Source organism: Pteropus vampyrus, unplaced genomic scaffold (genome assembly GCF_000151845.1).
Source record: "Pteropus vampyrus isolate Shadow unplaced genomic scaffold, Pvam_2.0 Scaffold23, whole genome shotgun sequence".
NCBI lineage: Eukaryota > Metazoa > Chordata > Mammalia > Chiroptera > Pteropodidae > Pteropus > Pteropus vampyrus.
The window spans coordinates 10,220,983-10,291,781 of record NW_011888804.1 but is presented as its reverse complement, the minus strand read 5'-3'; the positions used below and the strand labels follow the sequence as shown (position 1 = coordinate 10,291,781).

The following is a 70,799-nucleotide window of genomic DNA, read 5'->3' as shown; positions in this document are numbered from 1 at the left end:
ATGATGGCTTTCTTTTCTGTCTCTCCCAAGAGACTAAGCTCAGTGAAGCAAGGAACCAGCTGCCTTTCTCAGATTCCCACCACTTCAGTGTTGTCATAAAATGAAAAGTCAGATGGAACTTTCCTCATCTTGCCCTCCACTAGACTGTCAGCTCCATCAGGCCAGACATTTGGGGTTGTTTAGTTCACCCTTGAATCCCATGCACCTGGAACAGAGCCTGGCAGAGAGAGAGGGGGTGCTAGGTAATACCTGTTGGCAGGTATCTTGCAGCACCTCTGTCATTGCGTGTGTGTTTTCAAAGAGCACTCTGCCAGCCATGATTCTCTGATGTCTTCATGTCCTCACAGGGCCCTTGGACATACTCCATCTGTCAAGTGTCACCTCATGTCGGGCAGTATGTGCCCTCACAGAGTCTTCAGCTGTCTTTTTTACTTCCCTTTTTTCTATCAGAAATCCCTGTGCTTGACAGAAAGTCACAAGCCAAAGAGGAATTGAGATACTCCCTCTCTCTGTGTTGTCCCTCAGCATTGTACTACCAGCCAGATTTTTTCTCTGACCATCTTCTTTTCCAGTTTAACTTTAGGAAATTTCTTTTGGGGCTCAAGGGAGAGAGGGAATCACCTGTAATACTAACGCCTGAGCTAAGTCCTTGCATGTGTGCCCTTTACACTGAGGGCACTTTGCAGAACTCCCAGCCGCCCTGGTCTCTTCGGCCAGTTCCCATTCTCACAGGAACCAATGGAGAAGATGTGACATGGCCCCCTTTCTGTGGAACAGGAGCATTTGAGGCCTGCCTTCGTAATGGCTGGGGTACAGGGCCTGCTTAGCCTGCCCTTTCTGTCCTGGCACTCTTGGTGTTTGCTCTGTCAAACCTTTCTTCCTCATTGGTTAGAACTAGGTCACAGGCACATGGAGTCAGTCCTTTCCTCTGCCCCTGGGGGAGGATTTTAACAGAAGTTCCTCCTATGCTGGCCTCCTGACCAGCAGATCACCTCTGGTAAACACAAGCTTCCAGCTCACAGAAACTTCCAGAGAACAGAACGGCACTCATTTTCTGGCCTTCCAGCCTGACAGCAGGATAAGCCACCCCTACATATTTCTCTGCACTTCTCTGTCATAATATCTAAATCAGACATTTGGTTTCCATACCAAGTCAGCACAGTGATGCAAACTCTGAGACTTTGAGAGACTATGTCACTTGCAAACAGAAAAAAATAAAATCTCACTGAAATGAGGAAGATATTGTCAGCTACTTGTTACTGCTGTGACTCTTCAAATTGATGTAGAGAGGCCGTGGTGGGAAGGCAAGTAGTGGTGAGACAAGCCAAGCTGTGATGGGAGAGCTCGCTGTCAGGGAAACCGAGAACCTGCCTCCTGGCGGACAACTGAGCCCTGGCCACCACTTCCATCCTTGGCTGTCCTAAGTGCCTCTCCAGCTTCAAATTCTTCTGTCTTCTGCAGTATGTGAAATAAGCTGGGTGAGACTGGACTGTTAGAAATGTATCAACTCAGAAAACATGTGAATGTGGGAGAAAATCATTTTAATCCTAATTTATAGCTCTCCTTTGTTCTAGAAAAAACTTAGAATGGATGTGAAGATGACAAACTTAAAGTGTTGGAAGAAGTGGAAACTCTAGATAAATTAGCAGATCTATTTTTCCCTGAAAATTAACCCTTACAAAATTTGCTTGACATATTAACAAACACAGTCCAGAAAACATTTTTCTTTTTACTTGAAAAAGTCTGATGGTTTCTTCAGACATGTCTCCTGAGCTGGTGAAAAAATGTTTAAATGTTCAAAGCTGTAAAGCTCAGCAGTTTAAGTTTATTTCCAACAAGAGTTACACAGAATTTAATAGTAAATTCAACCAATGCGTTAGCTTTTTGTCTGTACATTATTTTTAAATTTCATCTGCTAAACATTAAGAATTCAGATTATACATTGAGCCCCTAAATGTCTTGAAAGCTTTCTCTTAACACTTTTGTATCTGAAATGGACTCTCAAACACATTATCTATAGTTTTATATTTTCTTCAAATTTCCAGGGTGTTTGTTTAAATTGTTCATGACTTTGTTTTTAGGTATCAGGAGAGAACATCTCTAAAGATTATTTGCACAGTTAATAAAATTGCTGAGCCACAGGGAGATGCAAGGTTAGAAGATTGAGAGGAAGGCAGCTAAGGACCGGAGCCACCCTTATGAGGTGAAAGAAGAAAAGCTTGAGAGGCTTGGGAGCCTTCTGGTTGGAAAGGCAGATCATATGGAGGAAACATGCTAGAATGGCCTGAAAAAGGGACTGAAGCAAGTTTGGCACAAATGAAAGTGTTAGTGTCGCTTTGGTGGTGAGTTCACATCCACAGCCAGAAGCATCAGCTCTTGAGGAATAAGGTCCGTGCTGTCCCCGTGGTCACAGAGCATCATTCGTGTGCCCATTTGGCAAATTTACAGTGAGCAACTGCTCTGATTGAGGCACTAGAAACACAGCAGTGCATAAAGCAGGTCCCTGCTGTAAAGAAAACTAAAACTAAAGCAGGTCAAGGGTGGAGAGTGGAGGGTTGAGGGTGAAAGATGGAGTTCAGCTTTAGCGAGGATGTTCAGGGAAGTGGCCTCTGAGTGGAGTTCCAAATTAAGTGAGGAGGAGAGTCATGCAAGTACCTGGATGAGAGAAGCATTATTGGCAAAGAAAGTAGCATGTGGAAAGGCCTTCTGAAAGGGTCACCCTTGTTAGAAGTTTTAAAGGTGCAACTATGCAGTAACTGGAATCAGACATTAACAGGGCCCAGAAAGGACCCTAGAATCTAGTGTACAAAATAGAGTTTGAAGACATGACCTGAGCCAGGTGGCTCAATGGGAATGCCCATATCTGAAAAGAGGAAGTACAAAACCATAGTCCATGGGGCAGTGCTAGGTGAAAGCCTGTAAGGGTGACCAGGTCTGCTGCCAGTGGAAGCCCTGCAGTCTGATCCCCACAAGCACACTTTATCCATCTAATGTGGTCCTGTGAGCTGACCTCATAGTGGCAGGAGGGGAAAGGGACTCAAAAGCAAATAGAGGTAAGGCAGAGTGGGGAAGACAAAAATATGTGTTGTCAGAAAGGATAGTGTGCCTCACACAAATGCCAGCATCTGTCCTTGTATGTGCTCACTGGGGGTTTATGAAGAGCCTGCTGTGTGTGGTCCTCTACAGGTAGAAGAAAAATCACAAAAACATGAAATACCATTGCCTCTCATTTTCCGCAGGAGCTCGTCCGTCAGCGAGGAGTCTTAGAACGCACAGAGAAGATGGTGGACAAGATGGATCAAGATTTGAAGACCAGCCAGAAGCACATTAACAGCATTAAGAGTGTGTTTGGGGGGTTCGTCAATTACTTCAAATCCAAACCAGCAGAGACCTCACTTGAACAGAATGGCACCGTAACCTCCCTGCCCAACAACAGGTGAGTGGGTCTTCAGCTATCCTGATGTAAAGTAGCAGGGTTCAGTGCAGATGGCCAAGACTCTCAGGCCACTTCTAGTGCCTTAAAGGGATCCAAGAACCCTGTAAGATTCTCATTAGAAGGCATTGGTCTTCCAACAGTTTGAAACATACCTATCTCTAGCACTCCTGATGATTTTCATGTGTTTGACATCTAGTCTGTAAATTCTGCTTTAGTTGGGTCTTCAGTAAATTACTGTTCCAGTAATTGTTACCCCAGTAATTTGAAAGAGAACATTCATCTCAGAAAGCTTAATCAATACAACTATGACTCAATTTACAAAATGTTTGCTTTGGAAAGTATAGTGAACTTTTGCACATCTAAGCCAATTTTCCAATTGATTTTTTTTTTTTTAATTAGAGATTATTTTCCTCAAAAGTTTTGGCTAAAGTTATAATAAAATCATACATGCGATTCTGGTGGGCATTTAAAATGTCATATGTTCAAAGATAAAAGAATTGAATTTCCACCACAATAGATTACTATTATTCATATCTCAGATCATGTTTTTTATTATAAAAACAATGAAGCCACATTATAGAAAATCTACACCTTACCGACCATAACACAAACACTTAAAATTTAGTTTTTCCTTTTATTCGGTGTTTTCATAGTTGTCGCCAGAGTATTCGTTTGGCTTTATAGCTTGCCGCTTCTATTTAACCCAGAAAAATGTTTAATGTAACGCTATCATACAGGTTTTCTCTTTCTCTCTCTGTCTCTCTCCTTCTCCCCCTCTCTGTTATTAATTCTGATATACAGAGCTATTCTTTATGAGGTATTTATTAAACTATATAACCAACGTAGAATGACATGCACACATCTTAACTGGAGAACCAGTGACTATTTACCTGTGTATACACACCTGTGTGGCAACCACCAAGATAAGAAAGTAGAGTGCAGTGGGGAAGAAATTAGGAAACTATCTCCAACTCACATTTGGGCTGGGGAAAAACGAATGTAGGCAAAGGAGCCATGGTGGCAGCAGAAAGAACAAACAAGTGAAGCCATTGCACTTACAGAGGGGAAACTGCAGGAAAAGGAGCAGGTAGTTAGTAGGGAGCCCAGGAGCTGTTTCCTGTAGACACACTAGTCACGGTTATGAGGGTTTGTTTGTTTTTTGGCTCTGCTATAATTACCATTCACCCCTGATTATCCAGCCTGACCCTAATTTCAAATATCTTGTCACTCTTTTATCCCAACTGGAATAGTTTTTTTTGTGTCAATATGCAAATCAGAAAGATGATTTGTGTCCTCGTCTTTGGCTACATGTAATTACCATAAGAAGTTTGGATGTCCCTTTGCTTTGGACTGAGACATCCACCTTGCGCAAACACAGCACCAGAGTGAGCCCTAGGAGAAGTGGGAAGCTGGTGAGTTTGTGTTTGGCACTAACCTGTGTCCTCCATGCCTCCTCCCAAAGGCTGCTTCTTGGGACTCATGGGACTCCCATAGCCCTGATCATGCTTTAAAAGCCATTTAGATCCTGGAGCTCCATGTGCAACTTTATTTTGGGAGGAACATCTTGAAAACTGAAGCAACTCACTCTCATTCAGCTGTTGCCCAAATGTGCATAGAAGCGGATCTGTACAGCTTTGTAGGAAAGGCCGCTCCAGTGGCATTGCATGGGTTCCTTCCTTCATCTAAGCGCCCACACCCTGCGGGCCCATGCCTGTGGCAAGGAGACAGCTGCAAGAGCAAGGTCGGTCCATCTGTTAGAAGGTATGGGAAAGGCCGACTATCAACAGCGATGCAGTGGAGGCTCAGTCGGGGAGCCTGGCTCTAGGAACTAAGGAGCTAACCTTTTGCATGGAGTCAGGGTTGCATGAGAGCCTACCAGTTGAAAGAAGGGGAAAGGGGGAGACACATGGCAGTCACTGCACTGGAAAAGCCCAGACAGGGCTTTTCCAGTGCAGTGACTGCCATGTGTCGCAGGAGGGCATTGACTGTTTCCAGAACAGGAGCCCAGCAGGCTTTTAATATTGAGGCATGGCCTGTAAGCTCCTAATCCCTAAATTTGCAAAGCTCGCTACAATATATAATTACTTCTACAAAATGTAGTAAATTGTGAGTAAATTTTTGTGATCTGTTAAAACCCTTAATTCATAAATAAAGGAATATTTATCATTTAAAGACTCTTAAAATAACAGATCAGACTTCTGTCGAGTCATGTGTTTCATGTGTATGTCCCTATCGCACAAACCCTTTTGCCTTCTCTTAAAGTTTTCTTTCTCTCTTGGTAAACCAGTTTTGTTCTAGCTGACAATGCTTCATAAGTTTCTCGCTCTCATTTCCATTTAAAGCTCATGGGGCTCCACTTAGGTCACAGATTTAGCCACTAAACCTGAAACTCTCTTATTTAAGACTTGGTTTCTGCCCAAGAGCAATCACTCTTATACTTCCCTTTCTTATCACTTCTGTCACTATCCCTAGAATTGGCTTTCTTTCGGGGAACCATTTTTCACAAAGAAAGCAAGTGCACAGAAAAAAAGTTGGCTTTGAGGTAAGCATGCTGGGTGATGGCCAGGCAGGCTCAGAAGCCTTGCATCTCCCATCTGCACCCAGCCCAACAACACACGAGGCTGACAGACATGCTCAAAGAAACCAGTTGTATGTTCTAAACCTTTGGTCACTGCTTCCAAGTAATGAAATTCTCAGATTTCAGAACACTCTGCTGTATTCTGCACGTCACTGGTACACTGGGGGCCCTCAAAGCCATTAGCCTGACGAAGTCCAGACTTGCTCCGCCGAATGGACGGAGAGCCAGTAAAGACTTTAACTAGAGAAATGCATGTCAGGATTGTTAGAAAGATGCCCAGCATCTTGGGAGTAAAGATTGGAAAGGCGGGGTAGGGTGCTAATCTCTGTGAGGGTAAAGAGAGGCAGGGCGGAAGGAGGGACCACATTCCTGGGGTATGTGAGGGATCAAGAGGACTTTCGTTTCATGGATTGCTGAGAGTGGATCTGTGAAGAGGGAGAGCAAAAATGAAGAGCAACTGAGGATTCCAGCTTAGCTGAGGAAATGGCCAGGCTGCTGGTCAGCAGAGGTAGAAAAAAGCAGACTGTGAGAGGCCCAGCTTCCAGAACACGTGTGATACCTGTGGGGATTCAGTGAGATGTCGAATGTAGTCTGAATATCTCTGAGTTGCTGAATGAAGTCCCTGTCTACAGCTGGAGCAGCCCAGGAAGCAAAATCAAAGATATTTTGTAGAGACTTACATGATGAGAAAAAAACCCGAATGACAGAAGTCAAAATAGGAAAATAATAATTGAGTACACTTTGTAATTCAAGTCTACTAATAAGAATGAAATTCTTAACTGAGGTTTAAAGTTAGTGTTCTCTATCATTTAATTGATCGATTGCCAGTGGACATCTGTAAAGGCTGTTCTCTCCTCGTGGCTGTGTAAAAACAGGTGGTTGGGCTAGATTTGGCCTACAGGTCAAAGTTTGCTGACCCCTATTCTAAAGTACCTACTGGTGGTTTCATATGCTTCTTTTCCACATGGTGCTAGGATCCTCATTTTCCTGAGGGAGAGCTACCTAACCAGATGCTGTGCTTCTGAAGCAGGTGTCTCGGATCACTGCCCATGTGGCCAACAGTGTCGCAGGAGGTGCTGATGGAATTCCTGCTGCAGTCAAAGGAGCCATTTGATTTTCTCATATAGGCATTAACTTGAAAAGACTGTCCGTACTGCCAAAGTGGTTTTCCTTTCTAAAAAATTTTTTTTCTTAACTTTAATCCAAAGATTAAAAGAAGCTATAAGTACAAGTAAAGAACAAGAAGCACAGTACCAAGCCAGCCACCCAAACCTCAGGAAGCTGAATGACTCAGGTTAGCAGGGACCTGCGTTCCCACCCACATTTGGCTTTGGTGTTGGCTCAGGGGCGGGGGAGGGGGGTTAGTGGGAGCTCCAGCTGTTTTCATCTCATATTCTGGGTGAAGGGTGTTAGGGACCCAGCACTGCTCTCAGGGAGCTGAGGTATATGTCACCATGGAGGGTGGCATGATGAAGTAGGAGCCTGTGTCTTATCGAAAGTGAGTCTGCCTCATGTAGCTCTCAGTTCCTTTGGAAGCGAAAAGGCAACTGCAGGAAAACCCATATGATAAGTAGAAAAATGGCCCTCCAAAGATGTCCACGTCCTAATCCCCAGACCTTGTGAATATGTTAGATTATATAGCAAAAAGAGAATTACAGTTGCTAATCAGCTGACCTTGAGATGGTAGATTATCCTGGATTATCCAGTCAGCCCCAGTGTGATCACAGAGGCCCTTTCTAAGTGGAACGGAAAGCAGATAAAAGAGTGTCAGAGTGAAAGATGGAAGATACTATGCTGCTGGCTTTGAAGATAGAGGAAGGGGGGCCACCTATTAAGGTGATCTCTAGAAGTTGGAAAAGGCTAGGAATTTGATTCTCCCCAAGAAACTCCAGAAGGAACAGAACCCTGCTGACACCTTGATCTTAGCCCAGTAAGACCTGTGTTGGGCTTCCAAACTCCGGAATTAAAGGATATTTGTTTATTATAGCAGCAGTAGGAGACTAATACAGCCTCCTGAGTAGGCAGAGACTAATACAGTACCCCTGAGTAGGCAGAGAAGCAGCAACATGGACAAGGTGTGCAAGATAGAATGTTTTGTGTCGTATCAGCCTGTTAATATCAAACGACAGGTCCAGAAACATCCCTTACCTGGAAGGGAATTTAAGCCTCCTGAGAGCTTCCGTAGACCCTCAGGCCATTGGCAGGGCTCTAGAAACTAAATGCTTTATATGCTGCCTTCGAGGAAAGCAGGACTCACCCTGAACGTGCTGGAACCCGCCAGTATCATGGTTGACGCAGCTAAGGAGAGGACTGATGGAGGAAGAAAGACTAAGATTGACACAGTTCAGTTCAAGAAGGGCGAAAACTCCGGGAAGTGTGGGACAACTAAAATACAGAAACCTGGAAAAAAACCTGAGCTCTTCATACCTTGAAGAAGTAGAGTAGGAGCCCTACACCCAAAAGATAATTTTAAGGGTGTAGAATGGCTTCAGTAAGGTATGCTTGAGGAATTCCACTAAGTCTGAAAAGGAAGTTTTCTAAAAAGATGTAAACTGAGATGACAGACAGGCTTTTCTATGCATTTAGAAACTGAAGTTGAAGGAAGATTTATTTCTTGGGGCAAATGTGCATTTTTTAGCATTTCTTGTTAACTCGTTTATGAAGTGAAAAAGAGTATAGAAATAAATTTCAAAAGGAAAAAAAATCACCCATCCCATTTTTGTAACGTAACAATTTTTATTTTTTAAACTTTGTCTTTTAGACTTTGTTCACAAGCCTTTGGTGTTTTGCATTATTGCAGATCTACTGCCAGATTATGGTTTGAATCTCTTTCTCTTTCCTGAACTTGTGTGTCAGGTGACCTATATGTTGAGAGTCTTCGATCTCTAAAGGGCTGTCCCCAAGGAAGAGTCTCTCCCACTCCCACCAGCCTGCCTAGTGCTCCTGCCCCCAAATGTTATCCGTTTCCACACTCATCTCTTTAGATGGCCTCAGAACCAACCACCTCATTCCTTCCACCCATTTTCCATATTAAGATTAATTTGGTGAGGCAACATTGCAAGAGATGTGAGTTAACCATTCTTGTGTTTCTTTCTAAACTCAGACTCTGTCCCTGCAGGGACCAGTTCTACTGTGAGTACTGATGCTTACCCGAAGAACCCACACCTTCGAGCCTATTACCAGAAGGTTGACAACAATCTAGGTAAGACCGGAAGCTGCACCAGCCTCTGCAGGTCCCTTACTCGAGACACTTGTCTTGCAGGCACCTCATGCCTAGCCAACCAGTACACCATTAGGCACCCAGGTTCTCAAGACCAAAACCTGGTGTCTGCTTCTCTCTCGCCACATGTCAGATCCAACACAAGTTATGTCCATCTCACCCCCTCACTCTCTGGAGTCTGTCCACTTCTCTCCATCCCCACCTTTCATCTAAATCATGACATCAACAGAGACTAGGAGTGCCTGAGAGGCCATATTGTGCAGCCTGAACCCTGCTTGTTCTAATCCTTACACCTGACATGGGGAGCCCCCATTGCTTCCCTTGTGAACCAGGCTCAGGAACAAAACCTGCCTCTGAGGACTGGGGGAGGGATACATGAGAGACCCCATCAAGCATGTAAGAAACTTCCTGGTCTGATAAGAGCTGGCACTCATGGCCATGACAGCACATTGGCCACACAACTGGTTCCTTACAGCCCAGGTCTCTCGCCCTGGCCTCTGGCCCCTGCCTTCCTCTCCACCCCTCCTGCCCTCATCACTTTGTGGTTCCCAGTTCTTTCCTGCCTCACTGCCCCCATCTGCCTGAAGAGTCCTTCCTCCCATTCTTTGCAGGCTGGCTTCTTCTCATGCCATGAGCCCTGCTTTAACGTGGCCACCTCTGGTCTCTCAAGCACCCTATTGTTTCCACTGTAGTAACTCATCTGATGTCTCCCTGACCAAACTATAAATTCCCAGGAACACAGGAATATTTCAGTTCATCACCACTTTACACTCAAGGCCTAGCAGGCAAGCACTCAATGATCATTCTTTGAATGAAAGGAGCGAAGTCAGTTATTTGAAGTTCAGATGGAGCGTCACGTATGCGGACAGTAGGAGTTAACCTGTGAGCAGCTTCCATGAATTTATTCTAGGTGATGTCTCAGATAGTGCCTCTTCCTCTGACCTTTGTCCCATAACTACTTAGGTTGCTCGTTAGTCTTTCACCCCCATTAGGAGATGGCAAAGTGGGTGAGACAAAAAGTAAAATGTACCCCTGCTCTAAAGTTGTCTAGTAGAAGACAAACCTTAATCTCATAAAGATACATAATAGATGTCTCCAGGAGGAGACACAGCGTGGGCCCCGCCCCTGGTTCACACAGAGCAGCGCCCATCCAGCAGCCCTGATTGGCCAGCGTAGAGGGCATGTTAGGCAAATCCATACTCATTTTCTTTTTAGTAACATTTACTTTCATTTCTAAGTATATAGATTAATTGTATAAAATTGTAAAGTTAGATAAAGTGCTTGAAGAAACAAATACCCCAAATCCTCCTATCCAGCAGTGGCCACTGATATGGTGCCAGTCTTTCTGTTTTCATGTACATATGTCTAGTGTCAAATGTACTGAGGATCATTCAGTATACACATTTCCTTATCCTGCTTTTTCAGTTAGATCTTGAACACTTTCCTAAACCTTTTTTCTTAAAATTTCTTTGAAAAGCACTTTACCATTTCCATCCCCTGCTGTTCAGCACTTAGGTTACATCCATTGTTTGCTACTGCAAATAATCCTCTGTCCATTCTCGTGAGGGAGCCTTTGGCTACATTTTGTAGCTAGATTACTAGAAATGGAATTACAGAGTCCAGGAATAGAATCTTTCTTTTAAGCATGAAAAGAAATCTTTACAGAAATAAGACATTGATTTTAGAGAATAGACATAAGCCAGAACAAATAAATAAAAGAACTATAATTTTACCACCCACAGCTCACCACTGCTACCCTCAGTGTGAATGTCAGCACTAGACTTTCATCGCTGCGGGGAAGAGGGCCCATCTTAGCAATTTCCATGCCCTGGCAGGTTCTCTACCAGACTCCACCTGCCCTTTGCCCTTAGAGCCCAGGGAAGCCCCAGTCAGCCACTCACCCTTCTGTCCTCTGAACTCTGCCCTGGAGCCAAAAGCCTCAGGCAGAAGGTGCATGTGTGGGATCTGCTCCAGAGGAATGCAAAGGGGACTGAAGGCCTTCAGTCTTCCCCACCTAAAGTTTTCCCAAGGAAGATGAGGGAGATCTGCAGAGGGTCAGAATTCAGTAAATCCAACCCACCCCTAGAGACTGAGGGTGCTTTTCAAAGAAATTTTAGGAAAAAAGGTTTAGGAAAGTATTCAAGATCTAACTTTATCACACTTTTTATCTCAGTGTAGCTATCTGCCTGTTCTTTGCTATCACAGCTGCTGACAAGCTTCCTATGGCCTGCGGTGGCTTCACACATTTTACTTTCCATGGTCATGGGTTTCAATAAACTCAAGAAACATGGAGCTGAAGACTATTTTTATTGATCCTGCTTAGATTTATAGTACCAATACCAGTATTTTCTGGATTCTGGCTTTTTTTCACTTGGTTTTTTTATCTTTAATTTAGCATTAAAGGGGCTTACAAAGCACCATCTCTTTTTCTCTTCCCTCTGGCTCTTTCCTGACCTGCTGTTCTTAGTAAAGAAAGCAGCTCTAGGCATGCTGCCAGCTCCCACTTCCCATTTACATGTGTGCACACATGCATGTGCACACACACATACTCACAAAACCTAGGAAAGAGGCTTTATTGTTCACCCAGACAGAATGAAGTCAAGACTCATCTCTGCAGTTGGCACAGCGCTAGAGGACCCCAGGGTCCCTCCACATGTCTCTTCCCCTTACTCACCCTCAGCTCTCTTTATGTCATCTGTGCCAAGTTAGCTTTCACATACTCTTAAGGTTGGCCACGTCCTTATAGACAATATCCCTTTTAAAACGAATGTGAGATTGATTTTTACAATTTTTTGAAACAGAAGGAAAATATTTATTACCAATAGTGGAAAAGCCTAATGAGGGAAATAGAATGAGCTCAGAAGAAAACTGGCACCAGGGTAGCTCGTTATGGCCAGGCGCTCCTAGGGGCTCAGGTCAGCTGTGGTCAGGGTCTTGGGCAGGCTGGAGCTTGCCTAAGGAGCAGGGTCAGAATTTGTACTCAAATTTAAAAAAAAAAAAATAATTTGCACTCAGGCCCAATGGAATTGGCCTGGATTTCCCCGAATACTGCATTTCCCCTGGTGGAGAATTTGAATTTCAGCAATAATGATGTAACCTAGCACAAGAGCTGAACCTTTGCCTAAGGCAGTGTACTCCACAGTTACCTGGGGCTTAGCCAACTGGCATCTCTAAAGGAACTGAGGATCTTTAGCATTTTATTCCTTTTGACATGGGGACCCTGGGCTGCAGGGATTTGGGCATCCAGCTTGTACAGAGGCCACTGCCTTCTTCCTGACCTTAAAGTAAGCAAAGGAAATGATGCCAGGCCAGTTCTGGGAGATTGTCATAACCTAGAACATTTGCAACATCAGTGTGGTGTTCAAAGATCTGGGAAATGGTAACAGTGAGTGAACAAGTGAGAAAATGTGAATTTTCCTAATGTTGGTAAAGGGGCCTCCCAGCATCTAGGTCCAACAGGAACATCTATGGTTCATGTGTTCTCTGGCAGAGCACCTCAGGTAGCAGGGCAGCGACAGACACACCCCCCCTTCTCCTCCCACTTGCAGAGGAGACTAGGGTGTGCAGCCTTCTCCAAAGAGATGTCTAGGGCTGGAGCAGCCTGGATACAGGAGCTCTCATTAGACAGCGCTTCCCAGGTCTGTCTCTCAGACATATTTCCAAATATAGATTCTCCTATTTGCCATTCTAGAGCTGTGCTTGATCTAACTTTAGGGAGCTGGAGATGGAAGGAAGGAAAGCAGGCACCACTCACTGATGTGGGGTTTTTGCTCCTGAAGAGCAGACTAGTGAGTCTGGCTTTTAGTATCCAGCATACCTCTCCCAGGTACTCATTATAGGGTCTTGAAAGGGAACGTATTTTCCAGGGCCCTCGGTGCCCTTTTCCATAGGTACTGATCCTGCAATTTGCAGCAACCTACTAGAAGGTTCAAAGGCTGCTAAAAAGTCACGTAGTTCTATATGCATTTTTTAAAGCACTGGAAGGACAAACACCGTTATATTAACAGCCGTTATCTTAGGTGAACAGTGGGGAGAGTAGTGACTCCAAGCACGTATTACTTTTTATTGAGAAAACAGATTTTCTCTTCACTTGCATCTATTTTGGAAAATATAACCAAAGCTCTGAAAGGTAGCCTGTTTCATGAGAAGGACTCGGTGACCTAAATGTTGCTGAGCACCTGGGAGGGAACAAGAAGCAGTTCCCAAAGCATGTCTTTTCTTCTCTCACAGATGAGCTGTCCATGGGACTGAGCCGGCTAAAGAACATAGGCCTGGGGATGCAGACAGAAATTGAGGAACAAGATGACATTATTGACCGCCTCACAACCAAAGTGGACAAATTAGATGTCAATATAAAAAGCACAGAAAGAAAAGTTCGACAACTTTAAAGACAGAGAAGTTCTACTTCATTGTGATGAAAAGATTCAAAAGATCTTTTAAACTCCCAAGAAATTTCATTTATTACTTTAGTATGTGATTTAACATGTTTGCAAATATTATAATAGAGTGGGTCTTAAGAGATTCTGTTGTTTCGAAGAAGTGTGCATCCCACTTATTCTGAGAACCAACTCTTCTCTTAGTTCTTTGAACTGAATGCTTAGAGTTTTAGTTGGAGCACAGTAGCCTGGCCCTGAATATCCTGGGCTTTTGACTATTACCATGCTGAAATGACAAGGAAAAGTTGTGTTTCTCACTTTAACGAGCAAATGGAAAGATGTGGGCAGAATTTCAATCCCTGTTTGCCAATATTTCATTCCTAGGTCTTATCATCAGAGTGCTAAGGGAGGGATAAGAGACCCTGTGAGCCAGTTATTTGTGGGGAGGGTCCTTCCTTCCCACATCTTGTGTAGCAGTGATCACCCCCCCACACACACACACAGACACTAAGCACACTAAGCATATTGTGATTCAGCTTCCTTGAAAAGGATCGTTATAAGATTCAGAAATGGAGGATGTCAGCATTATTTCATGTTTTATTGACATGTCACCTCTTCCCCTCTTGACCTCCATCCTTGGTGTGCATTTTAGTAGAAGGGGCTCAGATAAGCCCTACTCATTGCAGTGCCTGGAAATACATAGAGAAATGAGTAAGCCCTTATTTCCCATACGTCTTCATCTCTGACTCTCTGTCCATGAGGAGAAACAGATTCTCCACTGGCTCATGGCTGCTTGGCTTACCAATGGGAGGACCTGTAGAGTTGGGAATGGAGCGTCACACAGACATGGCCAAGCAGTAGTGTTCCTGCACTGAGCCCTCCACCCCTTTGGGGCTCTTCCTGACCTCTCCAGGGATCCCACTCACTCTCCTTGCATGTTTTACAAGGTGAATTGACTCAGCACTTGGTTCTGTGCCACCCAGTTTCAGGACTGGAACTCCACAAATGATGCTGACTTTGTATAGAAGGATTTGGCTAAAAAAGAAAGACCAAACATCATCATTTTAACTGGTCCAGTTTGTTCTTTCGTTTCTTAAAAAGAATCACTTAAAAGCATTACAATTGCAATTGATTTCTATAATGAAATGGATTTCTTTGTGTTGGTACAAAATAATGGAAGCCACAAAATAATGGAAGCCACAAGACTCTTGTCTTTTTAAAAAACAAATTAATGAAAATATTTTGAAGATGGAGAAAGGGACAGATTTTAGTAAGACAGATTATGTCAAAAACTTTAAAATACCAGTGTCTTTTACCTTGAAACATGGCACCGAATATGTGACCTTTACCACTTCCATCGTGGCCTGTAAACAAAGTCCCTTAAAGCAAAGGAAACTTCTTTAGAGTGCTGCAGCAATGAATGCATCAGAATTTATGTAACAAATCGTTTTTACAAGTTCCATCCATGCATGACCTTCCTAAGAATATTGACAACCTCCATCAACAGATGCTTTCTGTCAAGTTGCAGTCGCCTCAAGGATGTGATCCACAATATTATGAATGTCCCAGGATGTAAGGATGTGATCAAATTAGACATTTATTAGATGAGCTCATCATGATTATTCTCTTGGTAACTAGTGAAAGGAAAATTTTTACATGTATACCCAGCCCAAAGTAAATGAGTTTACAGGGCTTTCAGCAAAAAGGCTGCTCAAAAAAACATGAAGCCAGAGAACAGAGCAGCCAGTGTGTATATTTCATTCATTCTAATTGTTTCTGATTTTTTCCTAATACCTTTCATGTATGTCATATTAACTTTTTCCTGCTTATCATCATCACACAGACTCACAGAGACTAGTCATTATACCTCAGACCTAAACTTTTTTTTTTCAAGTAGATGCAGCCACCTGCCACTAAACAATCTCTTCAGCAGCCTTCCATTTGCATAATGGGATTACTGATTTAACTGACTTGAAGTAAAGCAGCACCTTATTTTATGTACCTTCCCTTGTCTTTTGTTGGATTGATGAAGCCAATCACCTCTCTCCTTTTTTTTTTTTTTTTTTTACCCTTAGCCTATGGAAGGAGAGTTGCCCTCACTTTTATAGAAATTTGTCTTCCTCTGACACATTAGAGGGCCTCATATCATTTATTTTGTTCTTTTTCAGAGGCCCTAATTCTAACGTCTCAGCCAAGGTATTATCTCTAAGCTACAAGCTAGCCAACCACTTTCTTCTTCCCACACCCACCAGAGACCCTTAACTGGTTCTACTTTATAAAGCAAAGTTGCTTGCATTTTCAGAGAACAAAGACCTGAGGAGCCTCCAGAAGCTTTGCACATGATGGCGATGATCAAAAAGAAAACATTCTATCCTCTAAACTAGATACCTCTCATGGGGACACTCAGAGGTGCCTGGGCTGGGTTTGACTGTGGAATGGGCTTGGTAAGACATAAAAGATGAATTCGACCTTTGCCAGAAGAGGCCCACAAGACAGATTTTTATTTCCACAGTTGAGCTGGAAACAAACTGTGCCTTCAAAAAAGTGGCTTTTCTAACTTTAGGCTGGTTATATGTTAAATGTTCTGCTAACTAAAAATAAGTGCATTCTCCTCCAGAGGAAACTGGAAACTATTTCTAACATCTAGCGATTTGTAACTTAGCAGTGGGATTGCCTCGTGGTTTTTTTTTTTTTTTTTTTTTTTTTTGGCACACTCTGTAGGAAAGGAAACCTGAATTTAACTCAGGTGGTGAGAAAACAACATAAGTGCATTTTAATTTCTCTAACTCTTTGTGAATATGTAATTTTAAGTGTACACTACACCAATTTAGTAAAAATCTTATACTTTGCCTGGATAGGTCTTTTCTGCAAAATTTTTAAAGTTAATGTTGTTGAGCATCTTCAGCTCTGATGGGTAAAAGATCTTATGTACAGAATGATGATCTAGTCATTAAAAGTGCTCATGAGAGGATGTGCTTTTTGTTCCGAGTCTATATCTGAATAGCTCTTATTCTCTGTGCCTTCAATTCAACAAATGACCATATTCCATAAAGTACAATGTGAAGTTTTTAAATCAGAATCTGTTTCCTACATAATCATTTTCAAAGAGTTGGTAGAGGGGAATCCTCCTCATTTAGTCTTCCTGTGTTTGGCCTTCCCTGCCACATTTAGCTCCCTGTCACGGTTAGCCCTATGAACCAGCTTCCTTCTTGAAACCCTCCTCTCATCTGTCAGAGTACTTTCCTATCCATCTCCTACCTCCCTGCTCACTCTGCAGAACTGTCTAGATGAGGGCTCAGCAAACTGTAAAGGGCCAGAGAGTAAATGTTTAGGCTCACAGGCCAAATGGTTTATCACAGCTACTCAACTCCACCACTGTAGCACAAAAGCACCGTAGCACAAAGATTACATTACATAAAAGTGAGTAGCCATGTTCCAGTAAAACTTTACAAACACTGAAATTTGAATTTCATGTAATTTTCACATGTCACAAAATACTCTCAATTTCTATAAACCAGTTAAAAATACAAAACCGCTTAGTTCAGAGGAGGCACAAAACATGCTGGGCTGCATTTGGCCCATGGTCCGTAGGTGATCACCCTGAATAGGGGGTCTTATTCAAACTGCTGAGAGGTGCTTCTTGGGTAGGAGTGAGCAATGGATGAGCACTCTGCTTCGTAAGTAGCTTCCCCATCAGAGCTCTAAGCCCCTTTCCTGGGCAACACTGCAGCCCACAGAGAGAGCAGGCCAGGACTAGCCTTAGCTCCACTCTCCTGCCTCCATTTTTATGTCTGACCACAGGCCTAGGAACTGCTTCTAAATCTGAAGGCTCTGAGAAAGCACCTGGGCTTAGGACATCTTATCCATCGGACTACCTACTTGTGCATGTCCCAAAGGCCACTCTGGTTTTAGCAGATAACATCTTTGGGCATCATTATAAATAAAGGACTATGAGGGTCTGAACACAGGCAGTGGACTTTTCCGTGAAGACAAGGGAGAGGACATTACATAGACGCATGAGTGAAAAAATCAAAGTAGCTCACATTTGGGAGCTGCAAGCACAGAAAAGCCTGTAGTTTGGGTTATGGGTGGGAGATGACGTGAGGAAGGCAGGCAGGTCCCAATCTGAAAGGCTTTAGGGGCCAGAAGGTCAATGAGGAGTCAATGACAGGGAGCCGTTTATGGATTCTAGGCAAGAGTGACATGATCCGATTTGCATTTGAAAAGACCATAAAGAGGCATATTAACATAAGAGAAAAAAACTAGACCTAACTGATGAAGGAAATGATAAATAATGGTTCACCCACAGCTACAATGGACAGTTGTGGCTATTAAAAGCTTTTAAGGAGCATATGGGATAATGCTTGCAATATTAACATTGTGGGGGAAAGAATGGCTGTAAACTGATTATACAGTATGCTACCGATTTTGTAGTTAACCAAACCAAGATACATATTTCAGGGGGGAAAAATTACCCTTACATTGGTGGACAAACAGAACAGGCGAAAGAGAACAACTTAATAATGATCCAGGCAGGAACTGAAGAGGGGGGACCACACTAGAGCTGTGACAGAACAGGGAGGAGTGACAGGACAGGCTTTAGTGATAGATTTGCCAGTAAGGGTGGCATTGAAGGTAACACTCAAGATTTCTGGTCAAAAGAGCTAGTAGCAGTTTTATTTCACCAAAGGAATACAAAAACACAAGCACATCTGGGGTTAAGGGCAGAGGAAAATGACTAAATATTGAACATGTTGAGTTTAAAGAACTTTGGGATATCCAGGTGGATTTCAGATCTGAGCCAAAGGTGGTGCACAAAACAGACCAAAATCTCTGCCCTTGTGGAACTTAAATTCTCATGGGACAGAAGACAATGCACAAGACAAAGAAGAAAATTAGTAGTATGATAACATTGACCATGCAGGTCTGGGGCTTGGGAAAGATGTGGAAAGGATTTGGGCATTGTCAGAATATAGATGGTAGTTAAAGCCACACAGGTGAAGAATAGTTCCCAGGGAGAATGAGAGGAAAGCCACAACCAAGTCCTGGAAATACAGACATGGAAGGCCACAAGCAATGCCAAGAACCCAGCTCAAGATAGGAAAAGAAGAACAATCAGAAAGCAAAAGCAGAGTTTGGAGGAGGGAGGGAGTGATGTTCTCTAATATTGTAGAGAAGTACATCAGGACAGAGTGGTTTCAATGGAGTGGCGTGGGTAGAATCCAGATTATGAGGGCTGCGAAGTGAGTATGCAGAAAAGAGGGGAGATTACTCTCTTAAACTTGGCTGTGAAGGAGGAAGACAGGGTGATAAACTAGGAAGTGGGTAGAGGACAGAATCCAGGGAGAGACTGGACCTTGTGTAAAGGCTAGAGAGAAAAAGCGGGTGACGAGAGAGGTAGGATAGAGGAGAAATGCCACAGAAGGAGAAAGGTCAGTCACAGACCTGAGAAGAAAGACCGTTTCCACAGAGAAAGGAGTAGAGAAAGAATGTAGATACTTTTAGTTTGCTAAGCCTTCATAATGAAATACCATTCAGTGACTTAAGCAACAGAAATTTATTATCTCACAGTTCTGGAGGCTAGAAGTACAAAATCCAAGAATTGGTGGTGGTGATTCCTTTTGAGGATGGTGAAGGAAAAATTGTCCTAGGCCCCTCTCCTTGGCTTATAGGTGGTAGTCTTCATGTTCACATAGCGTTCTGCCTGTATCTTCACATCATCTTCCCTCTGTCCATCTCCCTGTGTCCAAATTTCCCCTTTTTAGAAGGACATCAGTCATATTGGAATAGGGCTCTCACCTTAATGACCTCATTTTAATTTAATTACCTCTGTAAAGATCCTGTCTCTAAATCAGGTCACATTCTGAAGTACTGGGAGTTAGGACACCAACATATTAATTGGGAGACGAGAGGGAGGCACAATTCAATCCATAAGAGATATAAATAAGTGTGTAGTTGGGAATGAGCTGATATCTGACAGCCTTTATTTTCTTTGTGAGGCTGAAATTGGGGGGAGCTGAAAGAGGGATGGGAGCAGCAGGTATCAAAGAAAGGACTGTCAAAGACCCAGCTGAGCTGGGGACTCAGAAGGATCCCGGTAATGAACACACTTCATGAATTAAAAAAATAGAATAGTGGGGTCTCTAGCCCTATAGTCACCAGTTATTTCATGACTGCTTGACAGCAGATAGGAGAGTCCCCAACAGTGTGGCCAGGGTTTGAGAGCAAGCCTCCTGCCCCGTGGCCAGCTAGCAAAGCTAAGGAAGACAAGTTAGAAGTCAGAACTCTGGCCTGAGGCCCAGAGCAAGGGTCTAGTTCCTTGACCAGAGTCACAAGGCAGGAGTCTGGGTACTAGAACTGGAGCTTAGATTAGAGAAGGACTAGAAGCAAAACTGATCTGACATTGATCTCCATACTTTAGTGCAAAGAAGAATGTCCCAAAGTCTAGGCAGGACTCAACTTGAAAATAGGTGAGGATCAGGGAGTAAAGCAAGCCATTATAGATATGCAAGATCTGCTTATCTCATAGAAGCAGCATTTAAGGGCTACGGAGCCACTGAGGCCACAGACAAACCTCTGAGACCAAGAGCACTTCCAGGCCATGTAGAAATGAAGTCAAAATCAAGTTCTGCTGTGGGTCGATTTGACTTTTTTTTTTTTTTTCAATGTATGTTTTGTTTTAAAGTTTCAGTTCTCTGAGACAGGCTAAGGGGATCATATTATCCCACCACTTAAAGACCTCTGTTGGCTCTTATTGTGGCTATGACAGAAGTGTCATTTAGGGAAGCCAGTTGGCCAACTGAGGCAGCACATGACAACCTCCATGGCCCCAAATGTGGTCCCAGGTCTACAGACCCAAATGTGGTTAGTTTCTTACAGATACTACCCAAAATCAATGAATTTTTAAATGAGATAAAAAGCCACAATTATTTATTTACAATAAGAAATATAATTGTCAAACAATCTAAACTAGAATGTAAGTAAGCTTTCTGAAGATGGGACACTAGAGCATTGTGCCTGGCACAGAGAAGGCACTCAGTAATTTTTTGTTGAATGGATGGTTAAGAAGAAGAAGAGGAGGAGAAGCGGGGAGTAAAGAAGAGGAAGGGGAGAGGGAGGAGGAGGAGGAAAAAGAAGCTAGGGAGAGAAAAAGAGAAAGTGAAATTTTTGGCCAACAGGTGCACAAAAAAGTGCTCAACAACACTTACCATCGGGGAAATGCAAATCAAAACCTCGTGATAATATCACCTTACACCTATTAGAATGGCCGTCATCAAAAAGACAAAGAATAGCAAGTGTTGGTGAAGATGCGAAGAAGAGAAACCCCTTGTGCATTGTTTGTGGAATTGTAAATTGGTACAGCCACTATGAAAAACAGTATGGAGGTTCCTCAAAAAATTGAAAATAGAACTAGCATATGATCCAGCAATTTCTCTTTTGGGTATTTACCCAAAGGAAACGAAATCTCTATCTCGAAAAGATATCTGCACTCTCATGTTCATTGCAGCATTATTTACAATAGTCAAGATATGGAAACAACCTAGGTGTCCATCAACTGATGGATAGGGAGAGAAAATGTGGTATGTATGTATATACAATGGAATAAAAAAGAAGGAGATTCTGCTTTTTACAGCAACATAGATGGACCTTGAGGGCATTCTGCTAAGTGAAATACGTCAGACATAGAAAGACAAATACTGTATGATCTCACTGTAGGATCTTTAAAAAAAAAAAAGCAAAAACTGAATTCATAGATACAGAGAACAGATTGATGGTTGCCAGAGGTGGAGGGTTGGGGGTGAGCAAATGGCTAAATGTGATCAAAAGATAAAAACTTCCAGTTATATCAGATAAACTCTGGGGTTATAGTAGACAGCATGATAACTAAAGTTAACAACACTGTATTGTATAATATTTGAAAGTTGCTAAGAGAGTGAATCTTAAAAGCTCTTATCACAAGAAAAAAATCTATAACTGTGTGAGGTGATGGATATTAACTAAACTTATTGTGGTGACCATTTTGCAATATATACATAAAACAAATTATGATGTTGTACATGTGAAACTAATACCATGTTATGTGTCAATCATATCTCAATAAAGCTAGGGGAAAAAGTGAAAGTCTCATCACAACCGAAAAGCCCATTTTCTCTCTATAGAAAAACTATTTGAGGAGCCAGATTAAAAATCAGAGGATTATAAAAATAAATAAATAAATAAAAATTTTAAAGATGTCATTCCTCCTCTAGACTGAGCACCATACAGTATTCAGCTTTGCATCCCTAATCCCAGTTCTCAGAAGGTGCCCAGTAAAGGAAAATTTTAGTCCACATTTGCTTGACTGTACTTAGAAGTCATTGTTTTCTTCTTCCTGGTGCCAAAGCCACAGTCTTGTTTGGTCTAAGTCAGGCCCAGGTGGTCCCACTCTTGCCAGTGCTTGCTTTAAGAATGGGCATGTGACCTGATGGGGTGGGGATGGGATGGGGAAGTCTCTCAGAATGTTTCTGGAGGAAGTACTCTTTGCTCGTAAAAAGGGACACGCAAAAATTGCAGTCCTTCTTCCACTGGGCATTATCACGATTGCATTGATTGCATGAGACCTGGGGTGACTGCAGCCATCTAGCCACCAGCCAGAGGATAAAGCCCAAATCTAAAGGTGGTAAGAACCAAGAAAATCACAGAAGACTCAGAGTCTGGGTATCCTTTATGCTGAGCAGCCCAACTACAGATTTCGTGTTACAAGAAATGACAAATGCCCTTACTACTGAAACTATTTTGAATCAGAGCTTCTAATTATTGCCTGGTTCAGATGGTTTTACCCTGAATCCATGATGAGTAAACTTCTGTAAGATCACCGAGTCGCTCTAGTATTACAAGTATAGACCTATCTGATTGCCTAATCCCAGGAGTGTTAGCCCCTGACCTAAGTCATGGGTACTTTTTGAATAGCCTTTACACTAGGAATGAGTGAGAGGCTCCTAGGTGAGCTGGGGGGCTTAAATAAAAACAAACTCTTCATTTTCAGAAGGAAAGATGTTCAGAGGAACTGCTATTATGATGGGTAGAAAATAAAAATGTGGAAATGGACCTGACTAGGGGAAAAAAGTGTTCATGATTTTTAACAATTTTTGAGGTTTTAGTTTTGTGTTAGAAAAGGACTTAGGTTTCAAATCTTCTGTCCACTGTCTACATCATTAAAAGATTCTTTTTTCTTTTTTTTTTAATGCCTACAGGACCTGGTCTTCCTAAGTGGTCTCCCATCTAAGTACTAACCAGGCCTGACCCTGCTTAGCTCCCAAGATCAGACATCAGGCTTGTTCAGGGTGGCACGGACCATGACTCCTCTGGGGAATGACCCCAGGACCTTCTGCATGTAAAGCAGATGTGCTAACTGCTACACTGTGGAACCATGTCCCATTAAAAGATATTACTCTTATAAAGATGAGAGTACAATAAAGAGAATTATATGATACTTTCTCCCACAAATAGAAATGGCGATCACAGGGGTTGATGCAAGACCGTCACAACACGTAAGCATGAGTCTTGGTTGTTTTTGGGCAAAGATTTCTAGTTTTGGCTCTATTACAGAATGACCATCCTGCTTCCCATTATGATATGTAAGTTATATGGCTTAGATGCTATGGTTATTGATTGAAAGTTATTTTATAATTTGATCAAACTATTACCATTACTTAAAAGTGTCAGCTGTAGGATAAGTTCTCACAAGATCATTCACCACCATTAATTATATTAATCATGCAAGGGAAAAGATGTTTCTCTCAGATGGAAAATCTAAACTGAGTGGAAAATCTTCAGGAGGTGCAGATCTAGTTGAACATTAGAATTAGCTAGGAGTTTTTGAAAGTATTGATGGTGATCCTTAAACATATGAAAAGATTCTCAACTTCACTCCTAATAAGAGAAATGCAAAACAAAACTACTCTGAATGTTTTTTTCATCTATTAGGTTGGCAAGAATCTGAAAGTTGATTGAATAATTTCACCATTATCTGGTCCTCCTCTACTTCTAAGGATATAAAGGATACAACTCTCTGCTCTCTCTTCATTTAGACTTGGCTTATCTGGTCCACAAAATGCAAGCAGAATTAACAGACTTCCCCTGGGCTGCAACGTTTAATAGCTGGTGCTATTAAAGAGACTCTCCAATTCTGTTCTCAGATTCAACTACGAGGGAGAAGGTCAAGTATTCCACTTGGTGTAGCCTCAGGATAGTAGAGCTTCCACCAGCCTGGACTGCTGAATTGATGCACAGAGGAACATCGCCCTGTCTGTGTCTAAGTCAGAAATTAACCTTTGTTGTGTTAAGCCACTTGCTGCCTAAGCCTAATCTAGTCTGACACACTGTCGATGAGGCTATGGAAATAAACATTCTCATATTACTGCTGAAGTAAAAAATGGTACAATCTTTAGGAAGGACACTTTGAGCATATCTGAAGATGTTCATGTATCCTTCAGTCTGCATTCTTATTTCTGGAAATTTATTCTACAATAATACCTGCTGTTATAGATTGAATGTTTGCGTCCACCCAAAATACATTTGTTGAAATCTAATCCTTAATATGATGGTAATTGGAAGTGGGGCCTTTGGAAGATGACTAAGTCATGAGGGTGGAGCCCTCCTAAATGGAAGTAGTGCCCTAAAGGGCTCCCTCACCCTTTTCACCAAGTGAAGACACAGGAATCAGGAAGTGGGCCCTCATCTGACAGTGAATCTGCTGGCACCTTGAATTTTCCAGCCACCAGAATTGTGAGAGATAAATTTCTGTTTATAAGCCACTCAGTCTATGGTAGCTTGTTATAGCATCCCAAACAGAATAAGACACCTGCATACATATGAAATTATATGCATATATTGTGGCATTGTTTGTAACAATAAGAGTTTAGAAATAATTTGGATATCTGCCTACAACGACTGGTTAAATAAACTATGGTATATCTTCACAATGAAATAATATGCAAATGTAAAAACGAACAAGGAAGGTCTCCATATACTGGTATGGAAAGGTTTCCAGGACATATTATTAGATTTTTAAAAAGCCAGATGCAGAAGAATGGATATAATGTTTCCTTTAGTGTAAGGAAGGAGGAAAAAAATACAAATATATATATAGTTGTCCCTCTATATCTGCAGGGGATTGGTTCCAGGACCCTCCACACCCCCCTACACACACACCAAAATCTGAGGATGCTCAAGTCCCTTGTGTAAAATGGTGTGATATTTTCATATAATCTATGTACATCCTCCCATCTACTTTAAAGCATCTCTAGATTACTTATAACACTTCATACAATGTATATTCTACATAATTGGTTATACTGTATTGTCTAGGGAATAATGACAAGAAAAAAAAGTATGTACATGTCCAGTACAGATGCAACCATCACAACCATTATAGTCCTAAATATATAGTACGTGACAGCAATATAATTTTTTTTAACTGCTGTTGGTTGAATTGTGGGTGCAAAGCCTGTAGATACAAAGAGCCAACTGTATTCTTATTTATTTTTACTTGCATAAAGGAACACTTGTGTATACACCAGGCAAATAAAAGTGATAAACTATAGTGGCGTCCAAGATAGATGGGGTGGGAGCAAGACTTATTAATGAATACCATTTGTATCATTTTTATATGTGAACCATATGAATGCATTACCTATTTTTTAAAAATATAGTACTCAGGTCTCCCCAGGTCAATTCAATGAGTCTCCTGCGATGGGGCCTGGGCATTTTATTTTTTTATGCTGCCCAGGTGATCAAAAGTTCAGCAAGGCTTCAGAGTTACTGCTTTAGGTCTCAGTCTCAGAAGAAACATGGGATCAGAGAAGGAGTTTTTGTGTTGTGGATGTGGGTAGTAGTTGGCCTTTGCTCTGTGTTCCAAAACTCTAGTGGCTCAAGTCACTCTGGTGGCTCATGTCACCCCGTATGGATGGAATACTATACTAGATGAGGGAGCTCCATCTGGGATAAATATTGACAGTGCTGTGGGATATAACAATAGATCACGTACCAAGCTGTCTGAGGCTGAGCACTATGAAATAGGAACTGGCCAGAAATAGAGATGGCGTAAGATGAAAACCAATACTGAATTGACTTATCAGGAGTGTGTGATTGTAATCAGGAACCTTTTTCAGAGATGAGAAGGTCTATCAGAAGTTGTGATAGTGACCCTAACAAATCCTGGATCACACAGAGAGCAAGACAAAAGGCACACATTCAATATAGAAGATTTTTGGTCTAAAGATGGCAAACAATGGTCCATGGGCCAAATCCAGCCCACTGACTGTTTTGTATGTACTGTGAGCAAAGAATGGTTTTACGTATTTAAATGGTTGGGGAAAATCGAAAGAAAGGTATTTCATGACACATGAAAATTATGTGAAATTCAAATTTCGGCATCCATAAATAAAGTTTTATTGGATCTAGCTACACTCACACTCATTGGAATAAAGCCACATATATAGTCTATGGCTGCTTTCCTAATACAATGGCAGTTGAGTACTTGTGACAGAGACCATATGTGGCACTCCCATCCCTTTGCACTACTGCTCAACTTGGCGCACTACAAATTGCTGTGACACAGTTACAACTCAACAGTGTTTCAAATGCTACATATTGTCATTGTACCACAGTGTTTTATTTTCTTATTCCCAGGGCACATTCATTGTCAAAAGAAGATAAGTGGACTTTGAATAGCATACCTTTTAAGGCAACATGGAGTGTAGATTATTTGGTTATTGAATTAGATGGCAAAGCATTGTGTTTATTATTCAGTGACACCGTATCTGTGCTAAAAGAACGCAATATATATCAACTTAGGCTAAGCAGTCATAGCATTCCCAACTCAAAGGAGAGCAAGTCAAAAAAAAAAAAAAAATTCAAGTGGAATAGTTCACCAGAATTTCCTCACAAAAATAAAAAACGAAAATGAAGTTGCAATCAAAGGTTTCCAAGTGTCTCATTTGTTAGCCAAAGAAAGCTGCTTATTGATGCTGAGTTAATTAAACTATTTGATTTTAACAGCCAAAAAAATGCATCTGGAGAAAAGAAACTTGTCTTGAACTCTTAGTCATTCAGTTAGGGCAGTTGCTTAGACTTGAGGACATTAGGAGCACTATCAATTATGTTTTTAATTGGCTGAATTAAATAAAACAATGTATTATTTGAAGTTTTGTGAATTAAAATTACTGTATAAATTAGGTATTATTGAGTTCTTCAGTTAAGTAAAAGATGACTCAGATTTGAGTCTGCAAATTAGAATAACAGCAATATTATTGACAGAAAAGGAGAAGCTGAAAGGCAAAGTTTAATCCAAATGGAAGACTAAACAGAGAGGGAGATATGAGGCTAAACTTTAGGTCCAAACATTTATTTTAAATACATTTAATATGTTAGTAACAGGAAACAATGGCACAATCTCTTTAACCTTACTAAAACGAACTTTCAGTTTTCTCTGGCTTCTTTCCATTTTCATCCACCTACATTCAAAAACCATTTACTAAGTATGTATTATGTTCTGGGTACTGTGCTAGGCAGTGGAGATACAAAAAAATAACACTATAATCTGCCTCCAATATGATCAGATTAGGAAAAGAGAGACACTTTTAAACAATTACAATAGAATGGGATAAAAATTAATTTTGGCTGTGACCGCAGTGTTTGCATAGTAATCATAGGGTGTGGTCACTTTTTGTTCTAATGGAATCGCTAATGAGGAGGTGACCCCTAAAGCTTTCGTGGCGGCCTGCCACAGGAGAAGCTGTAGAAAAGTTAAGGCTGGGCTTCTACATGTAGAGACTGGAGACTAAAGTGCCACAGAAAGAGACTGAGGAGGTATATTTGGAGAGGTGAAAGAAATTGTTAGTGTTCCAGAAGCTGGGAGGGGCGGGAAAGGAGTCTTTCCAAAAAGAGATTTTCAGTATAAACACATAAGGCCAGGTGAAAAGAAAAATGATGGGTTCGATGAACATCACTAATGATCTCCAAAGACCAGTTTCAGGCAAAGTCAGGGTAGAAGCTAAACAAAGAAGGCTGAGCAACAAGTGAGTGATGATGAAGTGGGAAAATTTGGTAGTGACAAGCAAGTAGAAAATCAAACGGAGATTTTTTTCTCCCCACCTTCAACCACCCATTTTAAGATTTGCACACTTTGTTTTTAGGCTATGGAGGTAGAAGTCCAGGAAGAAGCTGAATAATAATGAAAAACTCTTATACGATGTTTAATATGTGCCAGGCACTATTCTAAACACTTTACACGTATTAGCTTGTTTAAAAATCCATGAGGCATGGATGGAATGATTAAGTAAGTGGCCCAAAGTCACTCAACTAGTCAATCAACTGAGCCAGGATTTGCAGCCAAGTAGTAAGCTTCAAATTCTGTGCTATTCAAATTGTACCTGGGACTAATACAACATTTAAGTATTTGGGGGATTGAGGAAAACGTGCTTATTTATGCTAAGTCACAAAAGGCACTAGACATTGACCTTTTAGTTTGCCTTAGAATGGACATCACCTATCAACCTATAGTCTAGGATATGTTCAACCTGAGGGAGGGGAGGGGAGGGAGTGTGCAAACGGTCAAAATGAAATTACACTGACAGACGGATCTAAGTATGGGTTTGTACGGCCTGCGACTCCCTTTTTGGATATGCTTTCTTGTCTGACCAGTTCCGGGGGTGGTGCTACTAATAATGGGGCACCAGTAGCCTGGAGGTTTCTCTCAATAGTCATTCATTCAACAAATATTTGAGCATCGACTCAGAGGTGAACAAGACGAACAACAGTCCTACTCCCTTAATATTTACATTCTATTTGGGGGTGGGGAGCAGAAAGGCTAGGAGGCCACTACTGGAGAGGGGTAAACAAGGGGGAATGAAAGATTAATTCGGAGAAGCAGGCAGGCGAGGCCTTGAGGCCACAAACGAGAGATGTTTGTATTTTACTTGCATCAATTCAGCACCAGTGAGGGCCAGGTTACCCCAGGCTGTACTTCCTAGACCACTTATCCTGGCAATCCAACCTTCGCAAACCCTACTTGTGCCTTTCGGGTCACCTGGCCACTCCGGGTCCCTTAGCCTACCAAGCCACCCGGGCCAGTGTCACCTAGTCCCTATCTGGTGGTCGCCTCAGCCCCCGCGATCAAAATCTTCCTGCGCCATCTCAGCCCATCCGGGGCTGTCTGCCCGTCGTTCTCCCTTAGCGCGGGTCCCCTTGGCTGGCTAGGTAACCTCACTGCCACGCCTCCCAGGCTGGAGATTCGCCTAGCACGTTACGCTTTGTTCCCAGAGCTGGTTTTCGAAATGCCGCTCCCTCTCAGATCCAGCTGTTTTCCTGCCAGCGCCGGGAGACTCAGCTGCAACAGCGCCCCCAGCGTCATACCGCAGCCCAGGAAGAGAGTGTCCGCCACCGCTGATTCCTCCGCCTCCTCCCGGAACGCGGGAGCCAGCCCAAGCGGCGCACGCCCCGACCATCACGACCGCCCTCCTGATTGGCTGAGCCGCGCGACGTCACGGGGAGGATCCTGGCGGCAGCTGGGATCTGAGCTTGCGCTTGCGCAGTTAGAGTGCGCTGAGCGGAGGGGGAGGTGGCCGGCTGCTTCTCCCGCGTCCGCCATCTTGTTGCTGTGGCTCTTGGGAACCGGCTGGGCGAAACCGCCCTGGAGGCGCGACGTTCCTTGAAGTCTTGTGCTTGGTGTAGCAGCGGGGGTCAGTGCAGAGCCGTGGGGGTGCGGAGCCGACGCGTTTCAAGCCAGGAGTGACTGGAGGCACCCCTGGTACGCTGGGAAGTTCGAGAATCCCGGAGCGGCCTCTGCTGCTGCTCGGTTTTGCCCGCCCCGACCTCGGGCTCTGCCCACCATTCCCCGAGCCGGCTCCCTCCGTGAGGCGGCCCCGGAGCAGGCGAGCGGGGGCAGAGGATGCTGCGGGCCCGGAGCCAAGTAGAAGGTGCTGGCTGGGCCCACTAAGAGCGCCTCAAGGTGTGCCGAGAGGCCCTTCTTCGGTTCCAAAGCCGTCTGCCGGGTCAAGGCATCCAGAGCAGGCGAGAGCAGCCGTCGCCCGGACCCGCCCCAGAGCCCCGGCCCAGCACCATGTCTTCCGCCAGGTTCGACTCCTCAGACCGCTCCGCCTGGTACATGGGGCCGGTGTCTCGCCAGGAGGCGCAGACCCGGCTCCAGGGCCAGCGTCATGGCATGTTCCTAGTCCGTGATTCCTCCACCTGCCCAGGGGACTATGTGCTGTCCGTGTCTGAGAACTCCCGGGTCTCCCACTACATTATCAACTCGCTGCCCAACCGCCGTTTTAAGATCGGGGACCAGGAGTTTGACCACTTGCCAGCCCTGCTGGAATTCTACAAGATTCACTACCTGGATACCACCACCCTAATCGAGCCCGCGCCCAGGTAACGCGAGCACCCCTGCCCTCCCCGCCGCAACCCACTCCGACCCCCGAGGAAGGTCGACAATGGCCGGGTTGGTTCGTTTGAGGTCGATCCAAGAGTGTGTGTATGGGGGGTGTGTGGTTGAACTCATTTTCTCCTATTCTGAACCAGATTATTTTCCAGAAGGTATTCGAAGGAAAGGCTAGTGTCAGGATCTGGGTCGCTGGGTGAGCGGGATGCGTCTTAAAACAGGATTAACCGCGGTTGCATATTAAAATGTACGCTTTTTGCTTTTCGTTATGTTCTGTAATTGGTTATCAGACTAAAGCAGGGTTTTGTTGTTTTGGTCTTTTTAACCTTTTTTTGGACCACAGATTTCCTTGAGACTCTAGATAGCCGTGGCATCCTCCCCCCTAAAAAATGCCCTTAGACACACGTTTGCACACCATTCGAGGTTCTTGGACTCTGCAGGTCTCTGAACTCCTGGACTACAGCCTTTGGAACAATTGACAAAAGAAAATGCTTTAGCACTTAGAAACAAAAACCTTTAACTGAAATGTCAGAACTGTCTATATTGATACTTTGGTGCCAGATATGAAATAAGCCAGACTCTTTCTATTTTATCATACATTAATTAAAAGTTTTAAACGATAAGAGCTTTTTTTTTCTTTTTCTTTTTTTTTTCTTTTTTTTCCCCCAAGCTGGGCCAATAGTAGACAAAAAAATCCATTTGGTTAAAGTCCGAAGAAGAATAAGGCTAGAATGTTTACCTACTAAGGGAAATTTTTGAATGACACTTATTTTAATTCTATCTTAGTTCAGTTTTATATGTGCTTTTTGTATTAAGTCTAATGATTTAATATCTATTTTAAAGTTAACCCAAGGTGACACTGAACATCAAACATCCCCTTTTCCAAGTAAAATATTCTTTCATTTGATTATTTGCTTTAATTTGCCTTAATTAGTATCGTGGCAGAGGTTTCTTTTATTTAAATTATGCCAATTGTGAGCTGAAGAAATGGCCTAGAATTTTAAAAGTAAATGGTATTTCACTGCCCAGTTTGTTTCTTAAACATCTATTTTAAAAGGACAGGAAATTTTGGGTGATGAGATATTTCTGATTTTATAGATTCACTGACAGGATATTACTCTGAGCTTTAAACATTAAAAGCTGTTACAATTAAGGAGCATCCACTAGATGCCAAGCTTAAGTGTTGCTTCCATAGAATAGAGAAGAAACAAAGCCATGACAGTATAATGACTATAAGATTAACTACTGAACTAAATGGACTTTAAAAACTAGGGGAAAGTGATTATAAATCAAGTACTGTGTAACAAAGACCTAGACAGCAAGAACCTGATTGGTGAAACCTACAGGTCCCTGAAGATGCTGGTAATTGGACTCAACTTTGAACACAATATAAGGGGTTGGGGAGAATCTTAGAACCCACTGTAATGAGATTTTGTAATATGTTTAAGTAAATAAATTCCCTAACTTGGGAAAGTGAATCATATCATTAATTTCAGGCATTTATTAAGCCATGCTATGTGCAAGGCATTGTGCTTGCTTTGAGTTGATAGGTATTACAGCCATTTCAAAAAGCATAAGTAAATGACTTGATCCCCTTCTAGAGAGAGAAAAAGGAATATGGTTTAGTGGCTTCCCGATACCCACAAAAAAAAGACTCCAAATTTTCCATACTGTCTCCTTAGATACCAAATCTTCAAATCTGTCCTTATCCCCTCTCCTCTTTCTTTTAATGTAGCCATTAGTCTGTTCACTCATTCCCACAAAACCTTTGCTGTCTCTGTTGACTCTTCATTTGACTAACTCTACCCACTCCTCACCTATTGAAATCCTTCCTGTAGTTCCAGGCACCTCACAAATAATAAGGCCTCTCCCTGACCCTCCCCCTCACATTCGACTTTGTTTCTTTTTCCCTATGCCCTCCGCCCCAGGCATGTTGCTGTAATTTAGTTTTTCATTTTCCCTTATATCTCAGAGGGCTTTCACAATGCTGGTTGAATTATATAATGACTGGATGTACTTTGCTGTACTGAGTGTTTGGAGTGCCTCTCCCAAGCCTGAAATTCATGGATTTGGTTTGATATGTTATTAGCCTTTGTAGAAAACTAGAGGCTAGTGAAAGCTAGGCCAGATGCAAAATTCAGTGTAAAGCTTCTCTACACCCCAAACAGGATAAATGTAAGTGGCTTCGTTTTTAGGCATCAAAATAGTTCTTAAAAGCCAAAATTTCATGCCCCTTGGCCAATAGTTTATGTTGTTTATTTTGCTTAGCAGAAGGTCATAACTTTGTCTTTCTCAGAACTTAAGAATTGGTGCTAGTTTTGTTCTAGTGTGATTTTTTTTTTAATTGAAGTGTTCCTTAAATTTTAATTCTATATTTTTATTCAAATATTTACAAGAGAATTTTGTCCCAGTGATAAGTACTGGGAAAGATAGGTGACATACTTTCGTCACTATGGAATTTATATTTTAGTGGAGGAGCAGACTAAAAAGTAGAAAAATAAAACATGAGATTAATAAATGCTATGAAAGAAGTAAATCTAGGCCAAGAGACTATAATAGAAGGGATTTACCTGAGGTACTGCAGTTAGAGAAAGTGTGAAACTACCTAAGGGTAGAGAAGGAAAGCAAGCCTGGGAAATTTCGGCTTGCACTAAAGAAGAGAAGAGCTTTCCGAGCAGAGGGAAGAACTTAGGCAAAGTCCTGCGATGAGAAAGCCAGCCAGTATGTTGAGAGTGTGGTTCTTAAAGGAAGAGGTCATATATGAAGAGTTTGGAGATAGAATGGTCAAGATAAGGAAATTGGATTTTTTTTAAAGTACGATGGTTGCCATGGGAGAGTTTGAAGCAAGGGAATGACCTGGGGCTGTTACTGTAAAGCAGGTGCAAAATGATGATGACTGATGACATGTATGTCATGTATGTCATGTCATATAGACATCATATAGACTGACATAGCTATGGCTTGTAGGTGCCTATTTTGGATATAAGATTGATGCTGATGGGAAGAGGGATGATAGGGAAAGAAGAATAAAGATGACCTGTTATATTTATAACTTTATGTCCTCTAGGTTTATCTTATTACTGTAATTGCTTTTTATATTTGTGGTATTCCTGTGGTAGGTTTTAAATTTAACCCCAAAAAAGTATGTCAGATGGCTTTGGTTGATTTTTGAATGACCCTAAAGGATTCTCTTTCTGCACGTGGGTGTAGTTTTTGTATTACAAATAATTTGATAGATAAACAAATCCTGTGGTGGTTTTCGCCTCCATTTTATTTGAGTATAAACATTTTTAACATTCTGTGTATTAAGTTATAGTTAGTAATCAGGTAAGCGCTAGTGTTTTTTTAATAGAGGTTATTTCCAGTTTAACAACAGAATTTTTCAGAAGTTTCTGAGTGGATTTTTTGGATATGAACTACATTTTCTCATGGTTTCGAAACTTGAAAGTATGTTTTGTGTAACTTTTCCAGTTTTAGCTTATGTATGAAGGGTAGGAGAAGAATCATGAGAAGTAAAAAATTTTTAAACTGAGGCAAGTTGACTCCTAGAGAAAATCTTGTTTTTTTACTCAGCAGACCATTGCACATCACATGTACCTGGTAATATGGAACTAACATTGACTCAGCAATCCCTGTTATGCTCTTGAGGAGCTTACTGGTTACTAAGATTTTTTTAAAAGGCCATTTCTGTGCTATCTAATACAGAGAACCAAGAAAGAATGCTTAGCCTAACCTGAGCACTCAGAGAGGATTTTCACACCTGTGAAACAGAAAGCAAGCCCTGCATGGACCAGAGGATACCACAGGCAGTTGGGTCATCCCATATTCCTTGTTCAAAATATTTAAGGGAACTCAAATCTGGTCTTTTATCATTGGGAATAGGGGAGAAGGAGTACTAGTAATTTTGATTAGCATAGAATTCAGCTCTGTGAATAAACCTTTGAGTTTCTTACCAGTAGTTTAAATTATCTAAATTCGATTCAGATGAGATATAAGAACATTGTCATTATGTCTGGAATGGAAGCTTGCCCAGTCAAGAGTTGTGTTCCCATGGCATGTAAAGCCATTAAGATTTGTGACTTTACTCTTGTTTAAGTCTCAAATCCAGAGAGTTTTTTTTACCTAAGAAAGAATTTTCCTTTTGATCTGAACATTATTTCTAAGGTTCCTTCGGGCTAAAATATTTTAGTTCTTTCTGATAAGTAAAAAGGCAGGCAGTGCTTATTAGTGGGAGTTCAGATTATCCTAGAGTCTGAGCTAAGATCCTAACAAGTAAGGTGGGGCCACCAGGCATGTGGCAGCTAGTCTGGAATGATGGCTAAGAGCGTGAGTGGAGCAGTAGTGAGGTGAAGAGGCTTGGAAGGCAAAGCCAGTAGCACACTAGATTTCTTTGTCTGTATAACAGAATTGAACCAGGTCAAGGGAATTGCAATGTCAAAGCTTTTGTGTTTTCAGAAGGAAAAAAAGGATAGAAACAGTAATGGGAAATGCCCTGTGTCTTTGGCATTTTAATTTTATCAGCAGGAATTTCAATATATCGATGCCTACTGTGTACCAAAGTCTAATAATACTAGACTCAAGGCAGTAAGTAAAGAGTAAACCACGATTCTTGCCTTGAGAAGCTCAGCATACTGAACAAATTAAAATGTAATACCATTGGTGTTTAAAAGCAGTTATGATCATTTAAGGGATTGGGGAAGGCTTGAAAAGAGGAGGTGCTTTCTCGACTGATTCTTGAAGGATGAGAACAAGTTATATGAGATAGAAGAGGTGGTGGCAGTGCCTGCTGGGAAAAGCACAGAGTTGTAATTAGTGTGACTGATTGGCAGCAAGCTAGGAAGGAAGAATAATGCTAAATTGTAAAGGGCCTCCTGTACTTTGTAAATGAGTTTAACATTGGAAGCCATATGAAGTTTTTAGGAAGAGAATTGTCATGGTCAGTTTTACTTTTTAGAAACATCTGTGGTGTGGGACTTGGTAGGGAGAGGAGAGTGTAGGACTAATCAGGGGTGGTTGAGGGATAGTGAGAAGTTGAACTAAGATCAAACATGTTGGAAATATAAAATGGAAAATGACTGTCTTTTTCTGGGCAATTGTATATAGAAGATGAGGAAAAGAGATGACTTCAGGGATGATAGAATGGTGTCTTTAATTGAGAGACTAGAAGAGAACCCATCAGGGTAAGGGGATGATTGTTTTCAACAGGGAAGCCAAGTGATGTTTAACAATCAGATGGGTTTGTTATTGAGAAGAGAGTTGGGGAGCCTAAGCTTAGATGGAGGCCCCAGAATGAGCAGAATGGGAATGAGCAGACGGAGAAGCTGTGGGAGGAGGTGGAGAGGCATAGAATAAGAACCATTAGTGATGGTGTGAATGCCCCAGGTATAGAAGGGAAAGGTCCTCAGTATTTGGTGCCACTGAGTGGTAAAGAAGGGTTAACTTACCTAAAGCAGTTTCTCTAGAGAGAGAGTTAGCTAGTCTTCTTGGAATTGATTCTTTTACCATTTATTGTTTCGTTTTTCAACTTTTTACTGTGAAATATTTAATACATATAAAAAGATATATGTATATATGGATATAATAAGAAAAGTCTTCAATATCCATGTACCCCCTTTTAAAAACCAAAACTTTTACCCAAAACTTTGAAACACTCTCCCACCAGAAGTTGATTGTATTGCTTCTTCAGCGTGAATAAGATTTTAAGCTTAGAAGATATTAACACTTGGGTTTAAAGAAAATGTTTTATCTGTTTATATGTGAAGCTGAGAATGCTTTTAACCAAGAGAGGAGAGAGGTTCATTGTCATTAGATAGAAAAGCCAGTTACCAGTTAGTCATCCAGGGCCTTGCTACTCAAGTGTGACGTGACCCATAGTCACAAGAGAGGGAGAAGCATGGGTCTAGTTTGTTTGAATGGGCTTGGACAACTCTTTGTACATAAACTTTAAAAGGGGGTTGATGGGTGCTATTTAGTCTTGATCAAGGAACAAACCGTGAAATGAATAGTTCCAATTTTATATTTCACATATCTTTGGACAGTGGGGCCTAATAGAAAGGGCAAGTATATCTGACCTGGCATCATCCTGGTTTCATCTGCAGAGGAACTAATGTGTAATTTGCTGGGGATTTTGATGAATAAATGAGTTTGAAAATATGGGGTGGAAGACATCGAATTTATGTCGGGAATGTGGCTGAGAGATTTGATGTCAGATTTAAGGGTATTTTCGTGTACTGAATCAGGAAATGAGCCCCAAGGTTATTACAGTAATATAGTTGTGGAGAAAGTATAAACCATTTTCTATCTTTATTAGGTTTATACACACTTACCCTCACCAGGGAGGTGTCGAAAGTTGAAAAGCACTCTGTGCTCCTTTAACTCAATTATATAGACCAGGAATCGGCAAACTTTCAGTAAAGGTCCAGGTAGTAAATATTTTAAGCTTTATAGGCCACGCAGCCTACTCATCTTATGCCCTTATAGCACAAAAGCAGTCATAGATAATAAATGAATGGGCATGACTGTGTTCTAATAAAATTTTATTTAGAAAACCTGTGGTAGGTGCAGTGGCCTACAAGGCCCTAGTTTTCAGACTCATAAGCTAGACTCCAGATAGTTTTTATATAGTGTACTATACAAAATGCATTTTTAAAAGGATTGTATAAAAGAATATACAACAAAGACCATAGGTAGCCCACAAAGCTTCAAACATGTACCAGTCCTTTACAGAAGTTTGCCAGTCTTTGAAGGTCCTCCCCAGCAAAGCTCCTGGTCTGTGCTTATAGGAACCAGCAGCAGTGTGCCCCGTGAGCTGGGGATGCTGGGGAAGAGAGCTTTTGAACCTTTGGGTCTCTAGTCTTTTTCTGAAGTAAAACCAAAATATGTAAGTGTATCTTCCACAAAGTCTTTCAGCTTCAAAGGATGCTAGTCTTCAGCTTTTGGTGTATTACCTCCTTGTTTGTTCTCCTGTCCCTTACTAGAACTCACTCCTTTGAGTATTCTTTGACCCTGTCCCTGTCTGTCATGATATACATCATGACTTTGTGCTTTCATTTGCCTTCTAGTCTTTTCCTCTACTAAATTGGTACTCTTGAGAGCACGAACTTGGTTTTAATTAACTCATTGTTTGTCCCCCCCATATTTTTAGTACATAGTAAGGCCAGTGGATACCTGGGTAAATGGATTTCATTAGGGTTTCTACTCACTGAAGCTGTACTGGTGTCCTCACAATATGTGTTGTGGAATGAACTGCTTTTAATATTTAACTATACAGACAATAAAATACCCTTGGACAGTGTCTGAGTTGGAACCTGTTGTGCTCTTAGTAAAGTATCTGAGATTTATGTAGTACTACCCAAACTTTTCACAGAATCTTTGTGGCCCTTGAAATGAGAAGAGAGGAGAGGTGTACTTTAAAGAGGGTGCAGTGGGTAGCTGCTCAGTGTCAGTCAGGAACTATTTGAATGTTTTACAGACATTAAAACATTAATTTTTATACATCTGAAAGATGCAGGGTTTATCCATGAGTCTGACTAACTTAGAGGTTATGAGTGAGGGCTCTAGAACCAGACTGCCCGAGTGCAAATCTGACCCCTGCTTTGGCTTCCTCATAGTGAAATGGGGATAACAACATCTACCTCACCAGATTGCTGTGAGGATTAAACAATTTAATGTCTGCAAAGACTGCAAAAAATGCCTAGCATAGGTAATGAATGTCAACTCTTTATTACTGTTGCTGCTCCTACCACTCCTGCTCTCTTTTTAGGTATACTTGTAGTGAGCAATTTGCCCTTTGGTTGTTAATAAATAATAATAAGTCCTTTCAGTTTTAAATCAAGCTTCTAATCACCATGGTATTCTGATAATGAAGAAGCTAGTCATTTACATTAAAAAGATACAAGTTTTGGCTGCCACTTGGAAAGCAGTGTGCCAGTATGGACCAAGGAGCATGAAGATGTTGCCATTCTTCAATATGGGAATCTAGGCTTATAAAAAAAATCCAGTATAGAGAAAATATGGTGAGAAGAGTTTGTGACAAGAATTATTAAATAGGGAAAAAGCAAAACTAAATATCTGGAAACACAGGGATGCTTCATTGCAGCAGGCTCCCAGAATGAAAAGTGGTACCCTGCTGTGAAAGTGATCATGAAGAAGACCAGTGATGTAGAGAAACACCTGTGGTGTGATATTAGGCAAAAAACTTCCACAGGCTTTTTTTTTTAAAGAAAGCCATAAACTGGGCTTGTGGAAGGGGAGAAGGGAAGGAGGATTGTAGCTACGTTAGAGCAGGAACTATGGGATTTTTTTTCTCTCGTTTTCCTTTTTTTGCTGAATGTTATAATATGGTGACACTTTTTATAAAGGAAACTTTTTTTATATTAAAATGCTTCTACTTAGATCACATTGTTATCTGAAATAATTTTTTAGGTCATTAATGGGGGGAAAAGAAAGAATGGTCGTGAGCTAATCGGAAACCATAGTCAGTGGGAATATCCTAATATACTCCCTCAGGGCTATTCTAGAACCTGGCTTTGGTGATGGTCCTGCAGATAAAGTCACCTCCTAAAGAGGTGCACTCTTTAGATGAAGGCCAGAGTTTATTATACTCCGGTGTAGCTTCTGTGCTTCTCTTCTGAAGTTAGGAGGGGAAAAGCTAATGGTAAGGTAGTTTTTTCTAAAACTTGTATTTGCAACTTTTCAGAACATTTCTCAGGTGAAGAGAAACCTCTGTACTTCTTTTGCAGAAGGCATTACAAATGGGATGTTGCTGGAGAGCAGGGACTGCTTTTATAATTGTCTCTGGGAGTGCATTCTACAACGTACTAAAGCAAAATACCTGTTGAATCTCTGAGCACAGCAAAAGGAGTGTGGTGGTGTCTATGAACTGTTGCTTAGATGAGAATTCTTGCTTCTCTGAGTTTTGCAGTGAAAACTTTCACATGCTTTCATTTGGATGCTCAGATGATGATTCCTGTTATACAGGATGCAGTATGACTTTTTTTTTTTTTAATTTGGAAAGCATATGAACCTTTTTCTGGTTTTTATAATTTGAGAGACAGAGATCTGTGTCATCCTCTCTGTGGGTACCTAGGAAAGTGTGCAGGATGCATGCCACAGATTAGGACCAGGAGGAAGAGTATGTGGTGGTTGTGACAGGACCCTAAGGAAGGCAGCTACTGAACTTACTTGAGATTTTTAAAATAAATTCAGACCAGGTATCTGTGTACACAAAAGGTTCTTGTAAAACAGATATGGACTTTGTATGTGTGTATACGTACTTAGCATGTGATTTAAAAGCACATTCATAGTATTAATTTCTGTTGCAGTATAAACAATGGAAAGTAAAATAGTGTGACAGAACCTTAAACAGCTGAGAATGTATAGAGAGAAATAATTTATTATAGAGAATGGTTTATTTAAAAGTTTGACAAACACTGGTATAGAGTAAGATTTTTCTCTTAGAATAATTTTCTTTCTCTCTTAAGGTATCCAAGCCCATCAGTGGGATCTGTATCAGCACCCAACCTGCCTACAGCAGAAGAAAATCTGGAATATGTACGGACTCTCTATGATTTTCCTGGAAATGATGCCGAAGACCTGCCCTTTAAAAAGGGTGAGATTCTGGTGATAATAGAGAAGCCTGAGGAACAGTGGTGGAGTGCCCGGAACAAGGACGGCCGGATTGGGATGATTCCCGTCCCTTATGTTGAAAAGCTTGTGAGATCCTCACCACATGGAAAACATGGAAATAGGAATTCCAACAGTTATGGGATCCCAGAACCTGCTCATGCATATGCTCAACCTCAAACCACAACTCCTCTACCTGCAGTTTCCAGTACCCCGGGGGCAGCAATCAACCCTTTGCCATCCACACAGAATGGACCTGTCTTTGCAAAAGCAATCCAGAAAAGAGTACCCTGTGCTTATGACAAGACTGCCTTGGCATTGGAGGTAAAATCTGAGGCTGGTTTTTGGGGTTCTTTGACATTCGGTTTTCATCTTTAGTTTTAATTTTGTTTCTGCAAAGTAATGACTGCTCATTCAAGGTTATATTCATAGGAATAAGAGAACTGGATGATTTGGAAGGTCCACTGTGAGTGTTCCACATGACATATAGCCATTTGTACATTTCCATATTTCTAACATTGTGGTCAGTTCAGTTGAGGAAAAATATGAATAAATGCCTTAGAATTCCTCTTCAGCCCGGCAGAGGAATAATTTTAAAATATCTCAGGTCTTATTAAAGATTTTGTAAATTATAATAGCATGAAATAGAACTTGAACATTTTAATCACGAAGTCATGTTCTTTCTAAACATTAACTGCCTTTAAAAAAAGATTCTTGCAAAGCTTAGCATATTCCTGTGGCTTTTGGAAATGCAAAAAAGTCCTTAAGACCAGTGCTGATGAGCCTTTTGAGGGTGGTGGTAAAACTGCAATACACAGTTTCTGCCAGAAGGTAGAAGTTTGGTGAGACATCTGATTAAGTCCAGAGGGACCATATATGAGTACAACCCCCCTGGCAGTCCTGGGGAAGAATGGACAGGAGAATCTGACAAATAAAGTAGATTTCAAAGAAGATTTTAAAGATTTTTAGAAGAATGATACCATATATTTTTTAGTGTTATTCTTACTGAAGTATAAAATACCTAGTGAAGTAGGCCGTAAATATTATTGTACCAGAACATGAGATTTGGTGCCACAAATCCCAACGCTTTCACGTATTGATAACTCGTGAAACTGCCTTGTGAATTATAAACTGCAGTGTAAGTATCATTGTATAATTACCATTGAATACTCTTAATATTATCAAATTGTATATGTTAGAAACATTAAATTAGTGACTGTTCTCTGCGTATTAACCCCAAAGTCAAAGCAGGGTATGGTTGGGAGATAATTTGGTACATGGCAGAAGGATGAATTAATAGAGCCTGTCACTTCAAAAAAGTAAAACTTAACCCACAAAACAGCCTTCCCACAGATAAAAGTTAGCTATAATTTGTTTCATGTGTATTTTCTTCATTGCTTATTCTCAGTTTTCTCTGGACCAAGAGTCATATCTCTCTGAATTACACCTCCCTCTTCTGTTGGCTGTAAGGAAAAAGTGAGGCTTGTAGCAGAGACTAGAGTCTGGGGAAGACCCAGGTGCTTTTATACTTCCCAGTGGAAGAATAGGAAAAAAAAAAATAGAGGAAGCCGCCTCCACAAATGGAGTCCTGGCTGTGTAAGCCTTCAGGCTTTCTCATCCCCACATAGAACTACCCCTGAACACCTCTGGCTTAGTCTGCACCTTAGCACTCTAAAATAACTTGGGGTATCCTGGGCTCTTAATACCTTCTAATTTGTGTAGTGGTTTCTGCTTTCTCAGGCATTTTCACATCTGTCATTTCATCATAGGAGTAGAGAGCCTAGGATTCAGAGAGTTGTTGTGACTTGTGTGTATTAGGCAGTTGATTGTTGGCACGCCAACATGAGAACCTCGGGAGGCAAAGTTCCCAGTCAGAATTCCAGGTTCCATAAAGGAAGTCAGGAATTGGGTTGTTACCTGAGCTGGGGTTTAAAGCCTCACTCTATTTAGGACACCTGCCTCTGGCTCTAAAATGTGCATTTTGGAAACCCATGTCTCCTGCACATTCCTTGGAATGTGCACAGGAGGGCCATAGAGAGGAAGACCAGGTACTGTAGAGGGGAACATTTAGGCTTGGTGAGTGGATACATAGGTAGATGCCTTAGACCAGGATGAGGAGAAAGATGCTGTCTGGTTAATGGTGTAATTTTAAGGTAATTCATATACTTGGCCATTACGCAGCCCTCCTAGTCTCTCAGACGTTGGAGAGAGGCCTCCTCATGACACTAATGCAGCCATGTAAGCCTCATCAAAGTCTTGCATTGGTGCTTTACAGTAAGTGAGACCCAAGAAATACACCTTTGCCAAATTCCACTTAATGGTATTTCTCATTCTGTGTATTTAAATGAGACTTTCAGCTACAGCATAAGTAAATATTTCTATGAATTGTGTTATCTTCTAAAACTTAGTGGTGCCTGTCTGATCTTGTTAAAAACAACTCTTTTGGGACTGTTGTAATTAGGTTACCAGGAAAAGTATTAAAATTAAAATGAGAAAGGTGAGACAAGTAGGACAAAATGTACCAGTAATTGAAGCTTCGTTATTCCCCTTGATAGTGTTACAGAGAACGATGATAGCTTAGGTGAACTTTATTTCTTGAATTATTTCACAAGTTTTTTTTTCCACAAAACTATTTTTGAAAGAATGTTCTACCTAGGAAGACCAAGTGCTATAGGCGTAAAAGATAAAAAAATAAGGGATTGTAAGCTAACAAGGTCCTTGCAATCTGTGAGGTCAACCAAGGGTTGCCTCGCTTAATAAAAATAATAATAGAAAAGAAAGAATGTTCTTTCAAGTAAAGAGACATTTTTAAAACAGCTCTGTGTTTAGCCATTTTCTTTTCTTGCTCACCTCTTTTCAAGAAGCGAGTTGATCCTTGGGATTTACTTTGATTTGATACCTGTGTAAGTAGGATTGCAGTGTGTGTCCTAACTTCTTGAAAACAGGGCTCTCCTATGCTCCTGGAATAGCAGGCCTAAAAGGGCTCCTGAGAAGCAGGTCACACCCTGCAAGAACATTGTCAGGTTGAGGGAAGCCATGTAGCCTTTTCCAAAAGTAGAGCATTAGCCAGAAGAGAATGTTTGGAGCAAGGGTGCTATTGTCATTATAAAATACCTGTAGTCAAAGTCGTGTTCTCTAACACAGTGGAGAAGCAAGATGGTTAGGAAAGATCATGGACCCTCATTCAAATCCTTGCTTTTTTTCCTGGTGTGATCTTGAGCAGGTTACTTAAATTTTTTTGAGCCTAAAAGGCACCCTGGCTCTAAAAGTTGATGTTAATTTGTTCATTAATCATCCGTTCATGCAACCAACCTGTGAGGGGACCCTTGTAGGGTTCTGCTACCTAGTGAAAGAATAGAGACAGAAACCAGCAGTGTGGTTAAGTGCAGATAACAGTGCGAAGAAGAGTGGAGATGGGCGTATGTGTAGGTATTGGTCTGAGAAGGCTTCCTGGAGAAGGTGACCCTTGAACTGAGTTATGAAGGGTAAATAGAAGTTAGCTGGGTAATGTGGGAAGGCATTCCTGGCAGAGGGAGGAGCTTGAGTAAATAGGACTAACATCACTAAGTAGCTGTAGGTTGGTGAGATGCTGGGTGTTGGGTAAAAGTGGCAAAAGACAAAGCAAGGCAGTGGGCTATTGCCATATTATCAAAGGACTAAACGGAGGAGATTAACAGGTTTCTTGTGTTGCCTTCATTGTGGTATGAAATAGCCAATTTCTCACAACTGAGAAGGTTCTGAAGTTTACAGACATTTTTATTTATTAATATTTAAAATAAATTAGCAAATGCTTCAGTCTCCGTATAATCATGTCATTTTCACACACTTGTATTCCAGTATACTTTTCTGACTAGAAAAGAAAGGGAAGAAATTTTTTAGCACTTTCAGATTGTACTTAACTTTGGGTGTACACACCCATGAGTATTTGCTATATGAAAATTTGTATCAAAATGTCTAAATGGAGCCTCAGTGGAGTATTCCACTGTGGTATGGGTTAAAAAACAGTTGACATAAGGTAGGGGGTCTGTGGGAATAAAGTCAGTGGAACAGATACTGTGGAGGAGGAAGAACCATATCTCAAACTGTAAGTAAAGACTTAAAGTGATTCAGGTTGGAATTAATACAAAAGAAGAAAGGCACATTGTAATAATACTTATTAGATCATTTAGTCTAACCATTTTCCTAATGATTTTAGCTTTCTATAGCGTCTGAATCCATTGGCCCTCCAGTCTGAACTGGGACACCTCCAAAAAAAACATTCACTCCTTCAGCAAAGGATTGAGTGCTTATTATGTAGCAGGCATTGTTATATTAGTCGGAGTACATCAGTGAACAAAACAAAGGTCTCTGTCCTTGTGGACTTTCTGGGGCATAGTCTCATTTGTAGTTCCTCCTGTCTTGGATGACTTTGGTAGTTAAGAAGTTCATTGCATCCTAGGAAGAAACAAACCAAGTTCCCTTACTGTATTTACCTAGCCCAGTGTTTGGACTTCAGTGTGTTGCCCTACAGTTGTCCCTCAACTTTTTTTGTTTTGTGTTTTTTTCTTTTTGGTCTTATACTATCTGTACACTTTCTGAATATTTTAAAATTTTGATTATGTCTTCTAGCATATCGATTACCCACCCCTCAGTTTCATGTTAACTGCACAATTTATAAAAGCACAATCCAGATTTTTATAGTAAGTCTTCTGCATCCTCTCCTAGTCTGTCTCATATCTAAAAAAAGACTGTGAGGTTGTGGTCTGGCATGACTTGTTCTTGGTTGAGCCCATGTTGCTTTCCAAACACCTCATTCCCATTCTAAATCGTAATAAACCATATTTTGCTGATCGCATCAGAACTTTGTCCAGGTTTGATTTCAAGCTCACCTTTTACATTTTATAGAATTTGCTATCATGCCTATTTTAACAAAACCAAGAGACTTGACCCTTCATGGATCTTCCAGTGTCCTATTATATAATTCTATGGCAAGAGACCACTATTGGACTCCTTGTTTGATCAATACTTAGAAATCTTTCCTTTTCAGTATAGGACATCCTTTCATTTTTGGTGCATGTTCTTTCTTTTTATGATGCTCAGTGTTCTTTGAGCTCACTTTTCACTCTCATTGGGGTCATATGTGATTGTACTGTTCAGATTTCTTCTTGGATTGTCTTCTCATTTTGAAACCGCTAGTCGTTGGATTACATCTGGTCACAGAATCTTTTAAATTGGCCTTCCTAAGGCCCACGGTACCAATTTCCTCACAGACTAGCCTGGAAGTCTCAGATTTCTACTTCAGCCAATTGGTTTTGTTCATTGGTTAGAATTAAATTCACATTAGCAGTTTCTTCATTGCTTCTTCTGTGTACTTACTGAGATGACATCTGCAGAGCAAATCTAAGTTTCAGTAGTACTAGTTGTATTTTTTAAACCTCTCAAAGGTTATGTGAGTTCCTCTGCCTGGGTGACCTGTAGTATGTAGCCACGGTGATGTCCGATCTGTACATGATTATCATGAAGCATCCAACTCAACTCCAGAGATCTATACAGGGTCATAGCCTCCTAACATGTAATGAGACCACTGTCTTGCTTTCTATCATGTTCTAGCAGTGATTCACCTTTTCACTGAGGCTTGTCGGAGATGCCCACAAGCTCACGTTCAGCTTCTTAATAAGAATCTGAGGGCATTTCATCAGCACTGACGAGCTCCTTCTCCACCCTCTGTCATTGATGTTGTGTCAGTTATTCTTTGCAGCATCTAGTTTTAGAAATTTGATTTACTTCTGTACTAAAAGTGCCTTTTTCCTTAATCACAGCCCTTTTGTAGGAATTTTTAGAAAATCCTTTAGAATTTTGATGAAGTCCTACTTACCTATTTTTTCTTTTGCTGCTTGTGATTTTGATGTCATGTCTAAAAATCCATTACCAAATTCAAGGTCATGAAAATTTACCCTTATGTTTTCTTCTAAGTTTTATGGTGTTAGCTCTTATATTTAAGTCACTTATCCATTTTGAGTTAATTTTTGTGTATGGTTTGATGTAGGGGTCCACATTCTTTATTTTGTATGTGGGAATCCAGTTGTACCAGCAACATTTGTTGAAGACATTGTTCTTTCCCCATGATTTTTGGCACAAAAATCAATTGGCCATAGAGGTATGAGTTTGTTTCTGAACTCTGAATTCTATCACATTGGTCTGTATATCTCTCTATATTCCAATATCATAGTTTTGATTACCGTAGCTTTGTGTAATAGTTTTGAAGTCATGAAGTATCAGTCTTCCAACTTCATTGTTCTTTCTCAAGATTGTTTTGTCTATTCAGGGTTCCTTGCAATGCTATATGAATTTGAAGACCACCTTTTCCATTTCTGGGGGAAAAAAAGAGGAGGGGCTGTTAGAATTTTGATAATACTGAATGGAGTTTGTAGATCACTTTGGATAGTGTTGACATCTTGATAATATTAAGTCTTCCTATCCATGAACACAGAATGTCTTTCTCTTTTAGCATTGTTTTTTAATTTTTGGTGTACAAGTGCTTCACTTTGGTAAATTTATTACCAGTTAATTTATTCTTTTAGATGCGTTTGTACACGGAATTGCATTCTTAATTGTTTGAACTGGTGTATAGAAACACAACTGATATTTGTGTGTTGATCTTGTACTTGACAACTTCGCTGAATTTTGTTACCTCTAATAGCTTTCTTGCGAAATCTTTAGAATTTTTTATATATAGGATCATGTCATCTGCAAACAGAGATAGTCTTACTTCTTCCTTTCCATAGCCCATGTTCTCTTGCATCACAGCATACCTTTAAACTCTGGCTCATTCTACAATCTAAATCCCTTTGTTTTCATGAGAAGTATTAACCAGTAAGCAGCCTTCTTTAACCAAGTTACTGCCCTGAAGGATAATTGGAATTTCAAGGAAGAAATCAAGTCTTCAGTATTAAAAACAACATCCTGTTGTAGGTGAGAGTGCCCGAGACTACTTGACTGTTGCTCAGGACACACAGACAGTCAAGGGGGGTCCTCGCCCTCTAGTTCCAGTAGCTTTGATTCTGGTACAGGTGCACAGAGAACACAGAAGCAGGTATCAAAACAGGTGAAGGCCCCAAGCAGCTCTGTGAGGATAGGGCTGTTGGTGTGCTTTGTTCTCTGTTGTATCCTTCCAGGGCCTGGCTTGATATTTTAGTGAATAAATAAATGAAAGCCACAAATAGGATGAAAACTGTTTAGTGATTATAAGACATGGGTTATTGTTTTATATTTGGGGGGGGTGGGGTATGGACCCTCTGGGAATCTGGTAAAAGCTGTGAAATCTTTTTCCAGAAAAACAACATACATTAATGCATTTACATAAAATTCTGCAGATACTTTCAGGGTCTTCTCTAATATCCAAGGCTCATTCATGTCACCCAAGTCAGAACTTCTCATTCCAGTGAAACCCATTGTGCTCCTCATCTTATTTTTGTGTAACCTGAGAGTGCATTCTCAAAATATTAGTATGGGTAATGGAGACTGATTGGGGATACCTAGTGCTTGGGCTTTCCAGGGCTTCAACTGGTCTTTGAATCAAGTGCCAGAAGTCAGGCAATAGAATCACCAGAGCCCTTCTGTTAATACTGCAGACAAGTAAAGCTGTAGGAAACTGTTGCCCTTTAACTCTTGCATTCTTGCATGGTCCTCACTAGACATAAAGAATGGGGCTGACTAGTGCCTTACCAGTGTATGCTCAGTTTTAGAGTTAACATGTGCATTCCCCAAGTACTAAGTTCAGCTAGGCAAAAAGATAGCATTATGACAGTTACAATAATGATTAGGATCGTTATAGGGTCACAGTAAAGATGGTATATAAGGTTCTGTCTCCTCTTGATCTGTTGATAGGGTCAGCCACATCTTCCAGGCTTAGAGTGCTCCTTGAACTGAGTTATTGATACTCAGCCACTTTGAGATTGATCTGCCCTCCAATGCAAGTGCTTCTTTTGGCTCAGTTCTACTGTGAAGCCAAAAAAAGGGCAACATAATGGAATTGGGAGTGATGAGAGGAAACAGCAAGATGGCTGTGAAGGATTTGAGCCAGAGCGTCGTTCAGTAGAGACATAGAAGAAGCATTGTTTTTTAATTTAAAAACAACCAGGCTCATAATTGTGGGCAGCAGGCGGCATAACATAGCCAGGACATCTTTTCTTTGTTGGTGTTCTGAGGCTTGTTCCCAAGTGAAGGGCCTTGGACTGAGGTAGACAACAGCAGGACTGACATGCTATGTTTTGACATGTGAGAGCTTCTCTAAGGCCACAATGAAGCATTAATGGTCAAGTGGTCATCAGAAGTCTTCCAGTCATTCTTTTTTGCTAGGCTGAATCTTAACCTATCTCTGCTGGTCATGGTGCTCTCAGTCAAAGCAATAACTCCTTGCTCCTATGCTCTGCAAGGTTTACTCAATACTGTTTTTCTGACACTTGCTGCTTTTTATAAACTTTTTATTATCTAACAAATATTCACTGAGCATTACCATGTCTGGACAGTGGGTTATTTATTATCTATCCCATAGTGAAGACAGCTGTTCCTTGAGGATGGAGAGTGAGCTGCTCATTTTCCCTGCAGATACTCAGTAAATCTTATTAAATTAACTAGGTAGAATGATGTGGAAAGTATCCTGTGAAAACCATCAGAATTATGAGTTAATTGGAAGGCATAAGGTTTACATGTTCTTTGCAGTTTTCAGTACTTGGTTTACCCCCTTCTTCATCTTCCCTTTGTCTTCCTCAGCTGCTTAGTATCTATCACAGTAAATTATTAGATCCCCGGTTTTCAGGCCTGCCCCTCATCTCTTCTCATTCTAATATGGCATCCTTCCCATCTCATCAGTTTTGAAAGGACCCTTCTTACTTAACAAGGCTGAAAACCCACTTTAATACAGTGCTTCTTCATGCTGTTTCAGTTCTTCCTACAGTGCTTCCAGAAGGCACCAGGACCATCTGGGAGCATGAGCTTGGAATGGGGGCTGGGTTCCATTCAGGACTCTCCACTCGCATAACATCTACTGTTTACTTAGTTGGCAGTTCTGGTTAACAATTCCCATGTAGTACTTCCTTTAATTATTACGAGAACTTTTTAAAGTCAGAAGGAAACCGAAACTTGGACAACTTGAGCAATTTGCCACGGTCATGTAGCCACCAAAAGTGACAGCACCAGGATACCAATCCAGTCCTGCCCCATGCTCCAAAGTTCATAGCATGAACCATTGCACTGTGCCACCTTATACCCGTTTTAAGCAGATGAGAGATTGCTTATGTCCTATTGTTGTAAAGCTTAGTTTTACGTAGGTCTAATATTCAGGTCATATCTTAAGTACATAATATAGAATCTAGCCCAGCGCTCTGAGCAGAATAAATACTCCCATCTACAGTGGCTACCTCCAGGAGGTCCTTCCTGCTCTCACTGCATGTGCAGCTTTATAAGGAAGGTGCTTCTAAGGGGGTTTGTGTTGTCCTTGGGATTTGTTTGATTTTGGTCAGAGTTAATGTTTCTTCAACTATGAAAGAAGAGCAGAAGTCCAGGTTTTCTTAGGACCAGCTGGGTGATTCTGGGCCATAGCTTGAAACATGATTTTTAACATCTTAAGACACACAGTTGTATAATTGCATTTCCAGCCGTTCCTTGGAGGAGAGAGTTGCATTTATTATACAGTCCATACCTGAGAAGGAGTTTGGCAAGTTGGAGCAATTGAAAGGAAGCCAATGTGATTGGAAGGGAGGGGCACAGAGGCATGAAATGGGGTCAGAGATGAGAACAGTCAGGAGCCAGATCAGGAAGAGCCTTGAAGATGGGAGATTGGATGTTGCTCTTGTGCAAAGAAGAGGTGCTGAGTTTAAAAGGCAGAGTGGTGATCCAGTTCTGTTTCTTTGTAAGGTCTGTCTGCTACTGTCTTTACGCCCTGTGCCTGTCATTTCTCCCAAACCTTGCTCCTCTGCTTGGCCATCTATCCCCAGCATGTGGGGAACATCAGCTCATAGTTTTCTCCCTTCTCCTTAATTCTGCAGATTTCTTTAGAAAGTAGCTTACAAGAGACCTGTGACATGGAGTGCAAAATAAGCAAAGCAAGTTCCTTCCTTCAGAGAGTGCTGTATTGTGGTGGCGTGTGTGTTGGGGGTGGGGAAGTGACCATGGAGGCGCAAAATGGAGCTTCCTCAGGGGAGTCTGCCAGAATCCTGGAAGATAAGGTACCTGACCTCCTGACCTCACAGAGCCTTGCTTTCCACCAGTGCAAAATGGGAGGTGCCCACCTGGCAGTGTTATTTTACAGATTACCACAAAAAGAGTGAGGCAGTGAGGAATGAGGAAGGTAGGTGAGGTCTCCCACTTCAAGTGCCATGGGACATCAGAGGTAGAGAACTGGACTTAGGTTGTTGACTTGGGCCATCAAGAATTCCTTGGTGAAATGGCGGAAGCAATAGCCAGAGGGTAGGATCTGGCTGTAGGAGAGGAGTTGGCCAATTGGGCTGGGGTGACATAGATCATGGAAGGTGGCTCAGGGCAGGGTGGCTGGGCTGGTAGAGTCAGGTGGTAAGAGGCCAGGGAGAACCAGAGGTGAGGGCATTATTAAGACAATATATTCCTAGTCGCCAGGCTGGAGGAATGAGCACATCAAAGAAATGTGGAAGAGGTGCCTAGGGCCAAGTTTTCGAGAATATGAGACTTTGTTCTCTTTTATATTTATCAAGCATCAGCTAAGGCAGACTAAGAGTACAGACTTTGAGCAAAAGGTGTGCTCTCTGTGCATCTGGAGTCCAGTTGAAGATAGAGAATTTATTGATAAAAGGACAAAACACCAAAATATTTTTTGTAGGACATCAAATGAGTGGAGCAAACAAAAACTTCATTCATGGGGAGAAGCCATTGGTTCTGTCATCTGCCAACATCACCCATCAGCCCAAAACTGTTGCTTTGTTTTTTAAGTCTCAGTTCATTCTTGCCTTAGCCTTTTTTCTTCAACATCTTGTCAGAGTCAGATCTAGGATCTGGCTCTGAATGCCTTCCTGCCTGCCTCCGGACTGCCCAGGTGCCCTTGGACCATCATCTCTTAGTACAGCAGAGTCCACCTGGGTGGTGGTTTGCCCACTCTCCCCCTTCACTGAATCCTCTATACAGGTATACACCCACACGCCATCTTACTTGTCCTTGCCTTTTTGTATGTTTATTTTAATACATTAAATTCATAGCAACCAGTCTCTGTTCACCGGGGGAAGTTACAAAGATAGGACATTGAGGGCAGAGAGTGTCTTGGTGAGAAAAGCCCCGGAGGGGAGGCTGAGTGGTCCTAGGTGCTGGTGGGGTCTGCTGCCTTTGCACTGTGCCGGGGGCAGGGACACAGGCAGCCAGGACTAGGAGCTGCCTGGCTTTGTACCCCTCCTTCATGGTGAACCAGCCTGTGACCTTGGGGAGGGCTCCAGCCTCTGGCTTCATTATTTCAGCCTACCTTACAGGAGGTCGGTGTATGTTGGGGATCAAGGGGGATAACATGTCTGAAGGAGCCCTGCAGATAGACATCTCTGTGAAAATGGGACCATGGACAAGTCCTTGACTTCACATTGTCCATTGAATTAGAAACCCAGCCCCATGAAGCACATTTCACACAGGCTCTTTTCCTTCTCCATCTTGTTTTGGCCTTTCCCTCAGCTCTTTGCAGCATGAGCTCTTTTCACATGGGTAGGTGGTCACATCAGGACAAAATTACCAAGTTTACAAACTTAGTAGCCATTAGCAAAGTGTTATGTTGTCTGCTTCCCAATGGCATGTGTAGAGGTAGTCAGTCACCTACTCGGTGTGTTTCTGACTCCCTTGTAAAGTGTGTTATTTCTTAGTGTTTTCTTAAAAATGTCTGATCACATGTTTGGGCCATGGGCTAATTGTTAGAGGTTTTTTAAATATACTTTTTTGTGTGACTTGACTCAGAATCAAGTGTTCATTTCTATCTTGTTGGAGTTAATAGCCAATATGGGGAGAAAAGCTGCTTTTGTGCTCCGAAGCTGCTTCACCTAACACACGTTTTCACCAGCTAGAGAGAAGCACACTGGGCTTATCGATGGCACCTTAATGTCTTTGGCACTACTCGATTTTAGGTCTTAACACCGGGAAAATATGAGTCCTTAAAAATATATAGGTTCCTATGGCTAGTACAGTGTGTGTGATTTAATGTTAACTTTCTTTTTTCTTTAGTTTGCAGAGAAAATGCTAACTTTGTCATCTTTCTCCATCCTTACAGGTTGGTGACATCGTGAAAGTCACAAGGATGAATATAAATGGCCAGTGGGAAGGCGAAGTGAATGGGCGCAAAGGGCTTTTCCCCTTTACGCACGTCAAAATCATTGACCCTCAGAACCCAGATGAAAATGAGTGATTGCTGTTGCCCTTTTTCCTGCTGCTTTGTTCTGCCTGTCATATTCTCCTTTGAGTCGGAAAGCATTCTGTCTCAGACAGGTTACACTGCGTTGCCGATGTCCAGCTTTCTGCAGACTGACAGTCTCGTAAACGTTTGGAATGCACACAGTGGCTGCTTCGGCATTTGTATCATAGTCGTATTGTCTAAGAGTAGCCAATTTTAGAGTTCTTTTGGATCATAAACTGGAAATACTGATGGAAGCACACAAGTGGAGAGAAGTTGATAAGGAAAGGATCTCCCTTCTCATCACTGCCCTGTTTATTGTACTTGTGACTGATTCTGTCATATTCATCAGAGAAAGCTTGAGGCCATGGTGTGGCATTGCGTACTGCCGTGCCATAAAGCAGTGGCTCAATCACCATTTTGTTTTTCCTTTGAGGAACGGAGCAAGTGAACCTTGAGAGGGAATTCTGTCCTAAACTCCCCAAATCTGGCTTTTTTTTTTTTTTCTTCCTTTTCTTGGTTGGTTTTTGGAAGACTTAATTAGACTTGTGTGTTCTGAACAGGTTTTTAAGTAGCAGGTTGGATTTTTGTATTATCACAAGAAGTGGCACACACCTCTGAGCTTCTAAACTGAAGCTGCTGTAACTAAAGGAATATGAAAAAAAACAACCCTGAAGTGGAGGCCTTTATTTTCTTGGTTGCCAGCAGTATCTTGTTTTGCCATATAGCAAACAACACAAAAAAAATCTATCGTGTGCCAAGCTGTTTGGGCAGCCTCTTGGATTACACTGTCCCCTACAGTAACAGTGTGGAAGGTGCTTTGGGGGAAACCTTTGCTTTCTTTGTTTGCCAGTGACAGGAGCATTGTGGGGGGCACGTGGCCAGTTTTCTGTCCAGTGTTTCAGAGAATGTACTCCTTTAAAGTATAGTACTTAAGTTTCTTTAAAAAGTAAGGTGGTTTCATAGAATCATTGAATTCATTAATGAACCTTTAAATTTCACTCCCTGAAGCCAAGTCCTCTGCCCCAACCCAGGCTGCCAGAGAAAGATGGTGCTGTTAATACTGGTCCCACCGTCTATGTGACCGTGATACTCCCAAGCACAGAAAATGCAGGCTCTGGAAATTGGTTAATGCAGTTCATGTCTAATGTTTTTGTGACTAGGGAGAACCATTAACCAATTTACCATTAACCATTTACCAGTTTGATGTTAAAGTTTCCCTGTTAGCGGAAAGAGATACCTGTTCATACAAGCCAGCTGATACAAATGTGTGACTGAGGGTTCATTTGCTGGCTATAGCAGACTAGAATTCTGGAACCTTCATGCATTTCAGTCCACTCTCCCTTCTGGACATTGATGAAGACAGGCCTCAGCTCAGAGTGAATACAGCAGACCTAGAGATGTAGCAACAACCTGATGAGCAGCTCTGTGTCATTTACTGAGCATCTGCTATAATCATGGCCCTGTTTCCTAAAGGGTCATAGGTTTTGAGGGTTAAGAGCAATATATTCTGGTGACAGAACCAGCAAAATAACAATTTTTTAATTTCTTTTTAAATTATTCTGTCAGGCAGGTAACTGCCATGTGAAAGAATCTTGAGAGTGCTCATGTGTGACACAATGGTCAGTTAAAAAAAAATATCACTGTGGCTGCCCGTCTGTCGTTTTCTTGAAAAAGACAGCAGTTGGCTCTTCCCATCAGAACTTTGGCCACCTCTGGTTCTGAAGGTGCCAGTCCATTACAGTTGCCTTTCGTTTAGAGTTCAGGCCCACCTTAACACCCACAACAAATAACACGTATGTAGCAGGATCCTCACACTCTGCCTGGAAATAGCACTTGCCTTTTGGCCAATGACCCAGTACTTAAGGGGGCATATCTAGCAGAAGGTGGAATGTGTGCCTTGTTCATGGAGAGCATAAACCTTCAGGCTTTTTTAAACCAAATTTAGCTGAGGGGCTTGGCACCTTTTATGACAATAGTTGGCTTCAAATATAAGAAGGAAATGACCACTTTGGAAAGCAAGGTTTCTTTTCAGTCATATCTACTGACTAATATAGCAGGACTCACATCATGTGGAGCATTTCGGAATGAACACCCACAACCTAGGTTTGGCTTCAGAGTGAGTCTGCTCATCACTTCAGCCCATATGCATGTCTTCAGCACTACCCAGGAGACTCAAGAGTCTAAAGTAAGGTGAACCTTGAGTTCTGAACTCTCAAGATATGTGCCAAAAATAGTACCTTTCCGACTTGGAACCTTATTAGTTTTTTTTTTAACAGGTAGGGAAATTCTCCTTTTCACACTAAATACACAAAAAATGCCACCCTTGCCTTGGCTTCATGCCTGGGTTCCCCCAGCAGTCTGGGAAGACTCTGCTTCAGAAAGCGATGCAAATCTTCAGAGGAGCTGCCTTCCCTCCTGGGTGCACTTCCCTTATAGGACTGTTCGTTATTGCTGCTGGCTCTGCTCTACTGTTTGTCATTTAAGAAAGTACTTGGATGTTAACCCAGGAAGTGAACAAATTATGTACTAAAGGGCATTGACAGTTTGATTCAAAATTTATCCTGGGAAGGACCTCCAACACAGGAATCATTCTTGTTATTTCTGCATGGCATGGTACCACCTGATAACATGGTTAACAAAGAGGAGGAAGCATTGACTGGCTGCCATTTGACAACTTTGGTCACCCAGAAGATACCTTCTGCGCTCATTGTTAGAAGACTGAAAGGAGGGAAGGACAGCTGCTCCCGCCTTGGAGCTCAAGCATCCCTGGCACTGTGCTAACGATCTTTTACAGCTGTTTACAGACAAGGCGGGCCGGGACAGACAGCCACTGCTCTTGTAATGTTTGCTCAGAGGAAACATGAACATTTTATTTTTGAAAAGGGATGATGTGTTTTTGTGCCAGGTGTTTTTAATTTAATCCTTTAATAATAAGTTCATTAACCTCTTAAAATGAGTGGATTTCTTGTTTTAACACAGCACCTAAGACTAATGCTTTCTGTGGACACCACTGAGCTCTGCCTCAAACTCCACCCTCTGAGACCAGAGACCAATGTCCCTGGTAACTGCTGTCATTGTGGACACTGAACTAGTTGTATATTCTAAAGGAGTAGAAGGACAGTTCTCTGAGACAGGGTCGTTGTCTCTGCAGGAGGAACAGTGGCCTTGCTTCTAGACGGTCTTCACTGTGTGTTTTAAAACAACAAAAACAACACAAAACTCTTTTGACCTGTAACTTAAGATCGTAAACTTTAGGCAATAATATTTTCTGTGTAAGCTTTTAAAATTATTTTTTGGGATCATAGCTTGTTTTATTTTGTGCTATAAAATTAACAGTATTAAATGACTTATATTCTTAGAATACATTGAGTGTCTTTTCTTAACAGATTAGTGCCTTTTTATTTTTGTATCCCATTTTACGTTACTGGTCCTGGCATCAGAACCCTTGTTTCCATGGCCTGTTTGTACATTGTTTCAATAAAACTTGCATCAGCTGGTGGTGGCAGCGGCTTTGGTGTTTCGGTATCTCAGTGCTGCCTGGAGGTGCTCAGCCCCCACCAGCCTTCCAAGCAGTTCCTGGTGAGCAGCACTTGGTGAAACACCTGGTGCTTCACTGAAGTTGAGTCCTGCAACCCAGCCCTACTGACCATGAAATAGAGTGGGATCTTGCATCAACCCTTCCCCACCTGCGGGCCTTCCTACAGAAGAGAAGCAGCTTGTGCTCAGTCTTGGCCTTCTGAGGATGAGGTAATAGTTGCCACACTTTACACCACCAAGGTAAACTTGAATGTTTTCCCTCACAGGCACCCACATCTGAAGGCTCTTAAGTGTTTGTTCAACTCGAGCTAGCCAGAGTCAAATGGTTTCAAGCAGAAGTGGAAAACAAGCAGGCTCATCCCAGATAAGGGCATGGTATCTGTCTAGCTTTCGTAAACCATTTTCTGTTCCTGTCTGTATGTGGTCCTTCTGATAAATTTTGGGGACCGTTTGATGGACTATTTGAGGTGTTGGGGGCCCATTGATTTCCCTTAACACCCCCTCAACTAGAGCCCTGTTCTCACATCTACTTATGTGTGCATTGAGAAGTCCAAATCTTGTAAAACCTTCGGAAATGAGTTTCAGGAAGTGATACCAATACTTATTTATATAGAATTATGACACTCCCTGCCTCCTCCTTTGAGGATTCTGCAGAATTTGAGAGAAAATTTGTTTCGAAATACCAAAATTCATAGCATTCTGGAAGAAACAATGCCCCGGAACACCTTTGAAGAATACTTTCAGTATGAAAAGATATATTTTGGTCAGCAATCCTTAGTTCTGTGTTGGGGACTCCCCTCTGCTGTGCCTAGATCTTGAAAGCTCACACTGCAGCAAAAACCATGACCCTGCTGGGCTTCTGGAATGCGCCTTTCTGGCCAAGTTGGTGACCCCTGACCCCTTCTAGAAGCCGGACCCTGTTCTTGCAGTCTTCCATGCACATTCTGGTTCCCTGGGTGGTATGCAGCCAGAGCTGGAGCACGGTCGAATTCCTTGCCCTGCCCTGGAAAACAGGTATAGACTGAGGTGATGGTGGCTCCAATGGTGGGGAGAGGGGATGCTGTGGAGCCCAAGACAAGTTCAGGAAGACTCTTCTTGGCTGCCTAGGGGAGGAGAAATTAAGGTAATCCAGGCCAGGGGAGCATCTCTGGTCTGGAGCTTTATCTTAGCCCATGTCCCTCTCTAAGGAGACACAGATAACTTGCCCCTTCCTCCACCCCTCAGGTCTCATCAACACCTGCGTTGCACACGAGATTCCTGGGATCCCACCCCCAGCTTCCGATTCATGGATCTGCCCCCGGCTTTTTTTTTTTTTTTTTTTAATTCTCCAGGAGTTTTGAGAAGCACTGTGCTTGCTGGTGAACCCTATTCACTCCTGCACCTCTGGCTCTCCGAAGTCCTAGACCAAGGGGCTGTGATCTGTCGCATGTTGTGAGTGTGAAGCCAGGGTTGTGAACAAAGCTGGGGTGCGCTAGGGCTTGAACCTGAGCCAGCAGCCACCCCAGCCAGACTCCCTCACGGCTTTCTCCCTGCTCACTTTTATGGGGTATATCTTGGGCTTTGGACGGCTGGACACTGGGCAGGGCACCACTCAGGCACAGCCTCCATGGCCCTGGTACTCGAAGACATCCTTGGCCTGAAACTCCATTGCAGTGCATCCTTCAGGCCCCTTACACTGGGCCCTGCCATTTCCTATTCTGAGTGGCAGCTGTAGGACACCAAGGAACCCCTGGTGTGGGGCTGGGGCACGAAGAGAGAGTACAGGAAGGGTGGACTCTGTGGGGTGAACTTGAAGGACCTAGAGCTCTGGGCCCCTGGAGCCTCCCTCCCTGTGCTCAGGTCCCAGAAAGGGTTGAACCTTCTCCACATTCTCCTAAGTGCAGGGTTCTCGCTGCCACAGAGGGGCCAGGGGACCCCAGACCTGACAGCAGCTTGCAGGGATCATAAACACCGAGGTCTGGTGGCTGTACTTATGTGCCCCCTGGGCTCCCCAGTGGTGGGCACTGGAGGCAGGGAGTTAGGAGTCTGGTATGCTGTCAGTGCTGCCTTCTCCAGAAGGCTCTGCCCACCCTTGCCCACCGCACCCAGGCGCTCCCGTAGGAAGGGGCAAGAGCATCCATTCCAGCTCTGCCATCGCTAAAGCGGGGGTGAGTACCTGCAAAGGAGGGAGGTCTTCAGCAGGTGGCTAGGCAGTAGCCCAGGGATGACAGCCCATACCCCACTGCCCAAGACAGCTCTGGAGAACTGACTGTTCAGACTATGGTCTAGGGAGGTGGTTGGGAAAGGGGAAGCCCTCTTAGTGGGCGCCCAGAGCTGCCCAGCAGCCAAGTCTGGAGCACAGGGAGTAGGTGGTCTGCCCCAAAACTATAGAAGACTGTGTCAAGAGAAGGAGGGACCTGGGCAGAGCTGCTCCAGGCTGATTATCAGGAAGCGGCCCAAGGCCCAGTGACAGCCTGCTAGGAGCTCACCTGAAAAGTCCACCTGAGCTCACCAAGACAGCTTTGAGGAGTTTGAAAAATTCAGCTTTGGAGGAAAAGCATCCATAGGATGCAGCATTCAAAAGATGCATATCTGAGGAAAGGTCTCTCTCCATTCTGTCCATTCTCCTCCCCACAATCTCCCTGTTTCCATTTTATTATACATATATCTTTCCAGAGTTATTCTGTAACATACAAGTACATTTGTAAATATTCTTTTTCAGTGTTTTCTCTGCACACAGGTAGCATGGCTTACTTAACTGTTCTGCACCTTGTTTTATTCTCTCAATCTGTTTTAGAGACTGTTATGAATCGACATATTGAGTCTTTGTTCTTTTTCATCACTGTATAGTATTCCACGAGATAGATGTACTGGCACTCTATTGATGGACATGTGGGTCCTTTCCAATCTCAGGTGGTCAGATGCTTTAAAATGAGATCCTCTGAGTGGGATTACCGAGTCAAAGTCTCTGGGCATTTGCAATTTTGAGAGCTGTTGCCTAATTGCCCTCTGTAAAGATTGCCTCAGTTTATACCTTTGACCAGCACTGTGCAAGAAAATATAGCATCTTTACAAACCCTCTAAAGACAGCTTTTTATTGCTGAACAGTCCACTCTGTGGCTAAGGCAGCTTATACTAGCTCATTTGTCACTAGGCATGGGGAAGTTGTTGCCAGTCTTTTAATGATAGAAAATCCTCAGGTCTAAGTAAAGGCTGCAGAGGCAGGGCCCACTTTCCAGCCCTTGTCCTGACTCTGGCCTAGTCCTCATCCCAGGTGTTTTCTGGCCTCCTGGCCCCGTGCCCCTTTCCAGTCCAATACCAGTCCTAATAGCTGGTATATTTTTTTCCTAAAGATGCATATGATGAAAACCCCTCACCCAGCTCCTCCCTGACTCATGACATATGTCCAGGTCATACTGCTTGCTGCCCAGAACCTCCTTGCCTTTGCCCACACATTCCTTCTGCCTGGATGCCTTTCTCCTCTCTGGTAAACTACGGGCCCATCTGTTCTCAGCTCTTTTCACCTTCTAGCAAAGCCCTCCTGACATTTTTCTCCCTCCATGAAGACTGGAATTAGGACTGATCACCCTAGAGCCTGAGAACAAGAAAGTGCTGGCAGCAAGCCATTAACTTGGGGAGGGCCCAGGCTGGACTGAAGAGGCGCAGGGGAGCTGGAGCTGGCCTCTGCAGAGTCCGAAAGCCCCAGACGATGCAGAGGGTACTGGAACATGGTAGTCAGACCTTATAGACAAACCTGGGCAGGGGAGAGGGTGTATTGCAGTAGCCAGAACAAGCTTGGGAGTCAGGGATGAGGCCAGGAAGTGGGGCTTTATTTGGGCTCCTCAACCTGAGGATCCCCTCACCTCTGCCTCCATATGAATAAATCACCATTTAGCTGTGGGCACCACTTGCACCCATCTTGCCTCTGAACACAACTGGCCTCACCTCAGATGTTGGCTATGCTGTATCAGCCCCCCAACATTTCCTCTGGCTCTGTTAGTCAAATCGAGGTCCCCTCATATGAAAATTCACCTAAGCCTTCAGGGAAGAGGCTCCCCACTCAATCGTTTCCCTCAGAAGCCCAAAGCTGTGAGGGCCCTGCTGATCTTCAGATTTGCCTCCAGGGGGAGCAAGTGTCAATCCCAATGTTAGACATCGCAGCTATCACTTTCTTACCTAAAAAGAACCATCCTGCACGTGGGCTTGGAGACTCTAGGCTAAGGGGAGTGGGGAACAGGGGAAACTGACAGGAGAGGGTAGATGTAAAGAGGGCAGGGACCGGCTTGCTGCATGGTGGAAGTGCTTCAGGCCTGGGAGGAGCAGGGTTCACCATCCCATCTTCTCAGACCTTGGCAACCCTTTCCCTGCCTTTGGGATATCTGCTGGTCTAGGGGCCTCTCAGCCACCCCAGTTCACCTCACTACATCTCGACCTGGAGCTTGATTTCTCTCTTTGCTGTTGCCCTGTTGGGTACTGACAAGGCCACTGGGATAGATGCTATCACCTTGCCAGCATTATCCTTGGGGCAAAATTAGGACCTCAGGTTGCCCAAGGCTCAGAGGCTATCTAAGTGTCCTTGGATCCCCTTGTTTATGTGCACCGCCCCAACTCTGTGGGCTCTCCATAAGGCAGCACTCCTAGCCTACCTCCAGTTCTAGCTTTTGCTCCATGAGGATCTTGCAATTTGTGTCCTATCATGGGGCAGTCAGAGCTTTGAACCCAATCCCCCGGGCAAAAGGCACCACGACAGTCTTCTCCCCCATGTCAGGGCATCTTTCAGTTGTTGGCCTCAATCTCCCACACTGACCTGTCCCCCAGTCTCATCTCTGACACCCCAAGCTCTACAGTCCCCACCTTACAACCTGAGCACCTGGCTTTACACTTGTTATGGTGTCCTGGAGGCAGCCCTTGCCCAGGGCCACCGCACTTACTACCACATTTCCCGGGGAGCCTGGGAGAGAGGGATTCACTGATTGAATGGGTCACAGAGCAGGACTTGAATTTTGCACTAGAGACCCTGAGGCATTGGCCAAGACTGGCAGTAAGCCCAGCACAGCCTAGCTAGCCTGCCAGAATTCAAGTCTGTGCACTGCCACTCACCAACTGCATGGCCTTGGGGAGTCCCTAACTTCTCTGAACCTCAGTTTCCTCATCTGTAAAATGACGATGATACAAAGAGAACCTCCTTGAGCTGTTGTGAAGATTAAAGGAATAAATACATGTGAAGCCAAAGCCATAGTAATGGAGCACACTGTCATCCTGGCTGGGACATGGCGAGTGGGGTGAAGGGTGAGGATGCAAGGTCAGCATGTGTATGGAATGGGGGCAGGCTGGAGGCCAAGGTAACCAGGCCCAAGCAATGTCATCTTCCTAGTGACATTGCAACAATCACACTGTGGAAACCACATGTGGCCATAGAGGGATGGCCTCCGCAGAGCCACCATTCCCCTCCAGGCCTGGGCCCCGCACCCACCTGCATGAGTGTGACCCATGCAGGCTCTGGTCCTGCCCCTAAGTGAGATGGTCTCTGAGCTTCCCCATCTGTAAAATGAGGGAGAGTTGTCCTGGCCCCCCTGGGTGATGTGGGGCATAGACCCTCCCTGGGTAGGCTGGAGCAGCCTGGCACAGGGGACTGTTACCCCTGTTGTTATTGTCATCCTTATAGGAGAGCAAGGCCCAGAAAGCGGAGAGGCAGCAACAAAGAGGGCCCAACTAGAGCGCCAAAGGAGCAAAACAGAACAACAGAGTTGGTGGGCCCTGATGTATTTAGTGACAGATATGACATCACTTCCCTGAAATGTGTCAGTCATTCATTTCCCACATAGTCACCAAACTCCAGTTTGCTGGAGTGACAAAACCACAATGCAAAGATCTGGACAGGACAATGAAACACTGAGGTCCAGGAGTCAGAATATCAGGTCCTGATAGAGTCTGGGGAGGCTTGTCAGGGGGGACTTCCTAGTGGAGGGGACACAACACCAGGGTGCACCAGGATTTATGGGGACCCAGGAAGTTCTCGGTACAGTGACACGTGGAAAAGAGAAAATGTAAAAAATATAATTTAAAATAGAACGTAATGGATGTGGGGAGATGAGGGGGAGGGAGCAAGGATACCTGAGAGACTGAACCCCGAGAGCAGATCAAAGTATTTGGGGGCAGGCAGGAGTGATTAGGGTTTTTCTTGAAGAGGTTTCTTGGGTGATTTAGTTTTCCCATGTCGCTCACGGATGGTTGGAAGACTTACGAAAGAAAGAAAAGGAAAAAGAATCAACTTGGTGCCCCTTGGGGGTCGCGAGGATTTCCGGGGTCCCAGACCCCGCCAGTTGTCCATGGCCAGTAGGGCACCCTGCTGCTTCCCCACACCCCAAGAGCAGCATCCGGACTTCGAGGCCGCCGGCTGACCCCAGACCCGGGACTGCCCCCACCTGCAAGGCCCCGCGGGGCGGGGCTGGGCGTGCGGGCTCCCCGGCCGCAGTGTCGCCGCAGCGTCGGCCCCGCCCCTGCCCGCTCCTCCCCCCTCTCGCCTCCCCCAGCAGCCGCGGCCCCGAGCAGCTCCAGAGCGGACGCCTGCGCCCAGCTCAGGTGAGCGCCCGCCCCCAGCCCTCGAGACCCCGACCCCGGCATTCTGCCGCGGCCCCCAGGTGCCTGCCCCGCCGCCTCTGCACCCCTGGCTAGTGAGCGCACTCTTGGATATTAGACCCGGAGCCGGCACTCTGAGGGCTGAGGGTCCGAAGCCAGTAAGAGAGACAAACCGAGGCGGGAGCGCCCCTCTTCTTTCTCCCTTCCTCCCGTGGGTCATCCCCCGCTCGCCGCGCAGCCCTACTGTGTGCCTTTCCCACTTCCTGAGCCACCCGGTCTGGTGGGGAGACCTAGACTGTCCCTAAAGGCTGCTTGAAAGGGCATCTCAGAGGAACTGCACGTGCAAAGGCAGGAAGAGTACACAGGAGGTTTGCGTCTGAGCCCCAAACTCGAATGCTTGGCTGCAGAGCTTGGATGCCATCCCGAGGAAGGCTGGAAGCCACTGAGGACCTGAGCTGTGCAGGAGCCCCAGGGTGGGTGTAGGAAGGGCCTATGGGACCCTTGGTGGACAGTGGGACCAGAGAGAAGGAGAGGGGCTGGGCAGAGTGGGGAGAGGCACCTCCGCAGCCTGCACCAGCTGGGGCTCTGGGAAGGGGCATGGGGTCTCGGACAGGATACAGACTCCGAGAGGGCAGTTAGCACTCAAGCACTGTTACAACTTTTTGGCATTGGGCAGCTTGTGGGCAAAGGACAACACTCTGCAAAAACTTGGGGTCCCCTCCGGCCACCTGGCCAGAACTTTTGCCTTTGAGTGGGAGTGTCTGGGCCTGCAGTAGACAGGAGGGCACCAAGCAGGCCTGGCACACAGTAGGCCTGGCACACAGTAGGCCTGGAGAAATTTCTGTCCCCAGCAAATCTGTTTCCAGGCCGAAGGTCCTGGAAGGTCTAGACACCTGGACACCTGAAAAGGGAGGGAAGAGGCATCTGGTGGCAAGTTAAGGTCCCATCTTTTCTGAGATCTGTGGTCTAACAGGTGAGGCCTGATGCCAGGCAGGAACGGAGGTGAGTAGGGCTGAGCCAGAGATGAAGCCAGGATCTGAGGAAGGGCCCCCTTGTGCCCAGGGAGGTTGCAAGTAGGGCAGGTGGTGGCCACGTATTACTCACCTGCCTTGGCATCAAGTGTGGGAAAGAGCATGGGTGTGCCCAGGTGGCCTTTGGGTGCCATTGCCTCCTGGCCTATAACAGGCACCTCTAGAGCAGGTAAGATCAAGTGCCAGGCAGTAGATGGTCCTTCCCCAACCTTTTCCTCCTATCTTCTTGGCCCTCTTGCTCTCAGGCACTCACTCAGGGCACTTGCTGGGATCTGGGCTAGCCCCATCTTGAGTTAGACTTCAGGAAGAACTTCCAGGGGAAACAAAGGGGATGGCAGTGCTATGGAATGTGAGGAGGTCAGTTGTAAAGAAGGCGGCTACACTTTTGTCGTGGGCCTTTCAGAGTCCAGTCTGTAAGCTACATCTTCTGGAATGCCCACCCTGTGGTCTTGAGGGATCCTTGGCTGCAGGGATCTCCTTGTTGACTCGGTTACCCCGCCCCCATCCTGGTGACTTGCTGGGTAGTATGGGGACTTCTTGGGTCCCTCCTCCTCTTGGAACTAAGGTGGGAGGAGGGCGAGAAGCCACCCAGATGCCTCTACCTGTGCTCGACCTTGGCAAGCCCTTGGCCCCTTGGTTTCTCTATTTGCTGTTGGGCATGACCTCAGCACCACAGGCCTAGTAGGCATTTGTGAAAAGTGAGGATGGTTGCTGGGAGCTAATGGCTGCTGGGCATGGCCTGTGGTAGGACTGTGTGCCTAGCCTCTCTTTCTCCCAATCCCAAGAGGCCCGGGCTGGCCGCCCACTTCTGTTCACCATGGAGCTGGGTTTCCCTGGGGACCAGTGAACTGGCCCAGCTCTGCCCCACCCCCATCCCCAGCCCCTCCTGGCAGCAGCTCACACTAGGAGGAGGGGTGGAGGCTGGGCTGCCTCCTGGACCCCTGCCCCCTGGCCCTGCCTTCCAGGGCTGGGCAGCCTGGGTCCATTGCTGGGCTGGGAGCAAGAAGCAGTGGCTGCCCTTGGAAGAGGTGGGTATCCAGGGGCTGCCAACCAGGGTGCATGCCAGGGCCAGGGAGAGCTAAATATCACTCCATTGTAGGAAGAAGCCCAAGGACCAGGGTTCTGATCTGCCCAAGTGGACCTAGGGTTTGACCACAGGCATAGTAGCCTCCCTGGAGAAGGGAGGATCCCAGGGCTCCCAGGCTGTGGGATTTTAAGGGGTAACAGAAAGCAGGGAGAATTTGCTGGACAAGGCAGCTGGGGCTGGACCTAAAAGTCTGGCTGAGGTTGGGGCAGAAGGGCTCCCCTGGCAGTGGGTACAACCCAGGCAAATGTGGGAGAGGGGAGTAAGGGTGCTGAGCCTGGAGGGCCTCAAAGGGGAGTTGCCATCCTTGGTCACATTGTTCCTCTGTGATCTGGCTCCCCTATAGGGTTCCCAGCTCCAACGCAGGCCTCTTTCAGAAGCCCTGCCTCCCCCTCCCCACTATGTCTCTTGTCTCTCTGTGTCTCTACCCACATCCCCATCTCAGGCCTGGTCCCTATAGATGCCCCCTGTTTCCCCCACTCTCCACCGCAGGTCCTGAAGGCAACTCCAGCGAGGATGGTCGCTCCAGCATTTCTAAGGGCCGTGGGGTGTCCGGCCCCACCTGGGGCACCCTAGCCTCCCACAGCCTACCGTCTGTGCTCCTGCCCCCTGCCCATCTGAGGGCCATTCGCCATGGGCGGCTGCTTCTCCAAGCCCAAGCCAGGTAACTCCTTTCGTCTTGCCTCCTCCCTCCCCCCTCCCTCCTCCTGCCACCTTCTTCCTTCCCCTCCCTCTCTGCCTCCGAAGTAGGTCAGGCTGGGCAGCAGCTGCTCTGAATGTTAATGCACAGCAGGCAAGATGGTGTGAGGGGCCTGGAGCATTCTTCTGGCCTTCTTCCAGTGACCCCCCCCTTCTTTATTTGGGGCTTTGGGTGCTGGTGATGGGAATAGCAGCTGAGGGGAGGGTTCCTCCTGCCACAGGGTGGGGAGAGGAGCTGTGACCCCCAGGGCCATGGAAGGGGGTCTCTGGAGACACCCTCCGCCACTGCGTGACCCAGGGTGTGCAAGTTACCACTCAGCCTCAGTTTCCCTCTTTACAAAATGACCTCTCAGAGTTGCTGTGAGAGCTAAGTAGACAGGTCCCAGCCCTCTTCACCTCTTCTGACCCCTTTGTGACCTTGGGCCATCTCCTCAGCTTCTCTGGGTACACTTCCCCATTTGTACAGGAAATCCCCACCATGCCTGGCCCAAGCAGTTCCAGCCCGGAGTAGGGGTGTCCCAGGGTGCTGGAGGGACCTGGGTGTTTGCTCTCCGCTGGAGAATCTTTGCTGGGCTCTCCCTCTTGCCTCCACTTTTCCTCTTTCCTCCTCTTAACATCCAGGAAAGCAAGGTGTGCGGGTATGTCACAGATGAAGAAACCGAGGCCTAGAGATACCTCTTTAGTGCCCAGCCAGTGCCCCGCCCATGGTGCCCAGGCCACCCTGCCCAGGCTGGCTCACACCAGCTCCCCTTACCTGATACCCATCAGCTCTATTACCTTGGAACGCCTGAGCTTTTTCTCCATTTCTTGGGTCTGAAAGAGAACTTGGGGGCAAGAGAAGATGTATGATACCCTGCCAGGCAGAGGGACCCACCCACATCTGCCCTGGGAACCCATTCCTCCTCCCCTCAGCCCTGCCTGTGCTGTGGACACCCAGCCCTAGACTGTATACCTCCCTGCCTGATGTATAACCTGGGCAAATGATGTCCATTGTCTTGACCTCAGCCTCCCCTCATCAGAAGTGGGTAGGAGGACATTGGCTGGCCCCATACTGGCTCCTGTAGGACTGCTGGCGTGGCCGGAGATCCTGGGCAGAAGATGCCACCTGTAGCTTCTTTTAAAGGAATGTAAAGGACCGGCCTGCCTGGGACTCCTGGCCCCAGGACTCCTGGTACAGGGGCTGTATACTCACCATACCAGAACTTGGCCTCTTGAGTCCAAATCCAGCTCCCCTTCCTGGCTGTGTGGCCTTGGACAGGTGACTTTACTTCTCTGAGTCTCTTGTGTTCTCACTCATAAAATGGGGCTAATAATTGTGCCTTCTGTACAGGCTGTTGTACTTAGCACAGGGCCCCCCACACAGGAGGCACTTGCAGGACACTGTTATCCCCTTGTCTGGGCCTGGGATCTCTGTAGCCAGGACTCCCCCATGGGGCTGTAGTAGGAGGGTAGGAGCTTAGGCCCTAGGCACACATGCTGAGAACATCAGCAGTGAGGCTCAGGGAATTTCAGGGTGCAGGATTGAGAGCCTTCAGCCATGAGAGTTCAGCTGGAGTCAGAAGGGGCCACAGGGAAACCAGAAGAAGCAAAAGATCTTTGTACAATTCTTCACTTCCTACCTTTCTCAATTCCGTGGCTCAGAGCACATCAGCACATACTTCCTGAGCTCCCTCTATATACCTATGCTTCAGTGGCTCCTGATAGGAAGTATTCCAGGCCAGACCCTTGCTAAGCTCAGAACTAGGAGGAAGTGCACCTCTCCTGGTATCTGGTCACCTGCTTTTTATTAGGCCACAGGTGCTACCTAAAGGCTTTCCTTCTTTGCCATGGCTGCCAGGAAGCTCAGAGCTACCAATAAAACACTATTACCTAACTTCATCTGGTGAGCTTATACTCTGGGTTACGTATATGATCTTTAGCATTCACTGTCGCTAAAGAGATAGATGCTATTCTCTCCATTTTATAACAAAGGCATCTGCCCAAGAGGGCTTCGGGTTAAATTGCATCAGGAAGTGTCTCAGAGTCTTGTGGAAGAAGGTGGAAGATGAAAAAAGCCTGGCTTGGCTGTTGTCTGGGCCTCTGCCAGGATGTTCTTGTGAGTTCCTTCTCTAAAGCTCATGTAGCTGGTGTCAGCTGAGTCCAAAATATTTTTCTTTTTAACTCTTCTGAAAACATTCTAACACCATTACATAAAATGTGGAAAATGGAGGGAAAAACCCATAACTTCCCCACCTGACACAACAGCTTCAGCATGTGGTGTGCTCAGGCACCCTTCCTGCCCAGCTGGAATCATGGAGTGAACCTTCACCCCTGCCCCCTGCCATGCTTAGGCCTGGGCTGGGGGCCGTAATGTGAGGACAGGGGGGCTGCCCCCTCAGACTCCCAGGCCAGGCCAGGGTGGGGGATTACACAGCCTGAGATGGAGGTACATGGAGGGGCTGGGCAGCCAGGGGAGGCAGTACCTGAGTTGAGTCTAGGTGGATGGGCAGGAGTTAGGTCCAGGAAGGATGGCAGCCTGGAGCAAGGGAACTGCATAGGCGAAGGCTGGAAACTGTGACTCTGGGTTCTTTGCTTCTAGAGTGAAAGGTCTGGGGCGAAGAGGATGAGAGGTGAAGCTAGGAGAGGCCTGGAGGCTCTGGTGCCTTGGGATTTGGGAGAGGCACCTCCTGCTTTTGCATTGGGCCCAAGCTGTGCCAGGGGCTTAGCTTCCATTACTTAGCCTTCCTCCCAGCAGCAGCAGCCCAGGAGGCCGGATTATCGCTGCTTAAAATTCTGTTTATTGTTCCTTTCTAATTAGAAAAATACCCCAGGTGCATTGTAGGGAATTTGGAAAATGCAGAAAAGTATGAAGAAGAAAATGACAATCTCCAGTTAACTCTCCCCTAGAATCGGCCCCATGGGCAGGCTGGGGAAGTAGTGTGTTTTGTGTGGAGGCTGGGGGCAGGGGAGGCTGTGCCCTCTCTGCTCTGTCCACATGCATGCCCCAGGTGGGAGTCACCCTTAAGGCCCCAGACTCCTGCATGTGAAGATGCTGAAACATCAGTGCTTGGTAAATGCCGAAGGATTCTCAAAGTGGTGAGATCAGCTATTTTGAGAAGTTGAAATTATTTTGTGTACACTTTTTTTTTGAGTTTTGAAAAAAAAATGTCAAACCTATGAGAAAGTTGCAAGCATAGAATAAGGAACCCTTGATTTCCCGTCACCCAGATTCACTGGCTGGGATCTGAGCTGCACCTGTTTGGGATGCCCTATTCTCACTTGAGTCAGATCCTAAACGTGATCCCTCAGGGATGTTGTTGTCCTCCACTGGGGACTGTGCCCTTGGAGTCAGAGCAAGATTCAGAGGACCGGGGCTCTTTCCTCCACACAGATTCCTGGAGAAAAGGCAATTTCAGGGTTTAAAGAGCTTTGTTTTTGCCCCCTCCCCCACACACGAATCATGTTATTGAAATTAAAAAAAACATGCAGAAATTCAGTCAAGCCCACCCAGCAGCTGCCCCTGCCGCACCTACCCTGCTTCTTGCCTACTTTAAGGCTCTTTGCTGGTGCTGCAGATGGCTTTCTGGAGAGGTTGAGGCACAGGGGAGAACCTGCACTCAGGAGCGGGCCTTGCTCAGAGCTTGTGGGGTATGCAGGCTGGAGGTTCACGGTGCCCCCCTCCTGCCCTGCCCACCTGCAGTGGAACTCAAGATTGAGGTGGTGCTGCCCGAGAAGGAGCGGGGCAAGGAGGAGCTGTCAGCCAGCGGGAAAGGCAGCCCCCGGGCCTACCAGGGCAACGGCACTGCCTGCCACTTCCACTCAGAGGAGCGCCTGCCTGCCCCTCACCCCTACTCTGGAGCTCAGGACTGTGTGGAGGCCGCCGTCTGCCATGTCAAGGACCTCGAGAATGGCCAGTGGGTGCTGGGCTTGGGATGGGTCAGAGGCCCCAAGGTGGGAGGGCAGAGCACAAGCCACTGATGTGGTGGGTGGGGAGGCCTGGAAGGGGCCTCTAGCCAGCTCCTGTCCTGGCCACCTCCACTGTGGCTTCTGCTGGTCTGGGCCTGCTCCCTGGAAGGCTGGACTCTAGGAGGCGTGGTGCCGGCAAGAGGTGGTGCCCCACATCTGTCCTGACTTCTGAAGGCAGCCCTTCCCCAGGATGCGAGAAGTGGAGCTGGGCTGGGGGAAGGTGTTGCTGGTGAAGGACAATGGGGAGTTCCATGCCCTGGGCCACAAATGTCCACACTATGGTGCACCCCTGGTGAAAGGTGAGTTGTCGAGGTATACATGGGGGGTGGGGGCAGGACCCCCTCCAGTGGGCTTGGCCACTGCACCATCACGAGGGGACGCTCTGCCCCTAAGGGGCTCACACCCCAGTTCCACCAGGCCCCAGGCCAGTTTGGCTCCTTCCAGAGCCTCCAGTTCATCTATTGGTGGGGTCTCCTGGGCTGTGTGGAAGGGCCAGGGGGTGCTGGGACACAGGGATCCCTGGAGAGGGGCTCTTGCCAGTGACCCCAGCTCTCACTGCCCCTCCCAGGCGTGCTCTCCCGTGGCCGGGTGCGCTGCCCTTGGCATGGTGCCTGCTTCAACATCAGCACTGGGGACCTGGAGGACTTCCCTGGCCTGGACAGTCTACACAAGTTCCAGGTGGAGCTGGGTGTGCGGTAGGGTGGGAGCCTCGGGGTACAGGGTCAGGGACCAGAGCACCCAAAAGCCTGGTTCTGAGCACCGAAGCACTTGCAGGTGAAGATTGAGAAGGAGAAGGTGTACATCCGGGCCAGCAAGCAGGTGAGGGGGTGGCTTGGGGCTCAGGCAAAAGGGAGAGGTGAGGTGGGCATCCGGGCCTGGAGAACAGCGTGTGCAAAGCCCTGCGGTGGGAGGGAGTCTGGCGAGTGTGGCTGGGGAGTGGAGTGAAGGCCTGCATGATGCAGATGAGGCTGGACTGCTGGGATGATGGCATAGGGCGGTTGGCTCTGACCCCAGTTCCTAGCTGACCCCCACTCTCCGGTGACCCCTAGGCCTTGCAGCTGCAGCGAAGGACCAAGGTGATGGCCAAGTGTATCTCTCCAAGTGCTGGCCACAGTGGCAGCACCAACGTGCTCATTGTGGGCGCAGGTTGGTGGGGTCATGAGGGGCAGGCAGGGTGAGGATGGGGAGAGCTGGTGCCTGACCCGCAGCCCCTCCTCTCAGGTGCAGCTGGTTTGGTGTGTGCGGAGACCCTGCGGCAGGAGGGCTTCTCAGACAGGATCGTCCTGTGCACTCTGGACCGGCACCTCCCCTATGACCGACCCAAGCTCAGCAAGGTGGGGGGTAAGGCAAGTGGGAGCTGGGCCCTATCCCTCTGGGTACAGTCAGGCCCACTTTGGAGCCTTGTTTGTTGCCCTTTGGGAGTCTGGCCAGCTGCTCTCTCCAGTCATGTCAGGCACCACAGTGCCTGGCATTTGAAGATCTGGGTTTGTTGAGTTCTCTCTTGTAGTCTCTGTGTTACCTGGGGCTGGCCTGCCCTCCCTGGGCCCCAGGTACTCTGTTGCAAATGGAACACTGGCTGCCTGGCCCTGTCTGAAGCTGGCTGTCTCCCGCAGTCCTTGGATGCTCAGCCCGAGCAGCTGGCCCTAAGGCCCAAGGAGTTCTTCCGAGCCTATGGCATCGAAGTGCTCACTGAGGCCCAGGTAGGGGGCACAGCTGGGGAACCATGAAGGGCATGAGGCCCTGTTGGTCCCTGAAGGTGTGGGGGTGCTCTGCCCTCCTGGCCCTGATACCTAGGCACCCAGAGGGTGCATTCTGAAGCTTAAAGAATAAGGAGGAGTTGCCAGGTGAGGGAGGAAGAACAACTCAGGGCCAGGAACAGCACTGTGAAGCTGCTCAGGGGGTCTGGCTGGGCTCTGGA

The 70,799-nt window shown here is 44.5% G+C and overlaps 3 protein-coding genes across 4 annotated transcripts in view; all 3 read left to right on the top strand.

Moving 5' to 3' along the window:
• SNAP29 (synaptosome associated protein 29) overlaps positions 1-16,689 on the top strand; it is a 22,663-nt gene extending 5,974 nt beyond the window's left edge. Inside the window, exons 2-5 of one of the 2 annotated variants that reach the window (XM_011355935.2) lie at positions 3,240-3,436; positions 7,223-7,308; positions 9,118-9,216; positions 13,465-16,689. In XM_011355935.2, coding sequence (XP_011354237.1) covers positions 3,240-3,436; positions 7,223-7,308; positions 9,118-9,216; positions 13,465-13,622 — 540 coding nt within the window. In that variant the 3' untranslated portion in view covers positions 13,623-16,689. The remainder of the gene's footprint in view (positions 1-3,239; positions 3,437-7,222; positions 7,309-9,117; positions 9,217-13,464) is intronic. The other variant, XM_011355937.2, reaches the window with a different exon arrangement.
• Positions 16,690-29,178: 12,489 nt separating this feature from the next.
• Positions 29,179-55,525, top strand: CRKL (CRK like proto-oncogene, adaptor protein). The gene is made up of 3 exons (XM_011355934.2): positions 29,179-30,023; positions 39,516-39,981; positions 51,905-55,525. Exons 1-3 carry the CDS (start codon positions 29,713-29,715, stop codon positions 52,037-52,039), a joined length of 912 nt encoding a protein of 303 aa, XP_011354236.1. The 5' UTR covers positions 29,179-29,712; the 3' UTR covers positions 52,040-55,525.
• Positions 55,526-62,069: 6,544 nt separating this feature from the next.
• The window catches only part of AIFM3 (apoptosis inducing factor, mitochondria associated 3), a 14,043-nt gene continuing 5,313 nt past the window's right edge, over positions 62,070-70,799 (top strand). Inside the window, exons 1-9 of the mRNA XM_011355933.2 lie at positions 62,070-62,125; positions 64,730-64,901; positions 68,616-68,829; positions 69,071-69,180; positions 69,450-69,559; positions 69,656-69,700; positions 69,931-70,027; positions 70,103-70,215; positions 70,495-70,581. Coding sequence (XP_011354235.1) covers positions 64,871-64,901; positions 68,616-68,829; positions 69,071-69,180; positions 69,450-69,559; positions 69,656-69,700; positions 69,931-70,027; positions 70,103-70,215; positions 70,495-70,581 — 807 coding nt within the window. The 5' untranslated portion in view covers positions 62,070-62,125; positions 64,730-64,870. The remainder of the gene's footprint in view (positions 62,126-64,729; positions 64,902-68,615; positions 68,830-69,070; positions 69,181-69,449; positions 69,560-69,655; positions 69,701-69,930; positions 70,028-70,102; positions 70,216-70,494; positions 70,582-70,799) is intronic.

Coding starts and splice junctions, on each gene's coding strand:
- CRKL (XM_011355934.2), top strand. CDS start 29,713: ATGTCTTCCGCCAGGTTCGACTCCTCAGACCGCTCCGCCTGGTACATG. Junction 30,024..39,515: donor CTAATCGAGCCCGCGCCCAG/GTAACGCGAGCA, acceptor TTCTCTCTTAAG/GTATCCAAGCCCATCAGTGG. Junction 39,982..51,904: donor AGACTGCCTTGGCATTGGAG/GTAAAATCTGAG, acceptor CCATCCTTACAG/GTTGGTGACATCGTGAAAGT.